This window comes from Columba livia, chromosome 6, assembly GCF_036013475.1.
Source record: "Columba livia isolate bColLiv1 breed racing homer chromosome 6, bColLiv1.pat.W.v2, whole genome shotgun sequence".
NCBI classification, from domain to species: domain Eukaryota; kingdom Metazoa; phylum Chordata; class Aves; order Columbiformes; family Columbidae; genus Columba; species Columba livia.
The window spans coordinates 31740896-31795193 of NC_088607.1; the positions used below are offsets into that span (position 1 = coordinate 31740896).

Below are 54298 nucleotides of genomic sequence, written 5' to 3' on the forward strand. Positions count from 1 at the left end.
GGTTATTACACATGAAGGATATCCTGAGTACTTATTACAGTGAGATGTGGAATTAAAAAAAATTAAATGATTAAGAACTCTAGTCCAAATCCAAAAAGAGCTGGGAGAGGAATTCAGCTCCTCAGGGAACTGAGGAAACCAGATTGTCTCTGTGCATCCAGTCCATTTGGTAACTAGGAGCTCCTATTCGAAAGGACACATCTTTCCCCTCAAGGAGCTTGTTGTAACATATGCATGTATCGTAATTTTATAGCTTACACTCAAGCGTTCTGGTTTCTTACAAGATGGTTCGAACTGGAGAAATATGCTCTGCATAGTCCATGCTCTGTAGACTCCCAAGGATCAAAAAGAAATAGACTGCCATGACTGAAACAAAAGGGAAACATCAAAAAGAGCTGAACAGTATTCGAACTATGCTGCTTGTAAAACTAAGCAACAGGATCAGAAAAAGCACTACAAGTCTCAAACGAGGTCCCTGGATGCATCCTCTTAGTAAACAATAATCAATATTGAGGACAAGAGACTGTGTTCTTCGATTGACAAAGTATTCAAGGCTCTTTTATTTGTCTCCGCGATCAGTTTCCATTTATTTAACAAAATATATGGAGTCTATATTGTCTCCTGTCAGCAGTGCAACTCACACAGATCCCAGAAAGCTTTCTTGTTTTTGTTGCTTCCAAGACTGCATTTTTCATTCAGCTGAAGTGCACAGGGATTCCACCCAAGCAGACGGGTTCCTGAACACAAACATTTTAACAGGAAAGGAATCCTGCTCTGTTCAGCTCCAGCACAGCAATTACCCAGAGAAAAGCACTGACACTTTCTTGAAAAACTCTGGTAGTCCTTTCTGCCCTTGGGAATATGCTCTCAGAGGAGTACGTGTAATTAAAACAATCTTATCTGGCTGTTCGCTGGAAAACTCTCTCTGAACAGTCCCAGCTCTTCTTCCAATGAACTTCTCTGGAACAAATAATGGATAAAATCAACTCTTAATGCTCTACAGCGTATCAGCTGCATTCCACTGTCCAAGCCAGATCCCTTGAGAGAAAAAGTAAAAAACCAAACCAACCCAAAACAAAACAAAAAAGCTGCGTGATTGTCAGAGAGGAAAGCACAGCTGAAACAGCTAAAAGATAGATATATTTGTTTTAAACCTTCAGCTGTAAAGGGGTACACTCACAAAATGCTCATCATGGCTAAAAATTGCTTCTGTGGCCTTACACAACTACTGATGATGCAGTGTGGAACTGACAGGCATTGGGAACGAAAAGGACAACAGAAACCCACTGAGGTCCTTCTGAGATAAAGAGTCCAAGCACCTAAGTCCTCATAGTAAGCTGGACCTCACTGCCAAGTGAGTTTCTCCAGTCTACAGGAGATCTGATAAAATCACAGCTGTGGAATCATAATTCATGACTATAATTCACAAGAAAAACTGAAAATCCATTTATATTTATTAGGAGATGGTTGTGCACAATTTCTCATCTTATTCAAAAGGTCTACAAATAAGAGTTTACCACTTCTGATTGCAAGCAAATGTTCTTTCCATGTTCTTAGTTAGGTAAGGCCAATTCAGTGCCTTGTTACACTTTCAAGATTCAGTATACATTTGTCAGTTCTTTACTTTCCTCTGGTAACAGTCCCACTGGAATAGTAAGGAGAGTTCACTAAGACACTTTATAACAGCAGCTGAACTCGGGTTACACAAATTCAGTTTTGGAATATGCTTTAAACGTAAATTAGTCTAGGCAATTTTCCATTTTATAGTCTTAACACTGTCAAAGGCTTCCCCCGTCCCACATTTACACTACCATCACTGTCAGCTCGCACTCTGTAGAGCTGTAAGTCCAAAAATCTCAAAGCACTTCAGAAAGGAGGGCACCATTGCAAGTAGTGGTGTACTTGAGCTGGACTCCTACTTAGAAAGAATGTATTTGTTTCTTCGTCTTCTGTTTACAAAAGGACAAGCGTCAAACTAAACCAATCCTGCCTTGAACTTAGTCCCACCTCTGCCTGCCTGTAACCTTCTCCCATGCAGTCCTACCACCGATTCAGGAACTCTGATTCATCACAATGCTCTCAGCTGAGCTTCCTCTATGGAAAGGTGAGCACCTGCTATGGTCAGTTATTTTCAGATGGAAGCACTGGGCAAATTTTAAGTCTGCCACAATCTTGAGAATCACTTGATTGGAAATTCACTACCATAACTAATGTAATTTGATAATGGACTTGATCCCATATTGGTTTGAAACGTGTAATAGACTATATATGCACTTCTCTAAATTCTCTCAGAGATGAAACTACATATCTACAGTGAAGAAATTCTAGTTTTGCCTTAAGCGGAACCTTTTACAACATTATTTTAACTTGCTATTTTGATTTAGAGCACTAATTTTATAAAGATTTTCAGTTTGCAATTCTTACTGAATAGTGAGTGGCAAACATGAAAATATATGTACAAGTGTTAGTATACTACCAGTATGCTGTACTTCCTTCTTAAAAATGTCCTTAATAAAGCATTAGGCATGTCAAACAAACTTTTGTAAACAAAAGATAAATTACTCATGTTCTGCTCTGATTATAGCCAGATACATATTCTCATAAAATAAACATTCTTTTGTCATTTTCCATGGCCCACATATTCATATATATGAGGTAAACTACTCAAAATCAATAATACATAAACCTCAGTATTCAACAGGAACCTCAGGAAAAATGTAACTGAGCAAGATGTCAATATCAAGAAGTGACACTATGTTCCACTGCAAAGTGAAACCAATTTATTTGTGCTAAATGAATGGAAAGAATGTATTCCGAATACATTTCTTTATACATTGTACCGGCTTAGGCTGCTAAATAAGCATTCATTAGTGCCATGTTGTGCTACTTCCTTGTACTCTGTTTCTACCAAGCAATACAACATTTTGGCTGTTGTGCCAATATATTCCTATATGCTCATCTTATACCTTATTTTCTAACAGACTTTTGAACATTTAGAATACCTCTTGAAACTTTGCTTCAGGGGAATCACAATTAATATGTTTTTAACAAGAAAAACGTTATCATCAGCTGTTCTTTACAATCACATTGCCTTCTGCAGCAAAAAATCAAAATCAAAGAGCACACTTTAATCAGCTATCAGTAACCTGTGGGCAGGACCACACTTACCAAAGTTAATTGTGACAGATCACACAGTGTGGGCAGCTTACAGGTTAACGCAAATGTCAAGTGAAATCATCAAATCTTAAGGTCCACGAATTGTACATTCCACAGACTCCAACAAGCCAGTTCCCTCACTGTAAAATTCAGACTGTACCACACGTTTGAGGTGCTTTTAAACAGGAGAAATACGGATGTGTCCTGTGTGCTGAATTAAGCTTATTTAGTACATAATACAATAGAGTATGTGTCTTGGGCACTGATTGGGGTGTCTGACTCACTTTTGCACGAGAAGCTGTTATTTCCAATGACTGAAACATAGTGCTGATTTTCCATAAGCTTGGTAAACACTGTCATATTTCAGAATTTATCATATAGCCCATCATGCCTTTAATTTTCTGCAAATTGTCATGAAAAAATATAAAAAGGTACCCTTTAATTTTACAAACCTAAAAGCCAGGAAAATGAAGCTTTGGAGCCAAGCAAAACGACATAATGCCGTATTACCAAACAGAGTAGCAAATGTTCCAGCCAGAGAATGGACATACATGTAGTTCAAGTAAACACTGATGGCAAAACTTTGTTAAGTTAGTGTTGTAGACCCACAACACTGGCTGCATTTTATACAAACGTTTACAACACAATTAACAGTGAAGCCTAAATAACCTCAGTGCAAATAAGTCAAATCCAAATATGCCAAGGAAGCCTTTGGCTTTTAGTAAACTGCTCCATGTTATGAGTCCACTTCTGACATCAGACTGCTGAGCACATGCACTAAGGCTGAGAGGAGGGATGCACTGAATGTTGAAAAGTGGCTGCCTGCGATGCTGCGGGTTGGACCGGAGGTTGCACAGGTGGTGGAGGTGGTGGCGGAGGTGGCTGCACTGGGGTCTGCGTGTTTGGAGAAGGAGGAGGAGTGGGACGTTTAAATTTGTCGGGGCTGTTACTTCTTCGTGGTGAAGGCCTCTGCAGAACAAATATTGAAATGATGTTTAACACACTGCTGAACAACGTTAGGTGCAAGTTCTCTAATCAGTGTAGTAAGCTTGGCAAAGGGGAAAACAAAACAAACCACATAAAAATGTGAACAATTACGTAGGAAGAATCAATGTCAGAACATTGCAAGAATCAAAATACAACTTTTACATAAAATAAACGTTACTCTGAAATGGAGTAGCAAAGGAAAGGGGAAGTGCTTTTGAGATCAAACAGAACACGCATTCCTTCCTGTCAGCTTGCAGGAAATGAGCACCAGACGTACGTCCTGAAGTCACGTTTACCTATGATGACTAGCAACCCAAAAAGAAATGAGAGATGCTGCAGAGACAGCACCTCCCAGTTGCATTTGCCTACCTGGTAAGTGCTGATGAACACTTAACTTTACACTGCTGGCCTACGAAGTGGTATCTGAGTGTGAGAGAAATGTTTCCAGTGCCAGAGAGTGTGCTCAGAATCTCTGGCCTTCTGAAGGACTCTTAGCCGGCACACCAGAGCAAGGCCAAAGGATAACACAAGTTGTTCTTTGGAGAACAAAAAAAAGAGATCACGACCCTTTGGGCTGCAGGAGTGAAGCAGTTGTTAGAGAGCTCCCCACTCAACAGAAACCACAGGTTTCCAACAACCTGCACACTTAAACACAGTCTTAAAGCCCACATATCAGTAGGGAGGGATGAATCTTCTTTAATGTTAGCAATGTAAAAATATAAATTACACTTCATAACACAGCTTCTGCACATTTGCAAAAAAATGCTCACCACTTACTAATCCAGCTGGCATTAATCAGGAACCGCACGGTATGACAAACCACCCACCCACCCACAATTAATAATCAACCACAGGGGATCAGCTCTGGGGAGAAGCATGATTACAGTGCTGTATCAAATGTACTACAGGAAAATTTATTCTGTAATGGAGATCAAAAATGAAGAGGCAAGAATCAAACTGCAGTTTAGTCAAATAATGTATTATTGTATCTACTTTTCTGCAAAACTATGTACAATAGATTAATGTTGTATGTGAAAAGCCAAGGGATTTTTGACAACTGACTGATGTCTCTGAAACACTTAAAACCATTTACTACATTTGTGTACATTTAATAACATGAAGGGACCTAGTTTCAGTATCAAGAGAAAGCCAAGAGCTACTTATCAACACCTTTCTCAGAACAATTGGTATTTTGTCCTGAAGATGATTTTTTTCATAGTGACTCAATGCGACGCCAACTAACTTACAGTTTCAGACACAGTACTGAACAGAACAAGCTCCTTAAAGAAACTTATTTATAAAATCAGGTCCCAGGTTTTCCAGAATCATAGAGATCTTCCTGCAACTAATTCCTGTGACACATGGCCGTGAGCTGACCCAGGAGCAGGATTCTATCTTCCTGCTGAGCTCCAGCTTCCTTCCTGTTCTACTCACCATTGCAGCGTTCTCACCAATCTTTGCTCCATGAAATGAATAATTGCATTTGTGTGCTCGCCTAACTGATTTTAGATGCAGCCATATTTTAGCATTCTATTAAAAATTCTATTGAAACATGTTTTCACATTTGAAAGTGACAAGTATATGCAAAAACTTGGCATGATATTTACATACTACCATACCTGTTGAGAAAAATGAAAGTGGTCTTGATACAACAAGTTATTTTGCCAAATGGTTAATATTTAGGCTCTGTTTGCTCATTAAACTCCACAAATATTTAGAAGAAACACAATTAAGTAGAAATGCATCAAAAGGAAATAAATCCAGTTGAAAGATACAAGAAATTGCCCTAACAAACGTTTATATCAACTTTGTTCTTTGCCAATGAGAATATAAAATAAGAGTTAACTGCCTGTTACAGTGACATGATGGTAGCATTGAGTGTCATCCTGAAGAAAACCTGACCTTGGAGCAACCTCAGATGACTCATCCGTCAGATGGTGGAGACTAGGAGAAAAATGAAAGCAATGTTTTTACTTCCTGGGACAGGTTTAGTAGCTTAGAACATCACTTCTCACCCCCTGCCTGCTGATCCATAAGATGATACCTATTACTGTCCTTAAGATGATAACACATCCTATTATTTTGCAGAAAATAAGGTTCTCCCAAAAGAATCAGTTTCTGAGGGGTGAAGAGGAAAATCAGGGTTGAAGAAAGCAGCAATAGATATCTTGGAGTAAGGAGACAAAAACAAATATTTACAAAAATGTTTTGTTAAAAAGCTTAAGGACAAGCAATCACAACTTCTAATAAACGAACTGACACTGGTAATAAGCATTTCCTATTTTAAATACTTACTGTAATACCATGGGATGGTCCCATGTGTTGCACATGAAGGCCTGGGGAATTGTAGTAAGACATTCCAGCTCTAGTCAGTGAAGTTGGTGGTGTGAAACCAACTGTGTGACTTGCATATGACAGACCTAAAAATTGTTACAACAAGATAACATCAACATTCTTGTTTATATTACAAACTGAAGTGTGAGGTTTTTAACTTTTTTTAGTTCTGAATTAGTAATACGTTAAGAAATGGTAACTGCAGCCAGATAAGACATCTAAAAATATTAATTGAACTGAAAAACATGATGCAAAATTAAGTTCTTTTCCTGTAGTAAACTACCATATGTTTTGAAACATACATTAAACAATGTTAAATGTAACTTCTCACTTAACATAAACACCGTAAGGCTTAGTTTTAGTCCACAAGTAGTTCCATCCAGCCTTGCATTTCTCCTCTGAGAAATGAACAAAATACAGTCTGAAGAAGCAGTGAGGTTGTGCCTGGAGAAGCCATCGAGCACTGAGCCACTGCGAGTTTCCACAAAGAACCTGGACGTAGGGGGCTCCTCCAAGACCTACCACACCTGCACTCGGGCTGGTTTGCCTTGGCATTTATAGGCAGGGACCTAAAGATCTTTGGGGTTGTGACGTTAAAACATTCTGGGATTAGTTGCTAGTTGGACTAGGCTAGCAACTAATATTTAAAATTACAACTTGTTTTATCCACATTAGAAAAGGCTCATATTCAAAAGTACAGATATCTCATCCTTCTATCTAAATATTTCCTTTCTGTAAGAACTATTTTATAAAAATACAGAGTACCTGTATAGCCAGAAAAAGCAACTGCAAAATATTTAAAGTTCAGACCTTGAAATGTTCTGAACATTTTGAGTATTTCTCAAAACACCATGTTTTCCAAAACCTTTAGCTCATTATTGCGTTTTGACAACACCACCAGTGAGACAGGAGACAAGACTTTTCTCAGTTGTTTAGTATTAGAGGCTAGCAAGTGCTTTGGAGAATTATGACCAAAATGTTTCTAAAGGACTATTAAGCTTTTGTAACACCACATGGGATTTAACAGTTTTCACACTTCTTCAACACTAAATCAAGGCAAAAAAAGTGCCACTGCAGCTACCATATGCCCCAACACCCAGCTCTGTCCTCAACTGCATGATCTGCGTTTGTAACTACAATTGACGAGACAAGATCGTGGGGGGGGGGTGGGGAGGAAAACCAAAACCCATGTGTCAGATCACTAATAAAGTCACAAAAGAAAACATACTCCCCTTGCTTCCTTCCATTCTAAGTTCGATTCTGTTACGTACCCAATGGATGTCTGGTGCAAATTAAAAGTGACTCCATTAGAATCGCTGTCACTTTAGAGCAGTTAAACAATGCAGATTAACAAAATTAATCTGCATTTTTGACCCTGCAATTTAATTGTCTGTACAGCACATGTTTTATAACTAAGTGCTTTTGTAAGCACAAAGAAATAAACCAATGTTCAGGCAGGTGACAAGGTGTTGCAAGTCAGAGACAAGAGCTCAGAACAATAAAAATTGCAACATTGCAATTTGGACTGTTTCTAGATAAACCAGCTCCAGAAGTTTTACAAATGCAAGTCTACATGGCAGTCAAAGAACCGATAGCAGAGCAGTGCACATACATCCAAGGTAGCTCATCTCTGCAAACAAAGCATGTAACAGTTTATTTACACTAAAGACTAATTGGTAATTAGAGTAACTAATCCCCAGATGTCTAGGAGTAGCAATACTTCCACAGTCTTCAAAGTTCCATGCACTGTGCTACAAATCTCAGCAGCATCTCAGCTTGGAAGACTCCTCAGAAGCAGCATCTGAAGCCCTGCAAGAACAAAAGGCTCTGGGATTCAGAACCCAGAATCTGACCCATTAAAGCTGACCGGTTACCCATATAAATGAGAGCGTTTCTGACTGGTTTCATATTATGTTTATACAAATTCAGGCACATCATTTGCCAAATAAAACATGCCAAGTCATACAATTACTTAATGCAAAATATAATGGTTGTATTTTTCTGTGCTGATATTTTTGAGAGTGTCTTACTGTACTAATTTAGATATAAAGTCTTCTCAAAAAACTATTTGTTTTCATCCATTACTACATTCAGATATCCCAGAGAGCTGTACAAAACTCCCTATTAGTTCTCTAACAAATTGCTGCTTCTATTTTTCTGAAACCTGAAACTTCCCAACTGTGGATATTAATTTATAAGATGTGAAGGAGAGTATGTAGCTGCCTCTGCAGGAGTGCTAGCCTGCAACATTTACTGTACCGATGTAACCAAAATTGTGAACTCTGTTAGAGATGATCACATGTCAGCTGTGCTATTTTTAACTCTGCTTCAGACTGTGTTCCAGCATCCCCTGTCTGGGGGCTGTAATTCCCACTAGAACACAGCATTCTTTGGTCAGCTACTGATGGGAAGTGAAGCCCACAGGGAACAAGGAATGTGCTTCAGCCTCAATGCAGGAACAAATGGACAGAGGGTTCTTGCACTGACACAGCAGCATCGAAACTGAGCGCATTTCTAGGTAATCTAGCTTGCAAGCCTGTTAAGTTACCAGACAATTTTTCCTACACATACTTTTAATTACAATCACTGTGGGGACTGCAGATACGATGTGCAGTTGAACACTGCATTATTATGAAGGGTGCACCTGTATAACGATGAACATCCACAGTAGTTACTCCTGAACAGCTGTTAGCACGACTATGTTTCTGTACAACCAGTTACAGGAAAAGAATAAGAAAACATCTTGTTTTCCTGGTAACATATCTTGTAAAACACAAAGTCAAGTGATGTGGCTCATTTCAGAAGCCAATAAACCTTTTAAAAAACTCTATCATCACTCTCATCTCTAACACTGTAACATTGCATCTGTCCATGGCTGGTTTTCACAAATACTGACTCCTTCTGAACCACCTGGATGAAAACTATTTTGAATCCTTCTGAAAGACTGAAGTCAATCTTGAAAATTAAAGAGTTTAAAGACATTGTATAGGTTCTAGCAGACCTGTGTAATAAAACAGCTCAATCCCATCTTGCAGAATGTGTCAATATAGAGCACATCTCATTTGCCCCTACTGCAGGGCTCTGTCTGACAGGTTCTAAGGGTGAACTTGGAAAGCAGGGCATGCAGGATCTGCTTCTTTACGCACAAGTGAGTTTGTGATTGCCATATAACATCCACGGCCAACAACTTTCAATACATATCCAACTGCAATTTTAAGGGATTTTACATTTCAGTAAATAAGTATGTTAGTAACACAAATACATTTCCTTTGACTTAAAAATACATTCAGTAATTACAAACTCAGGAAAGGTTAATTTGCTTTTGTTATGCAAAGTATTAGAGACAGGAACTCTTAATTTTATAGTTATTGTTTTACAATAGAAAATAGCAGAAATACAAAAGCCATTTCTCTAGTAAAGAGAAAATGAAATTGACTTTTTTCCAACAGGTTCAAGATTAGACTTTTATAAGAAGTTTTGATTCAGAGCACAATAGCAGTCTCATTACTAGTTTATTACCAAACTCTACAAATGTCTGAACTATACATCTTGTTGGGAAAAAAAAAAAAAAGAGACAGTAAGAGAGAAAAAGACAGCAAAAAAAGAAATAAAAGTTCAAGTGATAGCTCGTTAACTGACCTTTAATATCTGTTCACAGTGTAAAACAGAACCGTCTAAAACCAGGCTGCACTAGAAGACATCTAAGGCAAAACTATTATTTGTGATGGTTTTTTCTCCAGACTAGCTTTGAAAGGCTACTGATCCAAATACAGTAATAGGGCACATTACTATGTGATGCATACAATAATTTTAGAAACTGGGTTCAATATTTACCAGGTGATATAGGTCTGCTAGAACTTGGTGAGGGTGTATAAGGGATAGGACTGGACACAGTGCGAGGTCTTAATCCTTGTGCAGACATCTCATTAAAATATCTAACAAAAAAAGGTAAAGAATAATTAGATCAAACCTTTTAAGATGTGCCATGTTTTAAATGTTTCACTGTGCTTTTTTTTCAATTCACATTAGATTAATGAAGGACCAGTCACCTTTAGGAAGTCATGACAGGAACTTTCATCATAGCTGAAGGCTCAGATACTGGTTTAATTTTCAATGGAAATAGCTGGACTTATCTTGGTTATTTGCAGTTAAAACCATACAAGTTGCATACAATTAAAATAGCACGTATTAAGGCCAGAGGTATAAATCATGTCATCCAATCTAACCTACACTAAATTCTTGCATTTTACACATAATTTATACATTGAACTCAATCGCTTGTCTGGCTGGAGTGTATCTTCCAGAAGGGTACTCGGCACTAGTCTGAGATCACGAAAAGGGGCGACAAAAATAATTAAAGTATTGATAACTTGTTCCAACAACCGATCAGCCTCACAGACTAAAATATGGCCTGTTTCCTACTTATATTCCACTGGTCTCCTTGTTTAGCCATGTGCTCATTGTGTCTTTTGCCACTGGAACAGAGAAACATTTTGAACCTAGAACTTTCTCCCACTACAAATACTTCTAGGTTGTGTTGCAAGACACCTCCCACACTTCACGGTGCCAAACTGAACAAGGCATTTTTTCACACCTGTAATAATTTTAGTGGTATTTATTTGTACTTTACTCACTGAATACAGTGAAGCTTCTTCACAGCCATCAAGTGCTATATAAAAGGAGGTAACAACTGTGCCAATTGCTCTGACTTGCTCCACTTACTGTTTATATCTCAAAAGTAATTTTATGTATTTTTTTTCCACAGCACCAGGCTGGCAGCTTTCAGGCTGACTTGCTTATGCACTCTACAACTAGAGTTTTCAGTCATTGTCTCATCAGAGGTTCCATTGCCCACCTTCTCCTGCACATATGGTCGCAAACCAGTGCGCCTGGGTCTATATTGTTACTTTCAGCTGTGTTTCTTGACACAGCAAAGCAGCATGGAAAATCAGCGACCTAATAGCCCTTTGACTCTTCCTTGTCTCCCCTTCTAGCACAGTGTTCTCAGAAATTCTTAGTAGCTACATTTATTTCCAGATCACAGAAAAAAATGCACAACATGGAATAGCTTTAAAAATATTCCTATTTGATGGAACTCACAATGATGACTGCTTCGTGGGCTGTGAGCCAGTTCATAAAACTATTTGAATGATGTCTTCATACTACATCTTATTAATTTTTAACTCGGATATTCAGAGTTACTAAGCCACAACATCTAACAAAGGCAGTACACTGTAGCGATACCCAAGCTGGTTCAAATTTGTGTAGATCAGGTAATAAAAGTAGCTGCAATAGGGAATAACGGAAAAATAACAAACTGCCAAATTAAAGTTTAATTAATATAAGTTTTCTAAAGAGCTACCAGTGGCAAGGTTAGTGAAACTGAACTGACTAGGCTCCTTCTGCAACACGCAGTAAATGGTAATGCAGAGAGCAAGGCTGTGGTCTTTATGATTTAGCTGTATTTTATTCCACATAAAGACAATTTTCTTTAAATAATCCTAGTACCCGGATCACTGATATAGAACAGCAGCGCACCATTAGTATGCTTCCCGGTTTCAGGTATTGCCTTACTACTCCAGAGAACAGGATGGAGGATTGAGAAGACAAAGCTATTGCTAGCCAGGAGATAGAAGTTTTGGGACAGTTGTGTATTTTGCATTCAGTAAAGCATCTTCATTTACAAAAAATAAGTATAATGGAATCGCAGAATAGTTTGGGTTGAAGGGACTTTCAAAGCTCATCCAGTGCCACCCCTGCCAAGAGCAGGGACATCATCACCAGCTCAGGTTGCTCAGAGCCACATCCAGCCTGGCCTGGGATGTCTCCAGGGATGGGGCATCAACACCTCTCTGGCCAACCTGGGCCAGGCTTTCACCATCCTCAGTGTAAAAAATGTCTTGCTCATGTCTAATCTAAATAATGCCAGCTAACAGAATGCAACTGAAAAAAAAGGATATCTGATCTATCACCACCATCATTTTCAGGAATACAATGTAAGCTGACCAAAATTTACATTGAGAATCATTACTGCTTGTAGTTCCACAATTATTCTGCCTACACAGTTCTCCTAAGACTAACTACTCTAGTATCGGTTTTATGCTTCCTTTTACCTTGTACTACTTACACTGCAAATATCTGTTTTGGAGAGATTTTGTCATGCCTTTGTAGTACCAAGAAAATCAACATGACAATGAAATTTCTTAGAAGTACAGAATAGTTAATCAAATTTTCCCGCATTTTATTGATTACTACTACCTACAATCGGTTGACAAAATTATTAGAATACTCTACATTTTTTGATTAATACTGGTAATCCACATAAATTTAGATTTTGACAGGATTTCCATTATAACGTAAATATCGGCAGGAAAGATCAGGCTAATAAAAGTAGATCCAAACACCAGAATCCTGCGTTTCTAACAATTTAATTTAGATAGCATTCACTACATCTTAATACCAGATGCTACTGTAATATATGTCAGTTGCCTCTTATTTCACTAAAATGAAACCACTAACTTGAACTTTAAGGGTGTTCCTTGAAACAAAATACCTGGTACTTTGTTGCTGGGAAATGATGGCTTATAACAAACATACTGATGAACCAAGAAGAAATATCTCCATATCAAAAGGACTTTTTTAAAGGACCACTATAAATCCAAAATAATGTAAACCAGTACAAAATAATGAGCATTTGACAAAAAAATAGGAATGTTTATTTGAAGCGTACTTAAAAACCTCTTTTAAGATATGACACTGTCATATGACTATGACGTGAGAAAACACTAAAAGGCACCATATTAATCCATGACAAACTCAAGACTGTCTGTAAGGTCAGTGCAAGCACTGCAGCTTGCAACAGAAAAAGAGAAAAATCAAGGATGTTATGGTTTTGACATCAAGGACAAGCCAACAGTTCTGGAAATGCTTCCTCTCTCTAAGGCTTTACGCATTATCCCCTTGTATTTGGCTGAACAGACTTTACTTTTCACAAAAGAAGAATTAGCCCCAAGTAAGGACGTTGCGCCTGCCTCACAGAATTCCTTGCAGTTACGAAGCTGGGGGCACAACAAAGGTACTGTGATCAAATTATCCTGACTCTCAACTCCACAGATATACTTATTTCAATATACATTATAAAAACCTTAAGCAATCTTCAGATACAAATAATTTCTTTCTGTTAAAACTAATGCAATTTCTGTACAAGTTTGATACAATCCTAGTGAAGATGCTCCTGGAATACTGGATACTCCATACTGAAATTTGACACCTATATAAAACCCATATACATGTTATATCTATGAATACTTATACTTATTTTTGAATATTATAGAATAACTATTGATTAATAAGCTCAATGCCAACATATCTGGAAAATACAAACCTTTCATCATCCATTTCTAAGCTGGATTCACTTTCTGACAGTTGCCTGCAAAGTGCTTCCCTACGTTCCATTTCCCTCTGTAATTTTCTTTGAAGTCTCAAGTTTTCTTCTCTCATATGTCGCTCCTCTTCTAAATATTGTGCCATCTTCTCTGAATCTGAAATTCAGAATTTTGTTAAAATTTTATTAAAATTCGATTTCACAGACGGGCAAATACGTTGTGCCTAATTTTACTCCAGTACTTTGAGAAAGAAAGTGTAGAAAATGCTCAGGATGGATCACTCAAAATTCTCATCTCTAAGTCATTAGTTCAAAGACTAATTCAGAACAGTAGATACTAAAAGAAGTTACTGGTTGACAGCAATTTTGGAAATTAAAGGTAAAAAGAAAAAAAAGTTTTTAGTATTTGCTTAAATTAATTTGAAAGGAAAAAAAAAGTCACTAAGAAAATATAAAAACACAACCATAAAGAAGAAATACAATGATTCCTGCTCCATTAAAATAACACTATTCCGCATTTACAAAGATCTTACTGAAACATATAGAAGAAATTATTTAAAAGGTATATTTCCATTTTGAAGGAGGAGGCACAAAACAAGTTCTGAAACCCCAAACACCCAAGCTCATATTGCGACCTCACCTGGGCGTTCCTGCTCCAGCAGGGGGATTGGACTGGATGATCTTTTGAGGTCCCTTCCAATCCCAAACATACTGTGATACTGTGATATTAAATTGCTACCTTGTATGTATTCTATAGCATTCTTTCAATTACACATTTTATCATAGAGACTGACCAGCAGAACACGCATCGATATTAAAAGCCAACAAGTAGTACTCTCTACAAAGAACAATTTGCATTTGGAATTCTAAACAAATTCAGCGAACACCACTTAAATGGTCTGGTATCACATGTGGGCTATCTAAAGCGGTAAAACCAAATTATGGAAATCTACAAATCATTTTGACAGATTATTTAAATAAAATGGAACATGTGCTTCAGAAAGACAAAATGTAACATCGATATCAGAATTCAGGGAGCATATTTTATTAAGTATTTATGAATAATGCTAGAGATTCTCTAATGACCACATATTGCAAGCGCCCAAGTGAAAACTGTATTTCAGTTTCATCTTCTGCTTGCAGGCTGTTCGCAAAGGGAAAGAGTACTTTTAAACCTAGATCTCATTTTCAATGAGAACTGGACTTTGAATCCTTCTAAATTTTTACTTTAAATCACTATAATTCAAAAAGAAACCACTTAAAAATAATAAAGAATATTGAAATCAAAGATTCATTTCAGATCTGTACAAAGAGTACTTTAAATCTAAGGCCTTGCTCTGGTTCTGAAGTCACTAAGTGAAGGCTGCAGTGCAGATAGAACTGGCAAGTACAGAGACTAGCAGTCCTTATCTTCTTTTAACTGACACAAATTACTAATATCGCAAACTCATGCACAAGGCCTTTGCAGAAGACCACTCTCCCGTCACCATTGTCTTTAAGAAGGCTGCTGCCTCCGCAAGCTGTTTCTCTCAACAAGGGCTGAAACATTCCAGTTAGCCTGTCAAGACCAGCACACTATGGGGGGAGAATATTGCCTATTTCCCACTTGCCTGCATTTTTCTGTCTATATGGGTAGGTATCTACTCAAGGGTTGGCGTTGCAAAGACCACAGGTAGACGCCAGCAACCTTCCCGGCAGCTGAGAGCAGGTGCTCAGAGCCGCAGCCTCGTCTCTTGAAAGGCAGGGCAAGAAGGATTTCCACTTCTGGTCAAGGGTACAAGACACTTTTCACAACAGAAACACAAGGACTTCTACACGATTATTTATTCTGTCCACCTTCACGATCTTACATAGGTAAGAACAGAGTAAGATTACTTGTTCTACTACATTGTGACAACAAATAGCTGGCTGAACAATTAGCCTAACACAGCTACAAACAATTACTTAAAGGTAGCTGCAACCATTACCAAGTTAAATTGTTATATACAACTGAACTTTATTTTGCTAGTTGTTAATTCTTTTGAGTAATTCTTCATTTACATCAAGACCCTTACAAAGCGGGCTATAAGTAAGTTTTGCAAAATCTGTATGTTGAAATACTGCTAAGTCTCTGAAAATAAAAAAGTAGAAACATCTTTTCTGGTCCAAAATATTCAAGAAATATTTGTTGATTCTTCCAGACACCCTTCTAGTAAAGCTAAAAAAACCACCAAACTGCACTATAAATACATCAACGAGCAATAATACTGCAATTATGAAAATGTTTTAATCCAAACTTACCTTGTTTTGCTCCACTTTTACCTTCAATTCAAAGGCATGAAAGTATATATAAAAATCTTCTATTACACCAACTTAAAAAGATTTAAAACAAGTTGTTTACTCACGCTGTAACTGTGCAGCCCTCAGTTGTTTCTTTAACCTCTCCACTTCATTCTTTAAAAATCTGATATGTCTCATCATATTTTCTGGAGAATCTATCTCCATTGATATGTCTCTGGGTGATGGTGGAGCAGACACTGGCTGGTCTAATTTCTCCTGCAAAATTCTGTATGAAAAACAGTTCAAACTTTACCTTCAATTTCTAATGAAAAGAAAACCCCTTAAATCTCCCATCAAGACACTGCAGGGATTCTGACAGGTATATAAGATTTACTTTAACTACTGGATCAGGGGAGAGAATTGTGGAAGGATTTGCAATGCTTTCTTTCCCAACTCAAAATAAAAAAGGTAAAACTTTTTGTCCAAGCACAGATGGATATTCAGACATAGACGCTCCCAAATATTTCTGCATACAGGTCAGGAAAAACAAATTCTGGACTATATAAAACCTCAGTTTTATACCCAAGTTATACTCAAGTTTTATACTTTTATACTCAAAAGCTACTCATTCCACAAAATCATTCCGCAAACTCAGTTTCTCTCTTATGAGCTTTTACATTAACGTTCTTACAGGAAGAACACGCATTCAAGATGAAAAGATGAGTAAAGTACGTCTGGTGAAACACAAGCTTTGCTACATTTCACCATTACCAAAAGAGAAATCTTCACAGAGATTTTCTGAAGCGTAGGCAGTCTAGGCAGTCTTCCTTTTCTTTTTTTTTTTCAATTCTCCAAACAGAAAGGTATTCCATATAGTCAAGGTTTCAAATATCTCAAATAACTGCTTGAAATTCAGGAGCAATTAACTTATTTTATAATGAAATAAGCATGTGGTAGATAATAAATGTTCTAACTTATGATTTTTGGAGTTAACATATTAAGTGTTTTTCAGCCTGGAAATCTGGTATGGATTTACCACTGCTGAATATCACATGTAGCTCTTCAGAGCGATTCCACACAGCAGGGCTCTGTAAAATCAACCTACAAAACCTGCAATTTGCCCAGGCTCACGTGTTTTCTGAAGCGCCAAGATTCAGAGTTGCACTAATATAACTGTCCTTAAACATGCAGAAGAAAATAAGGTATTAATCATCTCTCCTTCCCTACTCTCTCCAAAACCAGATTTGTAACAAAACAACATTAAAGAGAGAGTTGCTTTAATACTTATTTTTAATCTCCGTTTTCCCAAGAATATACAGTCTCACTGTCATAACATCTATTGAGTAAGCAGTGGGAAGTCTCAATGACATGAGTGTACACCACTGAGAAAAAGCTGAAGTTTTCTTTAAGCAGATAAGGAAAACCCAACAGCTTCTCATGTAACAAATACACTGAAATACCATGTTATTTTCTCTGGGCCATGGATATAAAGCTGAGCCCAAACCAGAAGCTTTAAAAAGAGTCTATTAGCCATGAAAAAATTCAGCAATTTCCTTCAAGTTTTCCCAGGTCATTTCTTATACTATTTAATTTCAGCTGCATTAAGCAACCGAGGATGTGGCATCATGTAAACAAGGAGCTTTACAACTGCTTTAATTTCCAGGTTTTCATAGACTGAACAACTCTTATGGGACAGAGGTGAACATATTTAATCCAGAACATTATGTATTAAATGATTACCTCTCCCACAGCAACAAACACACTGCAACAAGACAAACCGTTTTTCTGCTTCAAGCTTATCCATCCTCTTCCAGAGACGATTTACTAGTGCTTCTTGCTCTTGTTCCAAAGTATTTTCAAGGTCAATCTTCTCACGTCTTAGCTGGAGAGGAAAAAAACGATCAATGAAAACAATGGAAATACATTTTTTGCAAGGAACTGTCATTAGGAAAGATCATTGCTCTGACACCACCGTTTTACACAATGCTCTACAACAGTGAGGAGATGGTGAAGAAGAGACAAAAAAAAGAAATCAGGCACAGAACAATGGTCACAGAGCCACTGAAAAATGAAGAGATTCAGAAGTGACGCAGCTGTCACCTCCTTAACAGAAGCTTTTCTCACAGAACTTCTTGTCTCTGGCCAATAAGGAGGAGCTTGAAACCTGGACATGGGGTCACTGATGACATGAGAAGCCTGTTCAAAGGCACCTCCTTTCCCTCCCTGTGTCTCTGAAGTTCAAACTGAATTTACTGTCCACTACACCAACATTTATTATTTTGAAAAATCTTCGACTTTTTAAGTGGAATAATCACAGTTAAGTAAGATAGAAATGGAAGAGAAGCCGTGTTTGCCTTGTGTTAGATAAAGGAGAAACATAACAAAAACAGTAAAGAAAAAATATGTGAACCGCTTTAAGTGTTACTGTATCAATACTTACCAGCAGAAACAAATGTATCTCTATCTTAACAAAGGCTTTATAAAAGCAAATGCCTAATTAGACATTATTGCCATTCACTTACTGTGTGAAAAAACATCATTGATTCTACTATAAGCTAATAAAAGCAGATATAATGTAGAACCACATAGGAAGAAATCCATTATTAGTATTTTAGTACAAATATAATGCAAATATTAATAAGAATACACTAGAATACTAAGAGGCACAGCTGATCTTATTCAGTAACACTGGCAGCTGAACTCCTGAAGTGAGCAATAATGAAACCTATGGCAACAGACCAACACCTTTATAGGTGGAAAATAGCACGGAGGTATTTTTCCCAGGCAAGTTTCAGTTGACACTCACCACTTTTCTGAAGGGCAAACAATCCCAAATTACAAAATGGTAAGACTGAAACCAGATTAAGTGATTTCCTCACACGTTTACTGCATCACTGAGTGAAGTACTATTACAGTATCTAAATCTGTAAGGGCTCTGTGCTAACCACTAAATTAATATCGAGATACCCAAACAAAATTTAAACTTAGAAACTTCAGTAACAGGGCAAGTTTAATGAATGTACAACTTCCTTCTTTAAAGCTTAGAGGAATTAGTTACTGTAAGCAAAAACAGACATATATTGATGAGTAATAGGGAACATAACTAGCAAAAGAAACGCTGTTTAATAGATCTCTCCGTGTCTGAGTTTCCAGATGTGCATTAGCAGCCGAAGGAACTTACACTTCAATAAAAGAGCAGTCAGGAGCAACACGCTTCAGCCTCACACCAGGGATGAGAATTGAGATCTGTTGCACACACCAGCAGGAGCCAGCAGGAGGGCAGAAGGGTGAGGGCTCAGCCCTGGGAGCCACAGGGCGCGTTGCCGTGGGGTGCGTTGCATCAGCCAGCGTGGCCAGAGCTTGGGGTCAGAGGCAAGAAAGGCCACAAAACATTCTGGGAATCTGCACACCACACCTCTACATTACCAACATGCAGATCTTCTCTCCACACAATGAGAGAGGTTTGACTGCAGACCACCGCTTCTGCAGTGGTGGTTTTTGCATCACGTCAGTGCAGTGTGGTCTAGGCTCACCTGCTGCGACACAGTCTTTCTACAACTGCAGTATCGATCTAGCACCAAAAAAACCCTCAAAAACATACTGGTGAAAAGAAATCTATTTCATTTAACAGTAGGAAGAAGAACACACTAGAACTTGAAGGCAGAAGAAATTATATATAACCTTGGAGTTGAAAAAATATAAGATTACATTTAGTATTACATCAACCATCACCAAGGCAGCAGAGTCCATGGATTAGAAATCTACATGTAGGTGAGCACACACAATGGCTAAGTCAAATCACCAACAACAATTTAAGAATGAGCCTTGTGTTGTGCCCTGAAGGCTGACAGACAAGCTCTGATGAAACACCAAAGAAACAGAGATCTAAAACTCCACATTTCCAGCAAGATAAAAACACACTGGACATGACTATCTTCCTTTCTTGATCTAGAGTATTGTCCCAGTTCCTCCCAGTGCCAGGATATTAAAGCTTTGAGGAGATTAACACCTTGAACTGAACCTACAGGAGAAGTAACTGCAACACCCTGACCAGAGCAGTGAATTCAGAGAAGAGGCATATTTATTTTGGACTAGGTAGTTTCAGGTGTACTTTGAAACATAGTCTAACTTCAGGCAATAAATTTGTTAGGAACGTAATAATATTCTGAACTAAAAGAAGCAGGACCAGCAGCTCTGTCAATACTAGTGTCATTCTATATTGATTCAAAGTCACACTCCAATCAAACATAATTCAATTTTTACCATCACAACAGGGAAACAAGGAATTGCCTGCTTTTTTGGACCTTAATCTTCCTTTCAGAGGGAGAGAGAAATTCCTTTTAAGTTTCCTCGCCATCCAATAACATTTCTTCTCATCTCTGAAGCATACACTCATTTTACTTCAAAGGCAGCCAAAATATCCATTGTCTGCGTATTCCTGGATTATCGCTTCTTCAGTCGTCTTGCTAATTTACTAGCAAGCACAACTGTTCCCTCCTGAAAAAGAACTCTTCCAAATCCATGAAAGTTGAATATGATCTCTGCCTAAGCCCACTATCCCAAATTTCACTTCTCTGCTTCTCATCTGCGCCCCTTTGTAGCTTTAATTCTTTGCTGCTCTCCAAAAAATATCTTTCCAGAAGATTTTATACATTTATTGTTCTTCTCCTTTCAAAGAAGCAGACATAAGAGATGATTATTGGCAGTTTAGTCCTTATTTCTCATCTCTTAACTGCATCAATTCAAGTTTCTCACTGTAGTATATGAAACAGAAAAGCAAATAAAGGGGAACAGCAAGACTACACAAACTTGGCCTCTGTAGAACAAAACTGACAGCTATTTATTTCCCATCAAACCACTGAACTGTAACACAGAACACTATTGCTCATTTTAACTGAGGCATTCAGTTAATGAATAGTCATATTTCAAATTTCTTAATCATTAGCCTTCAGAGAAGAATGTTCTGCCACTTCAAGTTGACTTAAGAAAATTAAGTCAGGTAACATTTGAACCCTAAAATCCAACTTAACTTTTTGTTTAGGATTAACATTCCACACAACTATCACCACTACAAACTGGCTACACACAGCTCAGAATAGAGAGTAGAGGAGGAAGAACACAAAGCACACATAATTCATGTTCCATATTTTCAAAGTAATAGTGTAGTGAACATATGTTGGAACTACCTGCTCAGTGACCACAGCGACAGATCTAGTAATGTAGCCCTCGATGATGTTCAAAGCATTGCTGAATTACCCTTCCAAGCCCTGTTTATGAGGCCTCCAGAAGGTTGTGCTGAAGCGTTGTGGCAATCTCTCTTCTGTAACTCCCTAAGAGCATGATAAAGGCAACACTGCTCTGCTCACAGCATTTGGTTGCTTCTTGCTCGGTACAGCACATGCCCCGAAGGCTATTGCTTCAGCTAGGTCATTAGTACAACATGTTTTTTTAAAAATTTGTCTAAGAGAAGAAAGCATGCTGAAGTTCAAAGTAACTCAACTTTACTATATCTTACTGTAAGAGAAAACACAGGTATTTTGCATTACACATCAATGTGCGTGGAACTGTGAAGTAAGAGTTACAGCCAAATTTAACATCTTCCTAAACAAAGTAACTTCTCAAGGCCAGATATCTGAAAGACCTTCGAGCATCCGAGCTTTTTGAACAATCCAACACTGATATTCAAAGGCAGCAACAAGTTTCAAATGTTACAATTTCACATGTCTGTCTGTTCAGAACAATGATACAAAAATAAATACCATTAAGATTTCAGCTGTGGTTCACGCTAACATTTCAAAGACTTAACCAGCTTAACGGGTAGCTCACTCTGCATTTTGATTAAGCAGCCGCCACCACCACCTTGTGGCTAAGAGAGTTATTTCAATCTCATGGTAATTTTCATGCTGGTCATGGGTTTGCTGGCAACTACATCTTCCTACCTTTCCATTTTTCAATTTATTCCATAGACCTCTCCTTATAGAATGCTAGCGTAAGATTCAAGAAAATTCATTTCACCATTAAGATAGCCATTAATTAATTTATCCACAATGACAACAGAAATCAGTGAGTTATAAAAAAATGGTAGAAACTCAGATTAACAGCAACAAAAAAGTTCCACATTTGATGAGAACAGGGAGAGGAAAAAAAAAAAAATAAAAAAAAAAATCACAGAAATAGCTTATTATATGTACAAAAGACAAATTATTGGACTTGAACAAGACTACATGTTTCACCGGTTTTCCTTTTAAGTCAAAACTACTCCTACTAACGCCTCCAAGATGCCTTGATGCACATGCCTAAAATTAGACATAAGAGCAGTCCCAATGTCTAAACTTGCAGTGGAAACATGGCCAAAACAAGTGGTATTTTATCTCTGCAATCTCCACAGCTGTCTAGGGAGAAAAGGAGTTGGACATAGCGGAATCTCAAATCTTTTGAAGTATGCACACAACTGACATCTGACATTGAGCCCTGTGCAATCCAAGCTGCCACAAAAAGGTGACCTACAGCACAACTAGACCACATACATATGATTTACGGTTGTGCTAAACTGCTATCAGAAGTAACAGTCTCCCTCACTAGCAGTGTGGGAGTAGAAGCTGATAAACGGCGACAACAAGCATTACTTACAAACAAAGTTGTGTTCGCAAAACTCACAGCTGTCCAGCAGACCTGAAGGCCTGTAGTAAGGCTACCAAAAGTTATAATTGCCATAAAAAATATCCAAGTTTGATACAATAAATTATGTCAATGATTTATTGCTTTGAAAACCACACTGACTTTTCTATCTTTTTGGTATTGCCCAGTTTCTGACATACTTTAGAAATTAAATCAAATCTAATACAAACCAAGTTTTGTTTTCGTTTTTTGGTTGGTTGGTTGGTTTTGGTGGTGTTTGTTTGGTTGTTTGTTTTTCAGAATCCCTAGTTTTACAGTCATATAATTCAAAAAGTATGGAGTTACCTGCTCCAGGGTGAGCTGCTTCGAAATCGTATCATTTTCCAGTTTTTTAATCTTCTTCATCAGTTTGTTCACTTGAAATTCCTGTTCCTGCTCTAAATGCTGCTCCAGTTCAGCTTTCTCATGCTGCAGCTAAAAATTTAGGAGACATGGAAGCATTTTAAACACACAAATAAAAGTGTGAAACATTATGCAACTTTTACACATTCATTTACACGTTTATTCTCACTGCACGTTAAATTATCTACTGATGTTTCTTCTCAAAAGACTTCAAAATGCACAACCCATGCAACGATGCTTTAAAAAGCAACATTTTAAACTGTTTCATTTACAAAACAGATGGAAGTAAACTACATTTCCAAATATTTAATAAAGTCTAGTCAAAATACATACATTACATACAGTATATAAAAATTATAGACATTTCAAAAGTAAAAAATCTAGAATAATGTTCACAAAAGCATTAATTTTAATCTAAATGCATCATCTCAAGAGCACCCAAAGTATAAACCGCAGGTCTTAACATTTTCTTTTCCCAGGCAGCTGAAACCTTAAAATTAGGACTGAAATCATACCAGCGAAATTGCTATGTAACAAGATAGTAAGTAAAAAATAATAAAGCTAATTTCTATTCCTATGCTGTCAAGAGTCAAAAGATTTTGTTGCCATAAAAACACTGGTTATTTCAAATCAATGTTCTAAATTTTCTCAACACTCAAGGGAATTTTTTGTCAATTAATATTTCCAATGAGAGCCCAAAGCTCTCAAGGAGATGGAAACACCACCACACCCCCCCCCCGCCCCTTTCTAACATACACTATGGCTTGGACTAGCGTCACTTTTAACATTAAAGTCAAAATCACAATGGAATCCCTCTGAGACAGGAATCCAAGTCTTCCTGTGGATAAAACTGGCACCGTGGTACAAACACATGAATTTGACTTAGGGAAAAGCAAATGTCACCAGAAGACAATGGTCTAATTACACCGTGCTCTGGCCACCCACTGAAAATTGCAGGCACTTTTTTCCACCTGCTGATTTTCAAGGTCAGTTCTCCTGGCTATCACATAACAATACCTAAGACCATTGTGTTTAAATGTCTGAGGAAAAGGGGACACACCTCACAATCATGGACACAAGTCAAGGTTGCTGGATCTCCACAAAGACTTTGATTTTAAACCAGCTAGAATTGCTAGTTCATTAATTCAGTTCCTTTTGATATTATTTAGAGACAAAACGGTCTGTGAAGTGCAGCCTGGCAGAGAGTTCAGAGCAGAAAGGCTTGTGTGGAGAGAGCACTACGCAGACACTAACTTAACTACTTGGCAATATACATAAGTTTTGCAGTTTAACTGAGTTTTCAGGGCTTAACAATTTCAATATTTATTTTTCACAAGTTAAAATAAACACCAGAATAGTAGTCAAAAATAAATGAGATTTATTCCTTTCACTTATTAAGTTACAGCATATTTTCCAAAGCCCCTGACATTCATGGCAATTCCCATGCACTGGAGGAAGCCACTTGGACTCCAACATGATAAGCACTGAGACTATCATGGCAGCTCTACATCAAATGGTTAAGAAATTGTGTCTAGTTGGAAATCAAGCCATTTCATTTCTTGTGTGAGAACATGCAGGGCTGCAAAGTGACGTTTTCTTTAGAAGAAAAATGTATATTCGCACTGTTAAATCAAAACATTGTTTGTGTTGTTCGATAATCAAAAATTTGAAGTACTGGAGTTAAGCTTAGCTGGAAAAAAACAGGTTTAATATGAAAAGGACATTATTTAGTCTTACAACTCCATAAGCCCCTCTCCTTTCCTTCCCCATTCCTACGCAGTAGCTACAGTTTGAGACTGAAGCCAAAGAGCCCAAGGAGCAGAGTGTGCAGACCACCACCCAGCTCTAGGTACTTGCTGTGCTTCCATCAGTCTTCATTTTGCTCCATTAAAAGAAGCCAAATACTTTTTTTTCACCTAACTAAAAAATTCAGACCAAAGCCAGTTGCTGTAATCAGCTTATATTTAGTCAGCAAATTAAACTGTGTGAAAAGGCACATGGCCAGAATCTCCTGCTCAGCTTAAAGGCAGATGCTGCTACAGAAAGCACGTGGCTGGGGCAGATCCCACCTCATATGGAGGCAGGAGAGATCTACTACCAGAATATATTCTGTTCCGATTCTAACATAAGTACGCTAGAAAGCAAAGTGACTGTGAATAGAAAGAAACCCACAAACACTTTTGTAACATGAAAACCCTTTCAGACATTCTGATGAATCTACTTTATTGTGCTAATCTCCTTCACCCTTCTGGCTTATTAAAAGTGGGAGAAAAATACTAATAACACACCACAAAATACATATTAATGGCATCTGTCACTCATAATCGCACAAAATAATTTCTCACTTTTATCGGCTTTGATCACAAAATGAAACCAAACCAAACAGAAACCAGTTAATGCTGAAAACCTAACACTGAAAACCAGAATTGCTAACAATGAGAAAACATCTAATGGTAAAACATTGGTGGATAGTGTTCATTTTGCTCAGCAGAGAGAGTATGTTCAAACTGGTTTTAATTATATGCAATTTTATTAACAACTGTTTACAGATGCACCTACAGCTGCCAGCTAAAGAGAAGGAAAAAGTGTGTTAGATTGTGTCACCTTGATGACAATGTCTTATAGACCATGAATTGCACATGAAAACTGTAGGGGAAATACTGGGGGCATTTTCAGCCACGTAACATCAGAGATGGGTTTGGTGCAGGACAAACAGCTAATACTTTAAAGTGAGAACAGGGCTATCAAATAGAAAGCTTAGGAGCAGAAAGAGTGCATGCATTAGTTCGGATAAGTCCTACACAACTACAGTAATATCATTCTCTTTCTACAGAAATAAGTTTCCTGGTACAATGGTAGGACCACATTTACCTTCCCTACTGTACTGGCTTATTTTGGGACAGCAGAAAGTCTTTTAATAAAATAACAGAGCTAATGGATGAAGTCACCTCTTAAAAAATCAACCCTTATTTTTCCCCAGACTGTGCCCTTGTACCTTGTACTGAGCACTCTATTTTTAGTATAGTACTCCAGCCCTCAAATTTGTCCAATTCCTCCTTTGCTGCATCCTGAAAGCCTTATTTATTAACAAATTTGTATCAGCAGTTTGCCTCCTCTTTATGTCCAGATGTTCATCAAATAATTGATAGATGAGCTGACTCCGTTTATTCTGCACAATCACATTTACATCTTGAGCTGACCCGTCATATTTTGGGAAGCAGGAAGGGCAATAGCTTATGTTTACAGACTGATAATTTTTAAAAGAATTGTCAGGAATCAGACTTGCAGGAGAAACAGTTCAGTATAGCTTCCCAATTACTTAATCTGCCTGACTACATATTATGCTGTTATCTTGGTATGTCATAATATTTGACTTTCAAGGGCAAATACTTGGACCAATCTGCACTTTCAAAAATATAAGGGTATTGAATAAAACCTGTATTTGATGCTGAAAAGTACTGTTGCACAATTTAAAGAATAATTGACTTTAAAGTCAAACAATATTAAAAATTACTATTTTGAGCAGCCTTGCTTCACAGAAGGTAAATTTTCAATATTTACTCCTTCAATACTCAAGTCAATAACTTTACACATCCATGTCCACAAGAACAGATCCTGCGTCAAAACGCTCCTAATGATATTCTGCAAAATATTACTACCATTCTAGAATGACTAAAGATTGAGGACTCTAAAAAATTATGGTTCCAGACTTTCTAAAGACTTAGCCAAATAGACAAAAACGTAGAGTAAGTACAAGGGAAAATACAGTGAATGTATATAAGGATTGTAAGAACTTAAAAACCTTATGTACATCAGGAACGCGTGAGATAAAAAGCTTTTGTTTACTCCAAAACCTCTGTTCAGATGCATATGCTCCTTTATCTCTGCAGTATTCAGCCTAGACAATTAAAAATTATGCTAAACAAAGGAAAATTAACTTGTAAAAGCACACATTTATTTGGCTTGTAGAGGCAGTAAAAGTTAATGTCACACAGTTATAAACAGGTATGGCACCAGAAAGCCTGGCAACAGGAAGACAGTATTATTCAAGTGAAAACACCTCCTTTTGTGTGCTACCGTGTATGTTTAGAATCAGTCTGGCATATAGTAAAAGGTTTCAAAATTAATTTCTTACAATACTGAAAACCTGATGTAACTCAGTGTTTTATAATAGTAATGTACATCATGCTGAGCTGGGAAATTCTTGTTAGGCTGTTAGCGAGGAACGCTGCAGCTCGTGCTCTGGCAGACAAGCTTTCGCATTTAAAACGTTTTAACTCTCTGGGAGCTCATTCCAGATGCCACTCTGAATGCGATGCATAAGCCCCTGCTATTGTGACAAACAAAGGTCTGACAAAGCAAAAAAAACACAAAGGCCCTAGGAAAAAAGTCCCTCTGCCAGGTGGCTTTCAACTGAATAATATGGCAGTAATTTTGACACAGCCACAGAGTAGTAAATACTTGAAAAACTAAGAAAAAAAATGTTAAGAGCTTACCCACCACACTTCTTGTACTTTGCTTCTATGAAGTGTTAGCTTTACAGAAGCTACAACCTGACCACATCCCTCTTACTTCACTCACATGAACAAAAAAGTTCAGCCACCAGTTTGTTGCAAGGCTCCTGGGAGAAACACCAGTAAAGGCAATTACCTGCATCAGCTTTCTTGAGAGCTCATTAGTGAGAAATTCCTCTTCCTTTTCATAGTTTACTGCAAGCGTTTCTTTTTCTTTCTGCAGAGCTTGGATCTTCTTAAATAGAGTATTACTGATGAATTCCTCTTCCTGCTCTGCCCTTGCTTGCTGTGAAGTAAAGACAGTTTTAAGAAAAAAGGGAGCAAGTTTCCACATTAAAAGCTGCAATTATTCCATTCCCCTTTAAATGCCCCCCACCTGTTGTTTTGTTTAATCTTGCCCATCCTCCCCCAGAACAGTAGGTTTGATCTAAGTGCTGTTAGCGTCCCCTTTTCTAACATTATAGCACCTTTCTTCCTTTTTTGTTCCCAATCTCTCAACTTAGGGAACTACACCAGTGCTTTAAAGTGGCCATTGCCCAACCACATCACAGAATCACAGAACGTTAAGGATTGGATGCACAAACTCCCCAAAATTTTAAACTTTATAAAAGCACTACTGATTCCCAGATACCTATTTTTACCTACTCTGTTCCTAAAACCAAACTTTCCTTTCAATGTTCTCCATTGCAAGCTGAAGCAGAGCTCTGAGACTGCTGCATTCAGCACTGTGCCTTCTTTCCAGACCCCTCAGGTTCCAGCCCTGCTTTCTAGGAGTCAAATAGTGCGTTTATTCTTTCACCCAGATATGCTTTGCTTCTGAGCCACAGGCAGCACGGTTCATCTCACGAGGATTTCTACCCAGCCACCAGCGCAGGAGAACTACTTATATTACTTCACTACATTCAACATCAACTTTAAAAAATGCCACACGGTAGCTTTACCCTGAGGATTCCCAAATTTCTCAAGAGGAGAGAGCTACTCTGGAAATCTTCCCCGTGAAGAATCGCTGGAGAAGACAATTCCCTCTAGCACCCAGGCACTGCTCCCCAGCAACCCAGCCTGTCATTCCCTGCAGTTCAGATGTTTGTTTGTTTTAATGTACAGACTAGGAACTTGAAAAATGGAACACAGAAGTTATCTTTTGCAAGTCTGCCCTGAAAGGCCAAAAAGGCTATTTCATATGGGCAAATGAAGGATCACAGCTACAAACTGATAGAGCCAGCTATTAATCTCGCAGTCCAAACAAAGTCCAGAACAACAGAATGGCAGAAATACAGAATTCCCAAGCCACCAGCTTTAACAAATGAGACCATGGAGTGTTGAGGAGTGTTTTCATCCCCTGCAATAAAATCCCCATCACTTCAACTGCAGATTTGTGATTTGCCCCAATTCTAATAAAATTACACCAGCTTATAGCCTACAATATGTAAAGATTCAGTAGGTCTTGTTTCAGTAAAATTTAAGAGAGAAAAGTTGAAGAGCTGCAACAGAAGCATAACTAGATTTTTACTGAAAGCTTAGCTTACATAATCTTCTGCCCAAAATGTGCCAAAATAACCATCTCTTTATACATACCGTACACTTAAAAATGCTCGAAAGATTTAATTACGTCAGTGATCTTTTAACTGGAATGATATGTCCCCTAGTAGCCCAAGAAACAATTAAACATGTCTACAAGAGAAGTTACTTAAAGAAATTAAATGCCTTTAAATTTGGTGGAACAGTAGGACAATTGTAAATTTTCCTCATGATACCACCAGTATCATAAAATCCAAAGCAGTGCTTTGGAAACTTCTCAGTTGAATACTCCTTCCTTCAAGTCCTTTTCTTCACATCTTTAGACCCACTTGCTTCCATCTTTATTGCATTCTTTTCTTGGCCCTTTCCTGTTCTCTATCTGTCCCCAGCACAGCTAGCACAAACCCAACGTGACAAAAAACCCCACAACAACAACAACAACAAAAACCCAAACAAAAACAAATAAACAAAAAATGGAAATAAAAGAAGAAGAAAGGTCTGGCACAGTTTATTAGCTTAGGAACATAGGTCCTGCACAGCACCTCCTCTCTAATGTTTGTGCACCAAACTGCTATTCCAGCAGGCTCAGCATTGGTATTATGACTTGTCACATCAAGACAATGTAGAGTTGTCCCAGAGCTGTGGAGAAATGGCAAATTGTCAGCTCACATCTCAGAGGATTAAAATTCAAGGAATCTAGCGGATCTCAATAACATCATCTATCGCTTTCTAATTGTGGCTTTAGTTAGAGCTACTAACGAATTTGCGTCTTCAGAGACATTTTGGAACAGAGTAAACAAGTCAAATTGCAAGGGTTCTTTGTCCTCAAATTGTTAAAATTCATGCATGCTCTTCCAAAATCAACTCATCCATTGCCTTCACTACACAGGATTTCTACTGATTCAGACAGTATGTCCTGGTTTCAGCTGGGATAGAGTTAATTTTCTTTCTAGTAACTGTGTTTTCAATTTACTATGAGAAGAATGCTGATAATACACTGATGTTTTGGTTGTTGTGGGGTAGTCAAGGACTTTTTTTGGCTTCTCATGCACTACCAGGTGGACAAGAAGCTAGGAGGGAGCAAAGCCAGAAGAGCTGACCCAAGCTGGCCAAAAGGTTATTCCTTACCATATGATGTTATGCTCAGTGTATAAACCAGAGTTGGCCAGGGAGCAAATACTGCTGCTTGGGAATGAATGGGCTATCGGTGCTGCAGGTGGTAAACAACTGCATTGTGCATCACTTGTTTTGCATTTTCTATTATTATTTTCCTTTGCTGATCCACTAAACTGTTCCAACCTCAACCCACAAGTTATTTTTCCCTTAGTGATTCTCTCTCCCATCCCACATAGGGATGTGCAAGTGGCTGCATGGTCCTAGTTGCCAGCTGAGGTTAAACCACGATGCAATAAAATACAGTAAAATTACCTAAACTTAAATTAGAAAGCAACTAGAAAAGAATCAGAATGTTTCTACTTTGATTTCTGTCCACCTCTAACTTGCACAGATTTGTTCTGCTCATGCTTTGCACCAACCAAAACCTTTAAAATCACATTATTACAGCACTGAGTCTGCACAACACTTGGTAGCCAGATTCTGGCATTACGTTAATGATGGGTGCTTAGGCCAAGGTGAACACAGGCTGCCAAGATCCCAGCCCGCTCCTGGCCAAAGAGCAATGCCTCTCCTTCGTGCTTGCGCGGGTTCTCCTGCAGCCAGCACAGGCAGGAGACACCCAAAAACTAACCCTTTCCCTTCCTTCTCCTATCTTTCTTTCCTGGATCAGCTTCCTAGACAAGTGCACCACACAGGCAAAACGCTGGCACATGGAAACTAAGAATGAACGGCCACAATTTAGACCTGTTTAAGTTGCTCTGCAACATTTCTTCTAAATCCACATAATTTCATTCTGAAACTTTCCCTTCATCTTGTTACTCATTACTTGGAGACAGTTCAATTATTTTCAGTAATATAATCATTCATGTTTACGTTAGTATTGCCTAAAATCTTGATTTCTGTTACTCATTTAGCCCATAACCAAACGGATGTTGTAAAACATTCACTAAAAATCAGTTTTTGATACTATTTCCCGCACAGACTCTGTCACTGCAATATTCTTCTGGATGTGTATGCATTGTGTATCTATATGGACAATCTGCCTTTTTACTAAGTATCTGCTTTTGAAAAGAGGCTCTGATACGATCAGCAACAACAGAGAAACAGAGCATGGAAATCAGAGACAGCAGGTCTTCTATGAGGGTACAGAATTCTTGCTTTTCCTCTGTTATCCATATCACATTCAAGATCCAAAAACACTAACAGCAATTCATTCTGTTCTGTGCACCATACTACAAAACAAATTGCTAAGGCGCTGAGTGAGATAAAATGATAACACCTGATCGGTCAGTCTCTGGAAACCTGAAACAAGCAATCTGCTTCCACCACAGATTTTCTGTATAACCACAGTCACGTCCATCTGTCTCTTGTGTCTCCAGCCTCCACATGTAGCTAACTCAGAGCATTTTACAGATGCATCCACTAAGGAAAATCTGCAATTATTGTGGTCAAGACCATAAATGGCAAAGACTATCATGTTACTTTGCAAGAAATCAAGAATGAAGAGGGTGAAAAAATCACCTCATGCACATAAAACACACAAAACCTCTTGGATTTTCTAGGATGAAAAAAAAAATCCTATTATTTCTATTGCAGTCGCACGTGAAATCCTGATCACTAGTAGAGCTGATGAGTGAAGCATTGTAAAAACCTGTCCTTGTGTTCTTACAATTCAATGAGTTAACTGTAAAATAATTAAGAATCATATTTCTCCTAAACTTTCTAAAGTAAATGAGTAACATATTAGGTAATTAATCTCATTCAAAGTTATTTTTCCACAAGCTGCATATACTAGCATAAACTGTGAAAAGTTTAGTGTTAATTTTCTTTTTTCTGCTCTCACCACTTCTTCCTGTAAATACACCTTTAGCAGCCCAACTTCATGCTGCCAGATTTCCTTCTGCCCTCCTGCTTCTCGTACATGCAGCAACTTCTGCTTGCGGTGGGATGTCATCTTCCTGTATCACTGGCCCATACCCCAACCACACTGCCCGAGCGGCACTAATAATTAATAAAATAATAATAATTTAAAAAATCACAGCTCTCTATACACCCTTTTCTCCCCAGGTAGTTCTTCCAAAAGATTCACAAACCTCCTGATACTGCACAGTAATTAAGCAGGTTCAACAATCGCAATTAATACCTACCCCTTAGTTGGTATCAGTACAACACCAACAGTGATCTGACACGAACAAGTTCTTGCATTTTAGCTTCAGCTCTCACTTTGGACACGACTTCAGTAACACGTGTTTCACCAACTGCCCCAGTCACCTACACGCAGCCACCTGGAAAGGCAGACACCAGGCACGCCTGGCTCGCACGCTGACAGAGCATCACCCGTCTCTAGCAGCACCCAGAGCAGAGGTGACACTTGATTTCAGGGGTTCTTGTTGGAAACAGCCTACCAAGTGATGCTTTGATCCAATCCACCCTTGAGGATCCCTCATCTTTAAAGGTAAGAGCCACTACAGACCTATTTACTATTCACCCATCTTTTATGGTGCAATTTCTGTTGACAGGACCCTATGGAGAATACAGGCCTGCAGATGGAGCTGAAGAGCAGTTTAAACTGGTTGCTGTACACAAGAAACTCAATCTTTGCTACTGAATATAGACTGAAATGTTGGGGCAGCTTCAGGAAGAGATGATCTCAGTTGCTGCATGTTACACTGAACTAAAGCTATCACTTCAGAAAAGCAGCCTTTCCAAAAGTCCCACTAAAAAACATGATGAGATAAAAAGGGCAAGAAGTGCAGAAAGTTACAATGATTTTAGAATATGCAGTTCTTGCTACAAAATAAAACCTAGATTTCCCATTTTTCCTGAAGCACACACTCCTCCTCTAGCAGTACTTATTTAATTTACTGTTCTGGTCATACTTTCCGGCACCAGTTTAAAGCGATACGGAAAACTACTGGTCCACAAATGCAACAAATATTCCAGTGAGCTGATACTGTTCCTTTACAGGAAGAACTTTCGCAGTGCAGCTCTCTCCAGGCTGGAGCTACTTTTTTCCTCCAAATTCTCCAGCCACACCTGAAACGAGCACATTGCAGGCAACGTGCGCTTGAGACCGGGAGGAACATGAATCACCACAAGGACAGGAGTCAAGAGTAACTCAGAGACCAAGGGCTCACACTGCTGCCAGCTATCGCGACAGCCCAGCAGCACACATCTGTCTGTCCGGGCTGAACGACAAGAAGTTCCACCTAAGTTCCAGTATGACATGAGTGTAGCTTTCCCCTCAAGGTACTTTATTCAGCTGAGTGGCCTGTCTGCAGAGAAAAAGAGAGTGAATGTTCTTGTGGTTAAAGCGGTGAGCTAGAATTCAGGTTCTGGGTTCAATTTGTAGTGTGTTTTCCTGTTTAATCTATGGTAAACCCCAGGGTCACTTCCTCAGTTCTGACAGAAAAGTACTTTTTTCTTTCACATTTTTTCTTTTTTTCCCCCTCTTTAAGATGCATTTTCAGGAGTAACAGAGCTATACAAATAGCAGAATTGCGCATTTTTATCTTTGCGTCCTTGGGTATACAGCATCTCCTAGAAGACCCATACTTTTGAAAACAAACAAGCAAGCAGTAATACCTTGGTACGTTTCCTTCAGAACCCCAAGCTGTTGGGCTTTTTTCTTTTTTAAACAACAGAAACATAGTAGATGAGGAGGAAAGGGTTTTGTGGTTTTGTTTTTTGTTGTGTTTTTTTCCCCCGTTTGTTGTTGTTGTTGGTTGGTTGGTTGTTGTGTTTGTTTGCTTGTTTTTAACAATTACAGGTTTACCAGATGCTATTTCCAAAACACAGTAATGGAGGCAAAAAAAAAAATCAGTATTGAACCTCAGCCTGATAACTTCAACTACTCTAAATGTTACGTATCATGTAACATTAAAGCCACATGCAGAACTGTCTCAAAAGGCAATTCCTACTCCATTTCAACTATTCAGTAGGCGACTTCTGTTGTAAGAGGAAACAAAAAGATACAATAATACAGGAGCATCTGTATGATAAGCAATTAAAGTGTTAAAATACAGTCTCTTTTAACCTCCATTTGTAGTTGGAAATTCTCTTCCCCCTTCATCCCCCAACCCTCCCCTTTTTTAAAAGGTCAATTAGGTTTTGGCTGGACATGTCAAAACGCTTCTGTCACAACACTCCTGCTGACTCCAGTCACAGCAAGTTTCACTCGATGCCCACCCGGCGATCCAGCATGTTGCCATATGAACCTGCAATGGCCACAGACTGACGAGAGAAAGGAGCTGAGTCTAATGACGTACAACATACGTTTTTCTTCCAAGTCAGTTTTAACCATGATCAAATGTTTTCAGCTCAACATCACTCATGCAGCCTTGTGAGTCCTTCTCTCAAAAATTCAGTTACCTTCGAGACATCTTGCGGCCTGGAAAACCACACAACAAACAGCACTTTAAAAGAGCCCTCAGAATTGACCAGCTTCCTAAACACAAAAGTTCTGTACTATTCATACACGCAAAACAGTCTCTTAGCACCAGCAAAAAAGAAAACTGTTTGATAGCATGCAATTCCGTTCCACTTCAGTTTTGTGAACACTTAAAACAGCTTCTCTCTGCATTTTGATGTTGACCTGCAAGACTCTCGCACAACTGAAACATACAAGTGGTGAAAGTGAAATAAGCAAGTTACAAAAACAGGCTCATTGTAAACATAAATATTTATAAAATTAATGCATTTGGTTCATTCCAAACAAGGTATAACAAGCTGTATGAAATTTGTCATTAATACAATCAATTCCTGAATTTATTTAAATAATTAAAACACAATTTAAATGCCTTTCTTCAAAACAGATTAAAAATTTGAGCCTACCCTCTTCAAGAGTTTTTAATTGTATCAAAGTGCTGGCATCAAATAGTTAATACAAATGCAGCACATGAAAAAGCCACATTTTCTGTGACAAAGAAAACGTCAAGACAGGGTCTAGAAAAATGTATCAAACCTCAAATAACTTTTACTTAGCAGTTTAACCATGACCACATACTGTTATGCAGGTCCTAATGTAATTAAAGACTGTATGGCAATAAAGCACCACAAAGGAAAGTTAGCAAGGTTGCGCAGGCAAATATTAAACATTTCCTATTTTGAGTGCTCGACGTTGAAATCTTAAAAATCTGACTATTCATTAGACACATGCTTTATAGCACTTATTCTTCAGTCACTTAAACATCATCATGTAGAACAAGCTCCCAGAGGGTTATCAGGGCTGGAGTTTCTGCTTCCAGTCCACAAGAGCTGTAACCTGAGCCAACAGAAGTTATAGGCCAAGGCAGGAATGACCTAGCAGGAAAATTAAATCTAGCCCACAGACCTTTCCAAACGCCTCTATTTCATGAGCCCATTTCTCCAGCTCACCACTGCACATGAACACAAAGTACACACTTCCCGCACTTCTTGCATTTTGAGTAGCGATGGATTTCTGATGCATGCATAAAATGAGTATAGCACATACAAGCAACAAGCCCAGGTCCCCTAAATCCTCTGTATACATGCAAAACATTTCTTCAAAATATTAGTTATGTGTTCCTCAGAAGGCTCTTAATGACACAGCCAGGAAGGCAGCGGGAACGGGGCCACAAGACACAGCTCCACTCTCAGCCCAGCAGGGGTGAGTGACCATGCCCAGCACAAAGGTCAGGACACGCGGCTCCAGCAGAATGTCCCTGTGCTTTGCTAGAGTCTGCCCCATTTTTGTTTGCCTATACACAACTGAATATTTACATCTACAAAGACATACAATACAGAAAATAAAACTACACTGTCCTATCAAACACTGAACCACAGTTTGAAATACCTCTCTGTATTAATCCTTCACTGATGATTACTTGAAAGAAGTTTTTGCTTTACTCTTTGATTGCCAGTGACACTGCTGTTTTACTGATGAATGTTTTGTACCGTAAACAGTTTGCTAGTTAATCAATAAGTGTAAAACAAATAGAATACAGAAGTACGTGGAACAGGTTTTGCTTTTGTTCAGCCTCAATATGAAAGCTGCTGAAAAATGTCATAAGGATGCACACATACACATAAATAGATTTGTAGTTTTATGTTTAGTTTGCCTGAATTTTTGAACCCACAGGTTTCTGGATATTAAAGAAAAAAAAAAAAAAAGATACCAAATTGCTTATAGCTACTATTGTAGCCTATACCATATACTGGTTTGTTGTTGGGGTTTTTTTAAAACTTATTCTACATGCCCTACATGATGATTAGAATTACCATCCTTGTGAGATGCTATGGCTTTATTTGACTTGCATCTAAAATACTCAGGTTTAACATAATCTGGTTGTGTTGCACTCAGTACTAGAACCTAAAAGAAATGTAGTACTGCAACAAATCAGCCCAAATTATTCTGTAATATCAATGACATCTTATGCATAAATGCTTCATAAGCTAACATACTTTAAATACTGTTTTTGCCTGTTTTCCACTCCCTGATAAATCACCATTTATCTTCAATGTACCCACACATTAACCAGCCCACTTTGCTGCACTGACCAGTTAGCAAACTCAATATTGCACACTCCCAAAGCTTCAGAGCAGGAAAAGCAAAAGATTCAGCAGAAAAATGGACTATTAGGTGGCTAATTTACTATACAGCTTCTATTCAGAGGTATGCATGTTGATGTTAACAGGCATTGAGCTGTGTTTTAAAATAACAAGCTTCTGCTCAAAACACAACCACAGCAAACTATTGTTAAAAGTAGTTTTGCTGCCACAACTGTTTCTCTATTTAAAGACAAAGGCGCACAAACAAAAGCAGGGAGCAGAGATTTAATAGTCACTCCTCTCCCCCTTTCCCCCAATAATCTTAATGAAAATCCTTATTCACTTTATGTAGCTCAGGTAAATCATTGCAAGTATGCAAATAAGGAACTCTAATTTTCTTCAGAGTGTATAATAAGAGTCAAAGTATAATTCTGTTATACCCATCTCTTCAGGCAGAAGGTGTAGATCACTGCTGCATGGCATCCTGCTCACATGTCAGCAACTCTCTCCATTCCCAGGAAGAAGCCCAAAAGTTTCCTCACTTCTAGACTGGGTCCTAAGCTCAAACAGCCTGCTTACTCATCGTCCTTCTCGTCTAGATCCAAGTGGCCTTCAGCACTTGGAGATCCTTCTTTCAGGTGTGTATAACCCATGCGATACCTACGTCAATAAAATCTGCCCGCCTCCAAATTTATTAAAACAAGGGGGAGGAGGAGTACTATATCAAAATCCAGTTCTGGGGTTTCCAAACTATGAGCGTAAAATACTCACTATGTAATTTCTTGATTCACTTTCTTTAATTTTTTTGTTTTTGTTGTTGGGGTTTTTTTTTTGCTTGTTTGTTTTAAATGACTAGTTTAAATACAACTTAGACAATCTTCAGGGATGGCAATGTTTTTTCCCCACCCCTAGTCACTCAACATAACTAAACTCTTAAGAGTGCTCCTTTTAAAATCTCCCCTAATTTCCTCTTACACACATTGTCTTTCTAGAGAAACACTTTCTCAGTGATCCAAGAGTTCTGGAGACAAAGCTTGTTATTGATTATAATCATACCTTGCTCCAAACCAATGTATCCATGAAGTAAACACCACACTGTCCATCCCACTATTAAGACACATTAGCTCTAACTCCATCACAGCAAACTGAAGTTTCTACTTATCCTTCTTAGGAGTCAGTGAGTGGAATAATAATTTGTTTTTTTCCTTCTCTACCGTTTGGACATCTTACAGTACATACCATAGCATTCTGAAAAGCAATCTCTTTTTAGGCTTTCAAAACAAGAAGCAAGTCTATAAATGTAGTGTATGAAAATACGATAAGGAATATGATAAAACACATCCTTCGCTCTGTATCCTCTGTCTCTGATCTCTACAAACAGAGGTTTGCAGGATATGGGGCAATACAATCATCCGTGAATATTCACCCTATACAGATCCGGAGAAGTAAGTCTAATACAGAGAAATCTTTAGAAAATTCCTGCCCACCTCTCCACTCACAGAGCAAGAACTTCCAGTTACGTGTCTCAGTTTGCAGAGGGAGTTTTTTGCAGATCTGCATCTCAGGTACAATTTACTCTTGGAAAAGGACTCTGGAGATGTTCTTCCTCTTGATTCAACCAGGATTTTGGGGCTTGTGAAAATAGGGCTTTTGCCTAATGAATCAATTCCTGGCAGCACTAGCCAGGACAAAATTTCTACTCTTTATTTTAACAGATTCGAAAAACACATCCTGTTTAAAGCTCTTGGAAAAAGGGTGATTAAAAACTCATACATTTTGCAAAATCCACAGTAACTGCTTTTTCAGTCTATCTGAAAGTGAAGAGAAACAAAGCAATATCCCACCACTACCTAAAAGCCCCAAAAACCTTCCAACATCCTCTGTTGCCTGTAGAAATTAAACTGCAAGGCACAGCAAGAAGATTCATACTACGGCCCGTTAAACATCGTTGGGCTTTATCATGTCTGACTTGTTAATAAACATACTTTTATTCAGGACTAAAGTGTATAATTGTGGGAATTTTTTATATATTTTTTATATATGTGATAGGAGGTTTAAATATGGTTAGCATCAACAACAATAAAGGAACTAGAAAGACCTTAGTTTTACAGTAATGAGCAGAAACATCACATTTTTAGGCAGTTTAAAGAATTAAAATACCTGAGGAAACCTTACAGATAGCTGAAACACTGCTAGGCTGTTTCGATCCACAGCAGAGCTGAAGAGATACCCATCTACCTCACTAAGCCTACCCCAAACTGAAAAACAGATTGCATGTAATATTAATGCACAGAAGATGAAATTTCAAAGTCAAATTTGGAGTTGAAAAGGGAAGAAGAAGCCTTATCCTAAGAGTTTGTCCAGAGTATCAGTTGATATGCTGAGGGAATACCGTCTTTTCCAGGAACAAAACTGCTGTAATGGAAGGCATGCAAGGATAGAGGACTACTCTCAGGTGCTAAACTGTCCCCATGGGCAACAATTAGCCTACAATGTCTATATTTTAACTGAATATTTGAAAAAAATTACAAACTCAAGTATCAGGATTAAAAATTGCTTCAGTGTTTCTGTAAATATTTTGCTCAAACTTTTATCAAGGAGCCCTTGCACCACTCAGAGAGAGAAGTGAAACATTCACATCGGTAATTTGTGCTTTGGAGTTTCCTACTTAGACACTTGTGTTTTACTGGGAACAGCTGACCTCAAAAGTCTTGCCTTCATTTTTACGTCATTCTCTTATCCCATACATTGAAATGGGACAAAAACGGTCCACATAATTAAAACTACGACACCTCTTCAGTTAGACAGAGGGACTTCACTGATGAAGTGGAACTTGAGATGTTCCCTTCTGGACATCCCCAGGCCGCTGTGCTGGAAGCAAGACAGCACAGGAATGTTTTCTTTTACAAATCCATAGGAACTTGCTTTATATTGTATTTTTTGCCTCTCTTCTAGACCATGTCTTTGTCTCCTTGTCATTCATTCTGCTTAGATCCCAAATCATGTGCATAATTCAATTTGTACAGTTTGTCCCTATTCTCCTCAAGAGTAAGACAGAAAGGATTCACCTCTTGCTCCACTGCTAAATTCAGCAACCTCCTCCCACCACCCAGCCCAAAAAAGAGCAGCAAAGCAACTGTTTCTCTCACTACTTTTACCAGACTGTGCTTAAATACATCAGATGTCTACTGCTGACAATCTTCAATGCTTTGGAGGAAAGCACTCTCTTGTTTCTGAAGATAGACTAAGAAAGAATGGTCATTAGTCTCAGTAAATGTTTAAACGCAACATTAAACAGCTTTCTTAAAATAAAAGCTGACTACGAACCCATTCTGACATATAATTCAAGATTCAATAAGAAAGTTCACTTGAAAGACAAGCAAAATTACTTTCTATGCAGAATAGCAAGCCCACAGAAACACCAAGAACTTTGCGTTATTAAAAATTTTCAAATGAACTCTAAAATCTCAGTTCTTATTTCATTTCCATCCCCAAAGTAATTCAGAGAATATAGCAGTACTTCTACTGACAGAACACATTCCACCATTATTAAACACGGGAACATCAATAAAATAACAGATAAAAATATTAGAGCTGTTGTTTAATATTCAACGGCAAGCAAGACATAGATGGTTATCACAGTTTAGTATCAACCCAGTGGCAATACTGAAAACAAATTAATTTACTGTATAAAGGACAGAAACATAAAAAGGGTCATTCAGCATGGTTTTATAGAGAACAAGTTGTGGCAGATAAGCATAGACTCATCTTTCAGCCAAGAACTATTTGTAAGAAAGATAACCGCAAAGGTGTAGGATGTTTATATGGCACTCATGACTTTTTGGTTTAGTAAGACATGCCACACATTATTTAAAAATAGTTATAAAGTAATCAAAGTATACAGCAGGATTTCCAAAGTGGTTTACTGACCTCAAAAATATTAATCAGTGGAAAATCTCATTAGAAATTTCACACCAAATGTATTAAGCAAAATAGTCACTGCAGAGTATTCCTCAGTAAGTCATTTCTGATAAACTATGGGAGACTGAGATTAGCAGGACTGTAAAAAATAATAACAGACAACTTCACCTTTTGTTTCATTTGAAACAAATTCATTCTACCAAAGCTGCACTTCTGAAAAAAAAGACCGACCCCACAAACCAAGGGATTATCTCAAGAGAATGGGCAGAGAGAGAAGGAACAACACCTCTGTATGAGTTTCACCCATGATGCTGCAACACGGGCTGCTACCCAAGGCCCAGCAGAGACAGCTCACCTCTTCTGTACACAGCTTTGATGAAACTGATATCAAGCCCCAAAAAACCCAGAAAAAGGGAAAATATCCTTCCTGTAACTACGACTCCACAATTATTAGCATCGACTCAAGTGCTAAAGGACAACCCTGCAGTATGTATCAGACCTGGAAGAGGCACAGGCATGCTCCTGCATTTCTGCCAAATTAGCCAGAGCACACCACCTTAAGCTCACAGGAGACAACTGACAATACTGGATGGAAACTAAACAAATAAACAAAGCCTGTAAGTTCTAATGTAAGCTATCAGGAACTTTAGTGCAAATTTGAAGGAGAGAAGGGTGTTTAGGCCAGATCAGTGCATCATACACCCGCAGCTTTTTTCATCCAGCATATTAGATTTCCAGTTTCTCGAAGCCTGAGAGCTTAGTTCAGTTTGTCAAAGTAAACTGGAAGATGCCCGTTGCAGCCTGTATGTTCATAACGAGAAAGCAGAGCATCCAGCAGACTCACTAACGTAGTCAAAAGGCACAGCAAGAACCAGCAGGTCAGCCTTGATAAAGCTGATGGGAAGAACCAGAGATGGGACAGCAGAGCTTTTCCAAGCACAATGGTTCATCACCTCTGTTAGTCTTCAAATTAAAACTGGATACACTTCCCAAAGACACATTTCAAGGTAGGTTACAAGATTCAGTGCTGGAACAACTCAGAAAAACATGAAGATGTGACACAAATCAAAGTAAGTGACTTAGCAACTCTCTTGAGCCTCAGACTCCCTGAAAGTACAAGTGTTCCTGTTTATTAACTATTGGTATCAAGTTCAAAAACATTACCACTTTTTCTGTGGGTTTGTTTTGTTATGTTCTGGTTTTTTTGTGGTGTTATTGTTGTTGTTTTTTTTTTTTCTTTAACCAGCACTAAAGAAGGCCTACAACACTGACAAATGTAACATGCTGTTACCACCACATCAACAATGTTTTTCAATATGCTACTGGTTGCGCATAACTAACAAATGGAAACAGACAATAATATACCTTTCTACAATTAGTTCAACAGTCACACAGCAAGTAGCATTGCCTTTACCACTTTAACCTAAGGGTCAAAACAGTTAACATTACTAAGCTTCCTTTTTCCTTTACAGACATTTTGCGGAAGCTTCTTGAGGATCTGAGGCAAATGTAACACCAAAATACAAGACACTCATTTCCTATGTGCCTGCTCTTCCTGAAAAATTTTGGATGGAGTTTCATTGTGCATGAATTTGCTATTCTGAACAATTAAATTGTCTTTATTCTGAAAAGGAGGTAAGCAGAGCAGTTCTAAAATAAGTTATTTCCAAGTTACACTTTCAGCTTAGTCTGGCTAAGCACTAGAGCTACAAATGATGCAACTGGATACAGAAGTCACAAGCAGGTTTCTTACACCTACAGAAGACATCACAAAACGGCAAGTCAGCCTCTTTCACACAAGCAAGACCTACTTCAAAATAAAGTGTAAATAACAGACTTACAGATACCTCTTTTAAAATATTAATCTCTTTCCTCTCTTGGTCTGTTTTTTTATTTTACTTCCAGCTGCTACTAATTGATTTCTTTTATTCATCCCCATGCCCGTAAGTGAGCACCTTTTAAAGGTTCATATTTCAATTCAGTTAGCTTATCCTACCCTTTCTTCTACTATTAATAGACATATTCTGTACTGAAACAGGTGTCCTGCTTTGAAATTCTGGTGGAAACTCCATAAAAGAAAAAAAAAAAAAGCTGTTGAAAAGCATTTTTGAAGGGGATTTTTGACCATATAGCACACCCAGTCACTTCCTCAAACTATCTATCCAGGCTGACACTTTCCACGAAAACCCACAACAGCAGATCTCATGTGCACACACATACAAATGCCACCGCACCCTTCCTTGAGAACAAAATGCTAAAATCTTATTTATTTCCAGCATCTAAACCTGGTCATTTATTGAGAAAGCTGTAACAAGTCTAGGATACCACAAAGGATTCTTCCAATCTGCAAGTCCCAGAAAGTCTGTTTGTTTTCAGGAGCCGGCTGTTATCGGAAGCCACAAATTTTTTTCAGGATTTGTGAGTAGGGGCAAGGAAATAGGATCTGAGTAAGGCTTTTTCTTCCATTGTTTCTCCCAACTGGGGGGAAGCCATTAGCATTGCTGTGCACAAACAAGTGAGGAGACTGAGAAGCCAGGAGATGCAACTTGCCTTCTGCCAGTGCTCTAGGAATGGAAGTCAAGCTTAGGGCCAAAGTGCAGAGGTGCAGGTTTGGCTACAGACACACGGGTGGTGGCAGAGGTCTGGCAGTAAAATGTTGCCACCAGCAGCAACCAGTAGTCCCCAACCTGACACCCCTGGCCAGCAAGTGCAGTAGCAGTCGCTACCAGACAGTGATACCTCACGGCCAGCCCACAAAAACCAGCATCCAAGTGTTACTTATGCCATTAGCGGCTTGGATGAGACTGTCTCATCTGAATTGATGGTCCTGTTAGGGATTCACAAAGCACCACAAAGAGCTATTTCTAGGATAATTCCCTTCCCTACAAAGCAAACAGCAGGGGAAAAAAACCCACCTGAGAAGCTGTTACTGTAAAATCTATGTTACAAAATATTAAAACTGCTACTCCAAGCACTCTGGAGCAGGGACATTTTTTAAATTACAGCTTTTCAAATACACTATCTTTATCTCAGTTAAAAAAATAAATCACAGAATAAGGCTTAGTTCACTTTAATTTTCTAAAACTATAGAAGATGCCTGACTATAGTAGGCCAATTTACACAAGTTAAATTACTGAATCTAACACCCAAGAGTAAGCATGTATATACCTGCAGCAATTGTGACCTAAAACTCTTTTTGTTATTAAAGGCACTGTTTGTATGAGGCATGTCAGTTTCAAAACAATAATAAAGAAAATCAAAATGCTTCAGTATCAGTTAAAGGTTACGTGGCTTTCACTGAAATATAATGACTTTATTACATCAAACACTGAAAAGCAGAAAAATGAAGCTAGAAATCCAAGTCCTACCAACTTCAAAAGAAGCTTCCTGAGCAAGACATAACTACACCCAGCTGAGGTATTTCAGCTTTTGTCACATGCACCAATTCAAAGCAGCCACCCCACCACCACCAGCCAGTTTTTAAGGTACTCTTATTTAACGAGACAAGTTGTGCTGTCCCAGACTTAGTCCATTAGATGTGACATCTCCTTGGTAGACCTTTTTCACCAAAAAAATCATGGAAGTTCACACAGGAAATCCACTTTTGGTAATGCAGCACTATAAACCAAACTCTTTATTCCACATCTCAAACACACATCATCTCAGATCTTCAGGTGTGTGATTTTTCTGGAACTAGGCACCATCCATTCAATTTCCTAAAAAGGACCTTGCAGAAACATACCATGAGATCATGCAATTAAAGATTGCTAAAGACAGATAAATGAACTCTGCAAATGCATCAAGTGATCTTAGTTATTTCTTCTTAATGCTTGATCCAAAACTCTGCACTTGTAATGTAATGATCTTGCACTGCTAGATAACACTTCAAATTTACCGAGCTTTCAGTCTGCTTTGCTCCCTCCCTCACAGTTTGTTACCAATAATAGCAGCTGAAAGTTATAATGTATATTTACTTATTTTCACACAACCAAGAGCATAATTTCATTTGCATTTCAGGCTACTGGAAGGAGTAGAGTTCACACACCTTTTTGGACATTTACTTAGGACAAGCTAGTTTTACCAATTTCAGTATTAAAGCAGTTATCTACTTTTACAAGTTTTAGATGCGAAGTCATAAGAAGGTAGTGAGCATATAAGGCTGCCAAGTCAACACCTTTTCTTGGTCAGTTTTCCAAGTGCAACTACTTTAATGTATGCCTCCTGTACTTAGATATGCTTGTTTTCAACCCTATGATACAAGGGTTAACTACAAAATAGAACTAATAGGATCCTACACAGCAAGCTGTTTAAATAATTCCGAAACTGTACACATCCACGCTGACACCAATAATACTAAGCCAAGAAACAAAGATGTCATATTAACTCTTACACCAGCATAGACACAAGAGGAAGGAGGAAGAAGACTGCTTTCTACCTGGTAAACCTTAAAGAGAAAATATTCAAAGCCATTAAAGATAATGGTGGGAGCCAGAGAAAATCAAGAGTACCCACGGCACTAACACAATGGAGCTCAAACAACGGGACTCTGGAAAGCTCGCAGGTGAAGCGCCATGCCATTCGAGGAGTCACCTTCACCTCCAGCACACAGGTTTAGTCATTTCACCTGCTATTTTGGCTCCCTGTTGGTTTCATTTGCGCTTCACAGTTCAACACCTGATAAAAATCAAAGCCGATTCGTGACATTAGAATGTCTACAACAGGAAACGGGTACGCAGCGCCCGTCTGCCAGCACAGCAACACCGCCAGGAGCTTAAGCGGGCTGGTGGAGGAGTAAAGTGACAAAGGTTTAGAATCACAATGGAGAAATTCAGAAAACTTTCTATTTAATTACATTTACATGCAAATGGCACACATTTCAACATTCCAATAACATTAATCTCCAGTCAGTTGTATACTAGAACAACACAACAAAGTATTTTGACTGCAAATGTGTTTACATTACAGACTATGTAAACCACAGCACAAAGTCTCAGTGACCTGAAAAAAGCTGTGTTTTACATTCATTATTTCACCGCTTACTGAATTAGAAGTGGTTTACTCAGTTGTGCACACAGTTTAGCATACCAAAAGACAGAGTGTCTGCTAAAGATGCCGGTTTTCCAGACAGCGTACAGGTTGCTATAAAAGTCTAACACCTTTTCTCTCTTTATCCAAGATGTCAAAAACATACAGACTTTTAGATTTAAGAAAAATACTTCCGTTTTGTAAATTAAAATCCGATGAAAATATAAGATAATCAGCCTCTAGAGACAGTGCCTAAAGAACTTTAATGCGCACAAACATTTTTTTCAAGTTGTTTACAAACAATACACCTACCAGGGGTTCAGAAAGATGCTTTGCCATTCTAACAGGCAAAGAGAAAATGTCTGACTGACAAGATGTCTTAGCCCCTTTCAACATCAGAAGGCACTCCGCTGCTACCTAATTAAGACACATTCTCTTCTCATAAAGTATTAACAAAGCACATGCTTCCCCGACCAGCGCTATATTTGTCATCCTTGAATAAATTACTTCTGTATTGTATTTCATGCACTCTTCCGGCCCACATCCTGCTAGACCCTGAACGCTTACTACTGGGAACAGAGCAGAGGTTTGCCTAGACGGGCTCTATTTCTTTGCTAGATATATCGACAATGAAAAAACTGATCATCAATAAAGTGGCCATTAGGCTCGTAATAAAGTAACCTCTACAGAAAAATCAGATGAGAAGAGAATGAGCACATACAGGTGAAATCGGTCTCTCTCAAGACAAATCCATCTGCACCGGCAATAATGTATACACCAGCGTATACAAGTATCAGGGTTACCTTAAATCGGTGTTTAACACGTTACCTACTTTGTTTCCGTGTAGGCCATGATCATTACAACACCTAAATGATCACTCTGACCACCAAATTAGCAAAACCCCCTCTAATCTAAATTCCTAAACTCCCAACTCACAGAGAAGAAAACTATGTCATACTATTGTATTCTCATAGATGCTTTACAGAGGACTGATGCCTAACAGCATCACATAAAACAATGTTCAGTTCCAAGTTATCCTTGCAGTGCTCACAAACCAGTAACTGAGCTCTTCCTGGGATGGCGTAGTGTGTTACTTGCATTGTTTCCAAGAGGTTTATTTAAAATGGGTTTCTAAATAACCTCTTGAAATACCACAGCTAACAAAAAGCGCAAATAAATCAAACACTTCTTCACGACTGAGACGCTATCATGCAACTCGCTGCTTCTGCACGGTGTCTGAGGAGGTGACGGCTGCAGAGATAATCCATAATCTCCGCAGATTACTCCAAGAAAGAAAAATCTCTACTTTGAAAAACTTCAGGGAACATCCAGCCTGGCCCTTCCCCTGCAGGGCCCTCACCGCCCCGAGCCCCAGCCCTGCCGAGCCGCCCCTTCCCGAGCCCTCCCCGCCGGGACCGCCGGGCGCAGGGCAGGGGCGGCGGCACCGCCTCCCCGCGGAGAGCCGGGCCGGCCACGCGGGTCCGGCCGGGGGGGGCAACCACCTCGGCTCCCCGCCGGTTCTCCCGCAGGGAGCCTGGACCCCGCTGAGGGCCCAAGGCCGGCGCGAAGGGCGCCGGGTGACCCCACCTGCCCCCCCGCGCCGCTCTCCCCGGACGGGCCGCGGTGACAGCCGGGCCCGCTTGAGGTAAAGCGGCCTTAACCACCGCCGCCTCCGGGGGAAGCGGAGGTGGGGGCGCCCGGCGGCGGCGCGGCGGGAAGGCCGCGGCCGGGCTGAGGGGAGGGCGGCGGCGGCCGGGCCCGCCCTGCGCGGACACCCCCGCGGCGGGGCACCCCGCGCACCGCCCGCCTCCCCTCCCGCCCGCCCGCCCGCCCGCCCGCCGCCGGGCCCGGCGCGGCGCCGCCCGCACTCACGATGGTGACGCTGGCCTTGCGCAGGTCGCGGTTCTCCTCCTGCAGCGCCTTGCACTTGAGCTTGTAGGTCTCCAGCTCGATCTTCAGCACCTTGTTCTCCTGCTGCAGCGAGGCCAGGCGGTTCGTCAGCTCCTCCAGCCGGAACGGCGAGATCACGATCCCGCCCGCCTTGCCTCCCGAGCCGCCGCCGCCGCCGCCCGGCCCCCCCGAGCCGGGCCCCGCCGCCGGGCCGCCCGCCGTCATCGGCCCCGCCGGGCCGCCGCCCCCGCCGCTGCCGCCGGCGCCGTCCGTGTCGCTCTCGCTGGCGCTGTCCGCCATCGCCGCCGCTCCCGCCGCCGCCGCCAGGCGAGCAGGGGGCGGGGCCGGCCGCGCGCCGGCGCCGCGGCCTCCCCGCGCGCCGAGAGGGGCCGCCCCCGCGCGCCGCCCGCCCACAGCGCCGCCTGGCGGCGCCGCCGCGCCGCAGGGAAACGCCGGTGAAGCGCTCGGTGCGGCCGCGGCCCCGGCGCCGCCTCTGCGGGAGAAACTTCGATAAACGCGGAGTTATCCGCGGCAAACGGCTTGCACGCAAACCCTGGGCTTTCGGCCTTGGTCCCGCTCCCCTTCGCGACGCAGAGATAAAGTGTCGTGTTAACTCGAGGCTGCTGTAGAACCGCTTCGAATTAAGATATGCCCATCTCTCATTTCACATGATGTATTTTCTGACATGCTACACACCTTAGTTTCCTTTTTTTGTGGTCGTTATTTCTTTGCGGAGCAGCTGAATAAAGGCACAAGTTATAGCGAGATATATCAGAGTGTACACACTGCTCGTTATATGACTTAATGTGATCCACATTGCTCCTGGATAAATTAGTCACCAAGACTGTATAATTTGTTTCTCAATTATTTATGAAGAGATCTTTTAATAATAGTAGTTTTTTCATTAATGACAAGCAAGGATTTTATTATCTCTAACTGCACCACCTTTTTGTTCCATGCCACCATACATTTCAAATTTTACTCTTTTTGATGGCTATAACATATGAAGGAATTCCATCTCTGTAAAGTAATGATTCTTCTTTCCTGCCTGGGAATACTAGTGCAGTTCTTTTTAATTATGGTCTCTTAATCACAAGAAAAGCAGTGAAAAGGCCATTCTCAGTTTTCAGACGCAGGTGCTGTTTTCTGCGGAGCCTTGTCCATGTCTCCGACCCAGCACGTCATGCTGCCCTTCAAACAGAGCTTCAGATAGGGGTTGGGAAATGGGGGTCCCCATCCAGCACTGGGACAGCCCCACACCTCCGCCTCAGCCCCGTGGGGTGCATTCCTTCCAGGCTTTTGAGGCTAGAAAAGGTCCTGCATCACCCACCTGGCCTCGTGGAAACCGAGGCGCGCTCCTGCAGCCCAGTACCTCTGTGCTGAGCTCTGTGGTGCCATTAAAATGTAGTAAGTCCATCAGCATCAGCGACCCTCAGCACCACCCCGGGCAGCTGCAGCTCTTCAGATGAATTTCCCATCCCTGGGCTTTGGTAGGGAGGGATTTCTCCCAAAACATAAGAGCACTGGCATCAAGAAATGCTGCTATAAACCAGCTAGATCATAGCATAGCATAGTTTGGGTGCGAAGAGACCTTCAAAGGTCATCTAGTCCAACCCCTCTGCCATGAGCAGTGATATCTTGGTCTCTTGTCCTAAAATGCCCCAGAGTAAGCCCTGGGGACTGCAGGGTAAACAGGGGCAGACAAGTCCCACCACCTGGGGGAGCCAACAGTTCCTCACCCCACAGCAGTACCTGGGCTGAGCCGCTCCGCCAGCACAGGGTATGGGGTAAAAAGCCTGAGGAATTAAAACAGGATTTGACAAATGATGAGAACTGTTTGGGACAGGTCATTACAATTCCATATAATTGCTTTTAAATAGATCTGCTGGTATTTGGAAGCTGGCTGAACACCGTCGGGCTGCAAGGAAGCGTTATTTCATGTACACACGGCGCTGGTGACAGCAGCCAAGCCGGTTTGCTCTGTCGCCTCTGTCTGCACGCACACGTGCTCGTCAAAGCAAACTCATTTCTAAACAAACAGGTTTGTAACTCGGTGTTGTTTCTTCATCCAGCTGCCTGGCTTTGATCAGCCAGTTATTTCCATTGCGTTCAGTGGGACTGCTCACGGTTGAGTGTCTTGTTGAATCAAGGCCGAAATATTTTGAAAACCTGCATCAGCAAAACACACATCTGCTCTGGGCTAATCTTACCCAGCAAGCCCCGCGATGTGCTTAACCTTAAGCCACTCTTCAGCCCTGTCAATGTTAATCTTAAGTGCTTTGCTGATTTGAAGTGCTATAATTTTCCAGGGGACGTGGCTGCTGCTCCTTCAAACACCAAAACCAGCCTGAAAACGGACCAGGAGGTGCAGACAACATCCTCAATCCAGCAAACAGGTCGGGTGGGCTAAGCCAGGGCCTGTGTCTCCTGGATGCCACCACACAGCTGCTGGTGCTGCCTCCAGCAGAGCGTTGCTGGGGCAGCTGAAGGTGCTGCAGATGGTGGGGACAGCGAGGAGGGACCATGAGGCGAGAGGGAAGCTCACCCTTGGCCACCTCGCTGTCCCCCTCTGCTGGGGTTGCATCAGCTGTCTCACTCCCAGCCAGCACACCGGCTTTCATAACAATAAATTATAACTTGGCATTTCTGTAGCACTCTCCGGTCAAAGCTGTGCTGAAACATTATCTAATTAATTCACACAATGGCCCTGGAAGGCAAGAAAGGGAGGTAGGAGCTGAGCTACTTGCCCAATGACAAACACTGAGTCAGTCAGGGAGTGGGAGGAAAACTGCAGGGCCCTTGATGTTTAAATCTGAGATGGCATCCTTGTCATAACAGCAGTTCAGTCATTTAAAAAATAGTACTTGTACGTTTAATTACAATTACAGCCAAGTATTCAAAATCAATAGATGAAAGAGGGAGAGAAATTTTTATCTTAATTAGCATCCCCCCCAAAAAATCACATGCTTTGCACATCTGTAAGATGTTAACCAAACCAATTAAAAAGAACAACTATGTGGTATAAGCACAGCTAACAAAACCCTCTTTTAAAGGCTAAGGGCATGCAGCAGAGGCTGTGAGGCTGCTCAGGGCATTGCTGCTGGGGCTTGTCCCTCACCACAGGTGGTGAGGGGCTTGGCACAACTGTAAAAACCACCGCCATCAGCCTGTCACCACCACAGCACCTGCAGAATGAGGTTCCCCCTCCTCCTTGTCCCAGTGTTTTTATAGTACAAAAAATAAATGCAAAACTGCAAGGGGCCGAGGGGAGGTGTTGGTCCATATGAAGAATCTCAAAATGTCACCACACTGTAACAATAGCAGAGCAGATACATCAAGAAGAAGTATGAAAAATGCAGGGATTTATTCACAGAAACTATCATTACAGGAGGTAATGGGCAATTAGAAACAGTTGTTTCATAAACTCACATCAATAGTAGAAATATTTGTATAAAATACATTGCTAGGCATGAGTGATGAGTTAGAAGAAACTGAATGTAATCTGTAATATAATTCCAGAGGTCCATTAATCAGACGGAAGACCTTCTATAATAATACAATTTCATGAAAATATTCAGTAGTTATAGACTGAAAAGACCAACTGAAGCTAATTAAGCCCAGGAAAAATTGTGTACAGTACTCAAAGTACCCAAACGAAATAGAGGGGAAAAATATAAAGGAAAGACAAAGTCACAATAAAATGCAATTGAGGAAAAATATTGCTAGGAAAAAAAAAAAAACTTAAGCAGCATTAAAATAGATTGTAACCTGTATACAGGTGAATAATCAAAGGGGAAAATGGAGTCTGTATGTGGAGATCACATAATGCTAGGGATTGGAAGGGACCTTGAAAGATCATCTAGTCCAATCCCCCTGCCAGATCTTACCATTGTGGAAGGGTCATTGAAGTAGAGAAAGCTCAATATGAAAGAGATTTATATGAGCAGAAAAAAACCCAATCTGCTAATATTGTGGATTAAGATGTCTATTGATGCAGCATAAAACACGTTTTCTAACAAGCAATGCAGACAAAAAGAATGCCATACTGTTTTGCTTTTCTGAACAACAATTATTTAATCGGAAAACTGTATCAGAGAAGAAGTCTCTGTGCAGGACAAAGTATCTGACTATGAAACTTCACCTTTTGCATCCTTGCTCTCCCAGGGAACTTTTTCAGACTTCGTACCAGGTTGGTTCTGCTGGTTTGTCCATTCTGTAATGATATCCAGCCTCTGGAAGCCTTCCAAGGAAGCTGGTGATCTGGGAATCACTGTGCGTTGCCGTTTTATAGCCCAAATGGCTCTCAATAATTGAGCATTAGTGTGATGGGAAAAGTACCAATAAAACTTTTATTATAAATCTTTGCCTACCTCCAGGACTTAGGGTCAAATAAATAAAGCCATGCACAATTAGCACACTGTTTTTAGCATCAGCAGTTATGAAATACGTGGCATGTACGCATATTTTTATTGAACAGCTCTTTTTTCTGTCCTTCACTAACCTTTTTCTATCCCAGTGACAGACTATTTATGTAAAGGACTTTGTAGCAGGCTGGCTCTAAATTTCCCTTCTTCCCTCTCCCCTTCCCAGAGTCCACAACTCCTTTGGAAAACTGCTGTGCTTTCAACAAAGCAAGAACATTTTTTTCCTCACTGTCATGATGTTTTCCCACCATTGCCCACTCTGGGGTCAGAGGGAGCTGAGCTGGGAGCTCTTCCTCCTCCATGCCCGGTGTGGTGGGACAGGAGGTCTACCCGGAGCATGGCACATCTACAGCTCATACCGGGACAGCTGCACCTGCTTTCCTCCCCGCCAAGCTGCTCACAACAGGTTTGCCATCAGCATATGAGTTACATGATAAAACTTGTCACTTCAATGAGGTTCATCAAATTTCATTGACTTAATTCAGCCCAAAGAAGCAACTCCTTCCATAGGAGGCATGGAGAGTTATTTGGGGGTGCATGGTCCACATGCCAAGCTGCAGCAGCCCAGGTAAAGCACATGAGTGCTACAAACAAAGCCAATGTTAAGCAACCCCACAGGAAATAAGCATTAATTAGCAGAGTGCTGCAATCCTGCAAGCAGCTGCCATTTATCCCACTAATGTAGGTTCTGCACTACGGGAGCTCTTAGAATTTCTGACATTAAAACTATTACCAGCAACAAATAAAATGTAATTGATATTCTTTGAGAAATGGGGAAAGTACGGTAGGATGCTCTGTAGCATTATTGTTAGGTAGTGCTAAAACAAATATCAAAGGATGAGAAGAGTACTGCATTTAGCAATTGAGTTTAATAGGTGCAATGAAAGTCCCATGACTTAAAATTTTGCCTCTAAGGCAAATGTTCTCACTGGAGGAAAAATGAAAAGAACAAACAAACAAACAAATGCAGGCATTGGAGGTAGAACCTTCAATCCAGGCCTCTGTGCTGTTTGCACTAGCAAGATTACAGTTTTCCTTCTCAAATGAGAGTTTATGCTGAGCACTGCCCGCGGCTGGTCCTTGTTGCAAAAGCCTCCTCAGGAGTCTCCACGTGAGCCAGCAGCTCCTCATGGCTGCTGTCATGGTCAACACTAGCTCCCTGAGCTTGAAGGTGTCACATAAACCAACACAAGCAGCAGGAGACGCGCTGAGATCCCTCTACACACCTCTGCTGCCTGCCCAGGCCACCCCACTTTTCCACCTACATAAAGAGAACTTCTGCCTGACAGAACCACCATTCCTGGTTCAACCACAACTTCTTCCCAATCAGCATCAAGTACTGACAAGCAATCAGGCAGAGGAGATGAGTCAATTGAAATGCTGCCTGTGGATGCTGTTACAGAGAGGGGAGGTGCGGCTCTTCTGTAGCGCTGCTCCTGCCTTCCTGCTTGCTGGGTGACCACAGCCTTTGCTCCCAGCTGCAAAAGAGTCATACACTATTAAATACATACATCAATGCACCATTTACTAAAACGACGCTTTTTCCTTCAGCTGATCTGGGTACTTGCAAGCAGAAGGGAAGCATCTGGATGGTGAGGTCTCCAGGGGTGTGATCGCTGCTCTTGGGCTGTGACCTGCAATGAGATGTGTTTTTTCTCTGGTGGCTTAAGCAACATTTGCCCTCCAGACTCTGGTGTAAGGACCTCACCCATCAGCACTGTACCAGCAGTCCCCTGACCTAGGCAAAGCATGCATTGCAACACAGACGGCTGCTGAAATGATGAAAACCACGTCATTTGCTGCCATTGCTTCAAAAGCTGGTGGCCCTCATAACTCGGAAGCACTGACAAGCCAACCTTTCAGACTCTCCTGAAGCCAAGAGCTTTCCACTACAGTCAGGAGAGCTTTGCTGACCAGTCCCATCTGAGGACATTTAGGTTCCTGTGTGGGTCAGCAGATAACAAATAGCAGACTGAGTAGGACCTGTAGCAGTGGTGCTTCCTCAGGTGCCAAACTGGGGTAAAATACATAATCTTCATGTTGCCTTGAAAGCCTGGTAAAACTGAACCCTGAGTAATAAAATTTCTATATTGCACTGGAGCAGAAGCCTGCAGTCTAGAGCAGTGAGCGACTGATGCTGCCCACAAAACTTTCATATATAAAGTGGTCCATCACCTATAATATAGGAGATATATACAATATACAGGAGATGTCCATTTTATTTACACCATCTGCAGTGA

At 40.0% G+C, this 54298-nt stretch overlaps 1 protein-coding gene across 2 annotated transcripts; it reads right to left on the bottom strand.

Annotated features, from left to right (window-relative positions):
* Positions 1-1436: 1436 nt before the first annotated feature.
* CCDC6 (coiled-coil domain containing 6) lies at positions 1437-47983 on the bottom strand. 2 transcript variants are annotated; one of them, XM_065067881.1, is made up of 10 exons: positions 47617-47967; positions 27791-27940; positions 23084-23212; positions 17899-18002; positions 16246-16406; positions 13862-14018; positions 10312-10412; positions 6439-6563; positions 6046-6087; positions 1437-4125 (listed from the first exon to the last, which is right to left on the bottom strand). In XM_065067881.1, the coding sequence occupies exons 1-9, from the start codon at positions 47932-47934 to the stop codon at positions 6067-6069; spliced, it is 1266 nt and encodes a 421-aa protein (XP_064923953.1). In that variant the 5' UTR covers positions 47935-47967; the 3' UTR covers positions 1437-4125; positions 6046-6066. The 2 variants fall into 2 exon arrangements, with proteins under 2 accessions (XP_064923953.1, XP_064923952.1); XM_065067880.1 differs by lacking the exon at positions 6046-6087 and having other exon boundaries at positions 47617-47983.
* Between the last annotated feature and the right edge of the window lie 6315 nt (positions 47984-54298).

What these genes read in the sequence shown, in the direction of transcription:
- CCDC6 (XM_065067880.1), bottom strand. Translation starts at nt 47,934, where the DNA reads ATGGCGGACAGCGCCAGCGAGAGCGACACGGACGGCGCCGGCGGCAGC. An exon ending in AGCAGCTCACCCTGGAGCAG is followed by an intron (nt 18,003 to 23,083) that starts GTAACTCCATAC and finishes TTTCCTCTCCAG; the next exon opens with CTAAGACGTGAGAAGATTGA. An exon ending in TTAGAAATGGATGATGAAAG is followed by an intron (nt 10,413 to 13,861) that starts GTTTGTATTTTC and finishes TTTTTTTGTTAG; the next exon opens with ATATTTTAATGAGATGTCTG.